This window comes from Alexandromys fortis, unplaced genomic scaffold, assembly GCF_014885135.2.
Source record: "Alexandromys fortis isolate MF-2015 unplaced genomic scaffold, M_Fortis_MF-2015_v1.1 scaffold_372, whole genome shotgun sequence".
Taxonomy (NCBI): domain Eukaryota; kingdom Metazoa; phylum Chordata; class Mammalia; order Rodentia; family Cricetidae; genus Alexandromys; species Alexandromys fortis.
In genome coordinates this window covers 89,712-159,328 of record NW_026068255.1, presented here as the reverse complement: position 1 = coordinate 159,328, position 69,617 = coordinate 89,712, and the positions used below count along the sequence as shown (strand labels likewise).

Here is a 69,617-nt window from a genome sequence, read left to right as displayed (position 1 = left end):
ACATCATCATCATCATCATCATCATCATCAATAGTTAAACCTACACTGCTACAGCCTATCCTGAAGAAAAGAGTCTCTTCAACAGAGAGTGCCAAGAAACAGCTGTGGAGAGACATTGGATAGTTGAAAAAACTACAGAATTACATCAGTCAATATACTTTAAAGATGTACTGACCTCAGAATAGAAACCAGCACATGTGCCACTTTGGGGAAGGGGTTTTGCTTTTGTTTCCACAGAAGAAGAAAAGCTATGGATATCATCAAAATTGATAAAGATTCGATTTGAACAAGAAACACCTCTTAATTTAGTTCATTAAGCACTATGGTCATTTAATCTAAACTAACCTATAAAACTAACAATGCTTTTCATTTGATCAGATATAACTTGCCAAAAGAGAATCTCCCCAAAATTAGGGTTTGGGAAGGGCTTTGTTTTTGTCTTTTCAGGAGAATAAAGTCATCCAGCTAAGGAATCTGAAGACCATTGGACAAATGAGATATCTAAAGAAAAAGGACAAATCATCCATAAAAAGTTTCTCAAGAAAAAGAGTAAATTGGCATTTTGGCATATCAATCACATTTCCAACAGGATATCCAACAGGATTTCATATATCTTCCCAATTGTTTGTTTCTGCTGTTCTCTACAGACATATAAACAAATGGTCTTTTTAAAAGAAATTTTTATGATTTATTTAACTTTATTTTATATGTATTGGTGTGAAGGTATCAGATCCCCTGGAACTGGATTTACAGATAGTTGCGAGCTGTCATGTGGGTACTGGGAATTAAACTGGGTCCTCTGGAAGAGGCAAGAGGAATTGCTGTTAGCTGTTGAGGTATCTCTCATTTGCCGACTGCAACAAATGGTCATTTTGTAGCTCCCAATACAATTAAAGATTAAAATTGGCCTTGGAGTTAGAGTGTGACTCTCTCCTTCTCTAACTTCAAGCATGCTTATTAAAGTAAAATCCAAAATCTGTTCCACATCAGAAGAACCACCTGATATGGGACAGAAGAAAAATAAAAATTTAAGGACTATTTTATTGCCAATAATCTCATAATCCTTTGGCTTTATATTGATTCTTTAACAACTTTTCTTGATGTATAAATTTTATAAGTTTAATGCATATATATATATATTGAACTTTTTGTCATGATATTAATGGTCATATAGAGTACTCATTCTAGAAAAAAGTTTTATCTACCTTCCTGTACATGATTTTGGGTTTGAGTCTCTATTAGTTTTCTACAGTGAACCATGAACATGCCTAAAAGCAACTTTTGAAATCTCCAAAAGAAGAAGGGGGCACTACAATGATGATTCCTCCAAGACTGTGATAACATCACTAAGCTGAAAAACACCACCTAAAGATCAACTTTGGACTACAAAGTGCTCAGAACAATTTCGAGGTGGCTAGCTGAGATGATCCAGCCTCACAGACTACTCTTACCAGGACTGAGACAAGTCCTTCACTTTCCCATTACACAGAGAATGGACAACAAATGAAACAGCTACCTCTCCCAGGACTTGACAATTAACCAAAATTTTTCTTTTCAGGATCCCCTAAAGGTCTTGTTGCCCCAGACAGCAGGAAGTAAATTTAAGAATACAACATTCTCATTCCCATGAGGTGAGTGGGTGGTTTTTGGTTTTTCATTGGATTATGAATATTTCTTATTGTTTAGGGGAATTAGTTACAAGTCATTATTGGTTATGGCCAAGAGGAAAGCCTTAGAAATATTATTGCCAACTGTTTAGGAAAATAAGGAAATGTAGTTTAGTAGTTAATCACCTATTATAATTGAACTTAGGTATGTGTCCAAGGTCAAACAAAGATATATTTTAGATAGATAGGTCATCTTCAGACACTTCAGAGATCTACAGAATATGGCATTTAAGATATTTTAATAGCATAGGTTCTTTTTTTAAATATAACAATGAGACATGTCTGCTCCTGGCAGCACCAATCTACTTCAGAGAAGATAATGGGCGTTGAAGAAACTTCACATGGAGTTTGCTTTCTATGTGGCAAAAATCAGCCAGTGGACAAGAAAACAGCCTTTCCTCAACTGCTGACAGTGTGCTGTCCTAATTGGACAAGCAGGACACAAAAGAAAGCGACTGCCAAACATTGTCAAGACAAGGAAGGACAGCACCTCAGAATACCCGCTTCACAGCAAACTCTGTAAAATATGCTAGGCCTGTAGGCCAAAAATGGATTCCCCAACATTGCAAAGGAACTTTGATTGACTGTCCAGGCAGCCAGCTGTTTCTGTCATTTCTCACATTTTTTGGAAATCGCTCATTTGTACTCCCTGCTTACTCAGTTAATATATTTCCTTCTTGGGTCTCTGAGGAAGTTGAAGACTAGATAGTTATAGTTTTCCTTGTTTTCCAGGTGCAGAAAACAAGTTATGATAGAAAGTAAGTTAGGTACAAGACTTTGGGCTCTCCAAGATAGGATAGATATGGAGTATTTTCTATGAATTTTTCAAATGCAAATAGACTAGACATTGCTGATGTATTTATTGCCTGTATATATTGTATATAGTTATTGTACTTATTGCTTATAGTTTTTTTATATTAGTTATAGCATTCTTTTTATTTTAGACAAAAAAAGGAAACATAGTGATATTTCATTTGTATTTTAATAAATAAAGCTTTCCTGAAGGTCAGTGTAAAAGAGCCACACTAGTCAGCGACACAGGCCAGGCAGTGGTGACATACATCTTTAACCCCAGCAGCCACACTAGTTAGCCATAGAGGCTGAGCGGTGGTGGTGCACACCTTTAATCCCAGCAGTAGAGATGAATATAAAGTGGAATATAAGAAGGGAGGAGATAGGTCTCAGGCTCAGTTTCATTCTGAGGATTTGTGGAGGCAGATTTGTTATTTTGATCCGATGTAGAGGCAAGAGTCAGTGATTGGTTGCTTTGCTTTTCTGATATTCAGGTTGAATCCCAGTATCTGTCTTTGGGTTTTTATTAGTCGTACTATATATGGGGGGGCATTCTTATTCAAACCATCACATGGCCTATATTTTATTTTTTTACTATGTAAATGCTGATCAATGTAACCTACATAAAATCTTGCTGAGGATCTATTTTGCAAAGCCATATAGAGATCCTAAATCTAAAACACTGAGAATTTCTGCCCATTACAGCTCCTAGATGGGACCTAGGGAGACACTGATAAACAGCACTAGGTACAGGAGGATGGAGGTAGCAGTAAGGTTCCTGATCTCAGGTTTTAACTTTCAGAGTGGGGAATCCAAGAGCTGGGAATTTCCATAAGCCTTGATGGAAATTTCTCCAGCTCACTTCCTTGGTCAGCTGCCTGGTTCTTGTGCCTTAAACAAGTATTCTTTCTCCCATTGTATGCTTCTGGAGAAAGCCAATCAGAGTCACTGCGGTCTCTTCCCACACATTCACAGTGCTATAAAATCCACAGAGAAGGAACAAGGACCTAATTTCTCCAGGCCTTTGAAACAGCAACGATGGGAGCCCCAGCTCCCCAAGGCTTCCTCCTGCTGCTCTTGGTTGCCCTGGATCCAACTCTGACACAAACCAGTGAGTACAGGGTCCAGAAGGAAATGATCTCTGCTGGGAGAAGTGTGAGGAAACCTGGAAAGGGCTCTGGTGGCTGGGTGATCCCTGTCCCTAGGGTCTCCATCCCCACACCTTGTTCACCTCCCTGCACCTGCTACCCCTGAAAAGGAAGGAGCATTGGGTTCTTAACGTTAACGTTGTCCCCAGGGTCACACTCACTAAACTTACTTGACTTCGCCGTGTCCAGACCTGGCCTGGAGCCCCGGTACATCCTTGTTGGCTTCGTGGATGACACGCAGGTTGTGTACTTTGACAGCGACGGGCAGAGTCAGAGATTGGAGCCAAGGGCTCCATGGGTGGAGAAGATGCCGCCAGAGTATTGGAAACAATGGACACTGTCAATCAAGACCATCCAACATTTTGCCCCAGTTCTCCTACCGGCCATTATCCAAGAACATAACCAGAGCCAGAACGGTGAGTTCACGGCCCATCCAAGATCCCATGCCCGCTCTAGTTTCTCAGTGTCCCCGGGACCTAGATTTAGCCTAGAGGTTGCAGGACCAACGGAGATCCTCAACTCGGGAGTTGAGAACTGCGACTAAGATTTTGTGGTTCAGTTTTAGATCCAAATCCCATTGCGGGTCTCGGGGCAAGGTGGGCAGAGCTAACTGCGGGGGCGGGGCCAGTCTCTCACACTTTGCAGTGCTTGGATGGCTGTGTCATTGGGCCGGATAGGCGCTTCCTCCGAGGGTACAGTCGGCACGCCTATGATGGTCAGGATTACATTGCTCTGACCGACGACCTGAAAACGTGGAAGGTGGCTGACTCAGCGCGTCAGATCACCGTGCAAAGCTGGAAGAAGACTGTTCGGGCAGAGTTCCTCCGAGCTTTCCTTGAAGTGGATTGTGTGCGGACCCTCCTCAGCTTTCTGGAGATAGGCAAGGAGATACTGTTGCGCATAGGTACGATGGAGCCTAAGGGACTATGGGCACTACCCTTGGACTGTCTTGGGTTCAAATCTCCCATGAAAGGAGGAAAATGGGATCAACTGAAATATTGCCTCTCTTTGTCATTGGAAAGGGGAAGTGCTTCCCAAAGGGGAAGAGGATTTCCCGGTGTCTTTGGAGCCTGACTCTGGTGATGCTGAATCTCTCTGCCCCCACCCAGTCAGGAACCCAAGTCCATTTTTGCCAGTGGAAGACCTGGAGTCTCTTGGGCTGGTGTAATCTCATTGTAGAATTTGCCAAGGAATAAATTTCCAGATGCTGAATCTGGGCTACTCTGTTGGTACTCCTCTTCCACGCCAGTTCTCCTATGCAGTGCCAGATGGTCACGTGAGTACAAGTGCATTATTTTAGTAAAAACAAAAAATGCATGAACTTTCCAAATCTTCCTCTCAGATCCCCCAAAGGCACATGTGACTCATTACCCCAGACCTGAAGGGGACGTCACCCTGAGGTGCTGGGCTCTGGGTTTCTATCCTTCGGAGATCACCCTGACCTGGCAAAGAGATGGGGAGGACCTGACCCAGGACATGGAGTTGGTGGAGACCAGACCTGCAGGGGATGGAACCTTCCAGAAGTGGGCAGCTGTGGTGGTGCCTTCTGGGGAGGAGCAGAGATACACATGCCATGTGCAGCATGAGGGGCTGCCTGAGCCCCTCACTCTGAAATGGGGTAAGGAGGAGAATAGGCATAGAATCTGTTCCCAGAGAAACTAGAATCAAGTCTGAATACCTGAACAGGGTCAGGGCTGAAAGCTGACATCAGCCCTTCACTCTTCCTTTCCTAGAGACACCTCAGCCCACCATCCCCATTGTGGGAATCGCTGCTGGTCTGATTCCCCTTGGGGTTGTGGTCACTGGAGCTGTGGCTGCCACTGTGATGAGGAAGAAGATGAGCAGAGGTAGGAAAGGGGTTGCTTTCTGAGGGTTTTTGTCTTGCAGAGAAATTCCAATCCCTCGCTGAAATATGCCTATTTCATATTTTGTTGACATGTACATGCATGCTTACCCAATCTGGGACCATGTGTATTAACACTAGCTTTTTGGTTTCTTTCTTTCTTTCTTTCTTTTCTTTCTTTCCTTTTTTTTTTCTTTTTGAGACAGGTTTCTCTGTAGCTTTGGTGCCTGTCCTGGAACTAGCTCTTGTAGACCACGCTGGCCTTGAACTCACAGAGATCTACCTGCCTCTGCCTTCAGAGTGCTGGGATTAAAGGCGTGCACCACCATGACCCAGCCAACACTAGCTTTTTGTAAAGCATTTGTGAGAAGGATAGAAATTTCATATTGACAATTTTTGGGGATTCTTATCAGTTAAGAATCAGAGGGATGCCAGCTAAAGGGGCAGCTTCATGAGGGCATTGGGTCCTCTTCCTGCCCACACATCTCTTTTTTTTTTTTTTTTTTTTTTTTGATTTTCGAGACAGGGTTTCTCCATAGCTTTGGAGCCTGTCCTGGAACTAGCTCTTGTAGACCAGGCTGGCCTCAAACTCACAGAGATCCACCCTGCCTCTGCCTCCTGAGTGCTGGGATTAAAGGCGTGCGCCACCACCACCCGGCCCCACACATCTCTTCTTATTTGCTGATCCTACTATACACCTGTACCAGACTTAAAAATTTGCCTAATGTTTAGTCATCAGAGGTTTCCTAGGACCTCATAATACTGTGTACTCTTGGCCATTTTTCTCGTGTATGAAAAATGATATATTTATGTGCAGACAATTTCTCCAGAAATTGACTTTCCTCATTCTACTTTCACCCTTTGGCCACCTATCCCAGCACTTGACTCTCTTGGTGCATTAGGGAATACCCCACTGAGAGTCTAGCAGGGAGGCAAAGCCCAAGTCTCTCCATCACTTCCCCACATCCTGCAGTTGGGAATAGAATGGGTTCCCAGCTCCACAAGCTGAAGAATATGCTGGACCACATGCTGGAGCTTAACCCAGCAAAAGTTGACAAGGAAAACCCGAAGCTGCAGAGAATACATTTTGGCAAGGATGCCATTGTCATATACAGTTTCCAGGAGCAGCAGGGACAGTTTTCCAAGTTACAGTGACCAGCACTGGGGCACCTGTGGTGTGATCAGGGTACCTGGGTCCCGGGGAATTTGTGTGGATCCTGGTGTTGATGGGAGTGTGGATTCTGTTTCTAGCATGATGTCTCAAGCTTAGTTTTTTGGCTTTTCCCAAAACACCAAGTAAGCCCCAATATCAAATATAAAAATGTCTATGTTTAAGTAAGAATATGGATTCCATTATTTCTGGCAAGAAGAAACCAGGTTGGAGAATTTTCAGATAACAACCATCCAGAGACTTTTGTTGTATAAATTGCTTACTAAATCTTCCATCTGAGACTACACCCCAGAGTGAGAACAATTTATCAGCATAAAAGCTCAGGATTGACAGCATGTCAAACTTTACTTTCTTAAAATTCTTAAAACGCCCATCTAAGACCCTTCTCCACCATGTGTGCTGCTTTGATCACTGACATCAATAACCACAAATATTGTTCCAAAATACCCAGGTCTATTCCCAGACCCATAATTTAGATTGTGAACCATGAAGCCCAGATCTCATTTTTTTTCTTTTCTTACACAGGGTCTCACACTGCATCCCAGGCAGGCTTTGAGCTCACTGTGTAGCTGTGATGGCTAACCTTCGTCAACTTCACTGGGTTTAGAATCTCATAGGAAATGCATCCAGAATCTACTGTGAGGGGATTCCAAACAGGATGAACTGAAGAAGGAAAACTTACCCTGAATTTGGTTGGTACCATCCATAGCCAGGGATCCCAGACTGAATAAAACAGGAAAATTGAGAAAGTCAGACGAGAGCCAGTTTTCTACCTGATTCCCCATCAGTGGAGATGTGAGAAGTCCCAGTCAATGTCCCTAATGCCATGAGCTCTATCATACTCCTATGTCAAGGAGGTCTGTACTTCAGACCAAACCAAAATAAACTCTTCAGGTGAGCAAAGTAGTAATGCAGAAACCCAAGCTGACCTCCAAGTTCCATCAATGTGGGGGTTATAGGTTTGGACTCTCACACCTGGCTCCAGATCATTTATGTAACAAGATAAAATGGATACACAGCCTAGTAGTTCCTTGTCTACATCAGTCTTTCCAAGTGATCTGAACAGCAGCAGCTTCTGTCCCAAGTCTGTTACAAATCCAAAATTTCAGCTGTCAGACTTCCTGAATTTTGTTGAGATATCTAGAGAACTCCTGTGCACAGCAACGTCTGGGGATTCCTGGTCTATAGGCCTTAAGACATATGGCTTTTTCATGTATCTGGAAGTGTTTCCCCCAGTGTTTTCTTCTAGCAGTTTCAGAATTTTATTACATTAAATCTTTGGCCTGTTTTGAATTAAAAAAAAAAAAAACCAACAGGGTAATAGCAATGCAGTGTTTTTTTGGTTTTTTTTTTTTGTTTGTTTTTTGTTTTGTTTTGGCAGTGTTATTTTTCTACTATTTATTGAAGAGGTTTGTTTTTCCAATGTATTTTTTGATACTGTTGTTGAAAATCAAGTGGCTATAAGCAGGGATTATTTCTGCGTCCTCTACTTCTTTTATTGGCCAATTGTACCATGCTGGTTTTGTTAATTTGAGATAGGCACTGTAATTCTTCCGGCATTGCTCTTTCTGCCGATAATTACTTTGGCTATTCAAGGTCTTTTCTCCTTACATATGAGTTTTAGCATTATTTTCTCTCATTCTTTGAAGAATGTTATTGGGATTTCTATTGGATTTACACTGATTTTCTAGATTGCTTTCAGTATTACAGTCATATCCAGAATATTAATTCTGTATATTTATGAACATCTAGCATGAATCCGTATGTTCACAAATGATCTTCTAGTATCCTCCTACATTTCTTAACTGTTTTCTATTTGCTTGTTTGTTAGTTTGTTTATGTAGAACAGATTGGCCCCAAAGTTTGGACTTCCTGAGTCTTGGATTACAGATGAGTCACCAGGTCCAGGCTTCTTTGGTACTTACAGTTTTACTTATAGATGTTTTTAACCTCTTTATTTAGGCTTATTCCTAGGTATTTAGTACTTTCTCATAGCAACTATGAATGAGATTGTTTTCCCAATCTTTCTCACTCTGTTCCCTGTTACTTTGCTGAAAGTATTTTATGTAATTTCAAATATAAGAACATGACATCTATAAATAAAGATCATTTGATGTCTTCCTTTACTGGTGTCCTGGTCGTCTCTTACTACCCTGGCTAAGATTTCAGGAACTGCCTTGAATAAGAGCAGAGAGAATAAACCAGGCGTGGTGCATGCCTGTAATCCAACACTTGGGAGGCAGAGGCTGGCAGATCTCTGCGAGTTCAGGTCAGCCTAGTCTATGCAGTGAGTTCTAGGCCAACCAGGGCTATATAGAGAGAACTTATCTAAGAAAAAAAGGAGGGTGGTAGAGAGAATAAACAGTCTTTATCTCATTCTGATTTTCAGGAAACGTTTTTCAGTCTCCATTGCCACTTAGTATAATGTTTGCTGTGTTTGTTTTATATACAGCACTTGTTATGTTGAGGTACATTCCTTCTATCTCTAGTTTCTTCAGGACTTAAATTTACCTAAAGGATGTTGGATTTTGCCAAAGGCCTTTACTCCATCTACTGAGATGATCCTGTAACTTCTTTCTTTACAACTATTATTTGCCATATTACATTTGTTGACTGGCCTAGGCTGTGATTACTTGATGTTTTGAGATGTGTGGAGGAAGCTGCTTTGTTCTTTGTATCATGTTAAGGAAGTCTTTGTCTTACCCCTCATGACTGGGGTATAAAAGAACTTTAAATAATAAATTTGAGGCGGATCAGGGAACATACAGATCAGTTGGGCTAAACATGACAATGGGTTTTTTAAATTAGCATACTACTTAATGGTACTCTGATTTTCTTACAATCTGATGTAATGTTACCCTTTCATTTCTAAATTTATTAATTTGAGGTTTTTTCACTGTTTTTGAGACAGGGTTTCACCATATATCCCAAGCTGGCTTGGAACTTACTATGTAGCCCAAGTTAGCCTTGAACTTCCAACAATTCTCCTGCCTCCACCTCCTGAGTATGTAGGTTTTATCATCATGCCTGGACTTACTCACTATGGGTTTATAACCACAATGGCATGGGAACAGTACAAGCACTAGGAGCAGGTTTGTTATGTGAATGAGCAACAAACATGTCCTGGAGAAAGCCCCACACATGAGCTAGAAACATAAGGATAGAATTGTTATTGCTCCTTTTTTCTTTTTAAAAGCATAACTCTAAGAAAAGAGAAGTAAAAACTATCAATGGTGTAAACTGTGTAAACAGGCCAGGTAATTAGTTTTTAGCATATTCAGTTATAGTCCTATATATCTTCGGGGATTAATTTAAAAATATCAATGAATAAAACTTCATTTCCATGAAGTAATTGTAAACAGTATCACTTATAAATACATCCTTGGGGGGCAAAAACTATCAAGTCTAGGTATCAACTGCTGTAAATCATAGGTGGGCAGTTGTCACTAGGGGTGCGGCAAAGGGCTTTGAGAGCAAGCACATGAGGGCTCCACATGGAAACTGATTCTCCGCTTTTCAGCCTGACCAGGTACAGGGTTTTCCCGTGAAGCCCAGTGGCTCCTGGCTCCAGATCACACTGTCTAAGCACTGCAATTATAGGCATTTGCCACCCTACCAAGCTTAAAATGTTTCCTCTCATGTTTTCTGATCTGAGATCCAAGGCTAGGGCTTTCCTCTAGGACTTCATAACCCTGCATCCTCTTTGGTTCATGTCTTCATAGTAGGAAAATGGTGTCCTTACCACTCAGACCATTTCTCCAGAAATTGATTCTCAGCATTCCATGTCTACTCCTGAGCCATATGTCCAGAATTTTCGGTTTTCACTCTCTTCCCACATTAGAGCAGTGGGGTCTCAACTTTCTTCTTCTTCTTTTTTTGTGGCAAGGTCGGGGGGCACAGGGTTTCTTCGTAGCTTTGGAGTTTGTCCTGGAACTCACACTGTAGACCAGGCTGGCCTTGAACTCACAGAGATCTGCCTGTCTCTGCTGTTCTCAACCTTCTTCATGCTGTGACCCTTTAAGACACTTCTGGGTACTTATGTGGGTGTTTCTGCATGTGGTTGGACTCAGCTGGAGACTGATAGGAGCAGTGTCTCAGTTCCTAAGACCATCAGAAATAAGTGTTTTCCATGGTCTTAGGTTATCCCCAAAGGAGTCATGACCCACAGATTGAGAAACCCTGCAGTAGAGACTAGAAATGAAGCCAAGTCCCTTATCATTTTCCCAGGCATTCCTGCAGCTGGGCATGGCCACATGTTGGACCTTGCTTCAGCACCTGGTGGTAAGGAAAAGCTGGAATTGCATAGAATGCATTTGACATTGCCACACTGAGTTTCATGGGGCAGCATAGAAGCTGTCTCAACCACAGTGACCAGCTGCAGAGTGGTCAGTGACTCCTGCGCCCCGTGAGTCCTGCATGGGATCTGATGCTGATGCGTTTGTGGGTTCTGTTCATAACTGTGATATCTTTTTTTTTTTTCAAGACAGGGTTTCTCTGTGGTTTTGGAGCCTGTCCTGGAACTAGCTCTTGTAGACCAGGCTGGTCTCGAACTCACAGAGCGAGAGCTGGGCGCCACCACCACCTGGCATAACTGTGATATCTTAAGCTACAATTTCACATATAAAGTCCCTTTATATATAAGCAAGAATTTGGATTCTAATATTTGTATGCAAAGCAAGAAACCATTTTAGGAAATTTCAGGTAGCAAGCATTCACAGACATTTGCTATATGAATTGTTGTCTCTTAAACTCTATCTATCCATGGGGAAACAAAATACATCTCTTAATATGACATTTCAGGACTGATGACACATGTCCTCTTCCCTTTTACTTCTTGAAAAAAATTAAATGCTCATTTGAAGCTCATCTCTATCATGTTTGATGTTCTGATCAGTAATATCAGTGGCCTCAACTCAAATCTTGTCCATATTTTTTCTAAGACCCACCATTTAGATGCTAACTTTTTTTTTTTTTTTTTTTGGTTTTGGTTTTTCAAGGCCTGGTTTCAATGTGTAGCCCTGGCTGTCTGGGAACCAGGCTGTCTTAAACTCTGAGATCTTCCAGCCTCAGAGTCGTGCTCTACCACATAGGGGGGCTCCTTAACAAGCAGGAAATCAACCCCCAAGGAATGCTGCCCAGCAGGGAACAAATCTTCCTTTTCTACAGGAAATTTACATTAGAAAAGGTCTCATTCTTATCAGTGAAGAGGGCACTTGCTTCAATCTGCATAACAAGTTTTTATTCATTTACCACACTTTCCCTGACCTCCTTCCTGTGATCCAACTCCCCTCCTCCTGCTCACTCAGTTCACTCTGCTTCCTGAGTGCTGGGATGAAAAACCTGTGCCACCAAAGCCCAGCGGTTGCTGAACATTTTTAAAGCAAGGCTTCACACTGTCAGACAGGCTGGTTTGGAACTCACGAATGATGGCTACTCTTCACTGAAAACTTGAGCAGATTTAGAGTCTCCTAGAAGATGCATCCCCAAGAATGTCCTTGAGGGTGTTTCCAAGAGAGAATTAACTGAACTTGGGTTTCACCAGTCCATGCTCTGGGGCGCAGACTGAATCAGAGAGGAGAAGGAGAAAGCCAGAGGAGGGCCAGCATTCCCCACTCTCGCGGAGCTCCAGCCACATGCCCCAGCAGTCATGAACCCACCAGGCCTTCCTCACTGTGATGGACTCAGCTCTCCTAAATCATGAGTCAAAATAAATTCCTCTTCCCTCAAGTTGTTTCTGTCAGGTCTTTAGTCGGGGAAGACGGGAAAAGTTAATACTGACCTTGAACTCTAGGAAATTGTCCTGTGTCTTCCAGGATTACAAGTGTGAATGACCACACCTGGCCCTGGTAATCACTTAGGCAATAGGCAACAAGCTGTGAGGCTGATACATATAGCCTAGAGGTTCCTGGTCTACATTCTTGACCATGGTATATGATTTCTAGAAATATATATTAAATTTGTTTATAGTTATTTTTGCACCCATATTCACCAGATAATTAAGAATTGAGCCATAATTTTTAGAGTTGTTATGCAGTATGGTTAGCTTCATAAAATGAGTTTTGTAATGTTTCATTTCTATTTTATGGAATAATTTGAGGAGCATTAGTTTTGTAGAACATTAGTTTAAGATGTGTTACATTTGTTTATAATGTAGAACATTTGTTTAATGATGCAAAGATATGTTGCATTCTTTTATGTTACATTTGTTTCATTCTGTAAAGCTGTGTTACTTTGCCAGCCTAAGAAACCTGATGGGTCTAATAAAGAGCTGAATGGCCAATAGCTAGGCAGGAGAGGAATAGGTAGGGCTGGCAGGTAGAGAGAACAAATAGGAAGAAAAATATAGGCTAGAGAGAAGAGGGAGGAGCGAGAAAAGGAAAAGGAGAGGAGGATACCAGGGGCTAGCCACCTAGCACACAATCAGCCATGGAGTAAGAAGGAAAGAGAGTTACCTAGAATAAAGAAAGGTAAACCACCCAGAGACAAAATGTAATTAAAGAGAAATGGGATAATTTAAGTTAGAAAAGCTGGCTAGAAACAAGCCACGCTAAAGCCAGGCATTCATAAGTAAGAATAAGTCTCTGGTTCTCTACTCAGCAACTATGAATTCCTACTTTCTCAACTTTTTGGTATCAAGAAAATAAACTAGTGAGCTTTTCCTGCCAAGATTGGACACTTGAGTTCAATCTCTGGGACTCATGTGGTGAAAAGAGTAAACTGTCTTACACAAGCTGTTCTCTGGCACACACAGACATAGACACACACTCACAAAATAAATAAGATCGATAATAAAGAAAATGAATCCGCTGGGCCGAGGAGCTGGCTCAGTGGTTAAGAGTACTGGTTACTCTTCCAGAGGACCCAAGTTCAATTCCCAGCACCTGTATGGTGGCTCACAACTGTAACTCCAGTTCCAGGGCATCTGATGTTCTCCTCTGACTTCCTTGGGTACCAAGTATGTCCATGGTGCACAGACACATATGCAGACAAAACACCCATATGCAAAAAATAAATTTATTTAAAAAAAATTAAGCCAGCTAAGATGACACATACCTTTAACGCCAGCCCTCTGGAGGCAGAGGCAGGCAAATCTCTTGTGAGTTCAAGTTCACCCTGCTCTACATAGTGATTTTCAGGACAGTCAGGGTTATATAACAGAAAGACCCTGTCTCAAAATAAAAAAAAAAAAATACTGAATGGGGGAAATAATCTGGTGCATTCACCTTGGTGAATAAATTCTCCCCATATTAAAACCTTGCTTCATGGCTTTCAATGAGCTCTGAAGATTGTGTCTGAAAGGCTGGGTTAACTCTAGAGTAATCTAAGCTAAGGGAAGGTGCTGCTTCAGTTGGTGGTAGGAAGTGATGAAATATGAATGCCTATTATATTCCCTTTTCTAATCTTTTTCCTTTTCCTCCCTTAGACAGGGATCCTTCTTTTGTACAGTACCTATACATACCTTATCATAACCCTTGCCATGTTACCTGGTGGCAGAGTGAGTCGCAACCATGAGTTCTTCCCTACTCAATGCCAAGGACTTCTCTTCAGGGTTGTGTGAAGTTTCTGCTGAATTAATGACTTTATTGTTGTTTTCTGTACACGGGGAAAGTCTTCTACAACATTCACTCATCTCCAGTAATAAACACAATGTCTAGCACATAGGAAGAGTCTCAAAACTAAACTTTTCATACAAATAAACTATATGTTCTAAGTCAGAAATTCAGGGACTAGTTAAAATTTCTCCAGTAAAAGCACCAAAGTACCCACCAAAGCGTAAGAACTGTAGTAACATTATTAAGTTAACGTTGAAAGTTGGAAGCAGGAAGAACCAGAGATCCCGGCAGATGAGAAAACCTTATTCACTACTATTGCACAACTAGGTCTTCCCAGCTGGGGGAGCTAACATGTCCCACAATGCTCATAATCCTCCATAAATCTGATGAGAAGTTGTTCTTACTTTAAAAACAAGAAAATGTTTAAAAAGATAAGCTGGACTGGCAAAAATGACTCAGTGAGGGCTAGAGAAATGGCTCAGTGGTTAAGAGCATTGCCTGCTCTTCCAAAGGTCCGGAGTTCAATTCCCAGCAACCACCACATGGTGGCTCACAACTATCTGTAATGAGATCTGGTGCCCTCTTCTGGCCTGCAGGCATACACGCAGACAGGATATTGTATACATAATAAATAAATAAATATTTTTAAAAAAATGACTCAGTGAGTAAAGGTTCTTGCTGCCATGCCTGATGACCTAGGTTCAATCTCTAGGTCCCACATGATGGAAGAGCACCAACTCTTGCAAGTTGTCCTCTGACCTCCACACTGACCCATGGTGGTACACACACACACACACACACACACACACACACACACGCACACACACGCACATATACCACAATAGATAAATATAATCCAAAATTTGTTGAAAGGACAATTTGAACAAACACAAAGAAATTAGAAATATCTAGGCAACCTTTCAAGCCCAGACTGTCTGATCACGATGGATGTATGTAATAGAAATACCACCACTCATCAACTTATGCAGACAACCAGAACACAAAAAAAACAGGTTCATAGAAGAATCAAGGTTTCAGGCCAGCCAGTGGTGGCACATACCTTCAATCCCAGCACTTGGGACGCAGAGGCAGGCAGATCTCTTGAGTTCAAGGTCAGTAGGATCTACAGAGTAAGTTCTAGGACAGACAGAGAAACCCTGTCTGAGAAAAAAGCAAAAAAGAAACAGTTTCATCACCAAAGCTCTGAAATTTTACTGATCCTTTAATTTTCCTATTTGAGTTCTCAAAAAGGGTGGCACAGCCAGGAATCTCCTTCCACACGGTTTTATAATTGTGCTCACTTCCTCTTCGTCCTGAGATTTTTCCATAAGAATATCCACTTTAATCCGACTTGTACTGGACGGCTGGAAAAGTGGGTACGCAACAACCCTTTCGAACTCCTTTATCTCTTTCTTCCCTCGACCGCGCCTCTCAGGTAGTGGAATCTGGCTCTGGCTTTTTCTCAAGATTGTTTCTTTGAGTCTTTGCTGGAGAAGCTCGCGCCCTCGAATCATGCGTTCTCGATGGTCTCTAATTTGGTGCAGCTCTCTCTCGTTCACCTGCCTTCTTCTCTGTGCTTTCGGGGTGCTCTGCTTTTCTGGCACAATCTTGGGGAGTATGGTTTCACTGAGGAGTCGGGTCTGCCTCCAGACTTTGTTCTTAAATTCTCTGGCCTGGCCTGCTCTGAGAATGTGCCTTTCTATCTGTTTCTTCTCTCTCTCGGGCACAAAATAATGCAGTTTGTGTCCCTCTGTGCTTGGTGGCGTTTCCTCTTCCACTTTCGTCTTTGTTTCCCCGCTGGTGTCTTCTTTTTTCATCATCTCCACTATTCTTTTATTATAGTAAGACTCGGCTTTTGCCAGCCAGTAGTCAAGAGAACGAGCTTGCTCCCTGCAGAGCGCTCTGCTCTCCTCTCGGCATTTCCGGGTCACCAAGTGTCTCGCTGCTGTAGTGTGCACACCACCAAGACTCTGTCAAAGTGAGGGTCAGAGTTTTATAATTTTCCCTTCAAACACATTTAAAAGCACTTTGCCCTCCTCAATACTATCAAGGAAGGAGTCTTGGTACATGTCTTAATCCCAGAACTCTGAAATCATAAGCAGATGGATACAGACACACACAAACACACACACACACACACACAGCATTTACATACTTCAGAGTAACGATTCAAATTTTAAGCTCCATGCTCCCAGGCAAGTCTGGTTGTTTTGAAACTACCCAGTACCCATCACCAATAAGTTACTAGGTTTTAAAAGCCAGACTCTGGACGTTGGTGTTGGGACAATTTCCAGGCGCGGAAGCTGCGCCAGAGGAGTACCACCTCAAAGTGCCGCCTGTGCAGAAGGATTTTAAACCCCAGGCTCCTTTTCTGGGTAACTCCAAACTGTACAGTCTACAATTTATTTACCAGGAGCCTTTTCTCCAGTGGAGACTGTTGACCTTCTGCAATCCTAGGGTCTTTGGATGCTTTTGCCCAAGCCAGTCTGGAAGATAAAAAAAACCAAAGGTAGATTGGAATGTGGGGGATGCCACATTTGCTCACCCATCCTCCCTCCCGGTCAAAGAACTCAAATATCTGGCCAACAGCAAAGGCCATTTCTCCACTGAGAAACCACTGACTTTCCCACGGTGCAAAACGATGAAGGTCATTCTTTTCACGTGAACTAAAACCAGACCTCTCCTGTGGACTCAGTGTGAACCACTCAGAATCTTGTACTTGGGACTGAAAGAGGGGAGGAACAGGCTCTTTGGTGAGGGGTGGCCTGAGGACTCCCAAAGCAGACTGTTCAGTCTCAAGGCCTCTTTTGTCCTCCGAGGTAACTCTAGGCTCTCGTTTTGTCAGCTCACTGTCTCTCTGCACTTTATCCAACCAGGCCCTTTGTGCCTCTATCAGCACATACAGCATCTTTGCTCTGTTTTGTTCTGAGATTCTATTCTTGTTTGGTCTGTCCCTCTGGCAAACATCCTTCACCCTAAATCTGTTTTGAGACTATTCCTGTTGAGACCCTGCAGGCAGAGCTTTGTGGCCCTCTGTGTTTGTTTATCAAGCTGACGGCACAAGTGAAGACCACTAAGGTTTTATGAGTCATTCCTGCTCAAACCTGAGTTTACTGTGAGGTCGCATTCAGGCCACTGAAGCTGACTAACACACAGCATGGGATCCTCAAACTACAGTCAAAAGCAAAGGCTTTGAGGACTGAGAGGAAAAAAAACTGAGCCATAATTCTATTTCCTCAACATATGCTGCAGGGCAAGCCAACTACAGTTTCCTTACTTATAAAGTACAGATGTAAGACAAGAACTACCTCTCAGGGTCATAAAGAACAAGCGTGGTTTAGTGTAAAGAGAGTACATGGTACATTCTCAGTAAACATCAGCTACCTGCCCGTTACAGGTGAGCCCCTTGGTCTCTAGGAGTGTTCCTAGTATACCTCATCAGAGATTCTCCTTCCTCTGCAATTTCATTTGAAACTTAAAAGTCCATCACTATTGGGGGCTGGAGGATGGCTCCATGATTAGGAGCACTGGCTGCTCTTCCAGAGGACCTAGGTTCGAGTTCCAACACCCACATAGCAATTCATAACCATCTGTAACTTCAATTATAGGGGACCAGACTCCCTGTTCTGACCTTCATGGGCACCAGGCATGCAATGTGGTATACATACATACATGCAGGCAAAACTCTCAAAACAAATAAAAATATTTGTAAAAGCTGATCACTATAGTATGGTATCTATGGTCATAATATAACATTTTAATATTGAAATTTAGAAGTATATAAACTATAAGGCAAAACCACAAGCAGTTGTTTATAATATGGAAGAGGCTCTAAAATATAATATTTTGTTCCACTGACTTCTTATATATTCCTTTAAGAAAAGATTTGCTTATTTCTATTTTTTTTTTTTTTTGTTTGCTTTTTATTTTTCAAGACAGGGTTTCTCTGTGTAGCCTTGGCTGTCCTGGAACTCACTCTGTAGACCAGGCTGGCCTTGAATTCACAGAGATTTGCCTGCTTCTACCTCCCAAGTGCTGGGATAAAAGGTGTGCATCACCGCTGCCTGTCTTTATTTCTATTTTTAATGTGTTCTGTTGCTTTGCCTACATGTGTCATAACATGTAGTGCACTCAGAAACCAGAAGAGGGCATCAGATTCTCTGGAACTGGAGTTAACAGTCGTTAGCTGCCAAGGGTTACTACTAGGCCATCTCTCCAACCCTTCTTAGACACTCTTACTTGCTCATAGTTAGAGATTGAAAAAATTACCATCCTAGAACTTGACATGGAGGTTTCATGCCTGTAATCACACTTAGGCTGAGACAAGAGGAGTACTATGAATTCTAAGTCAGCTTCACTATGAGACTGCCTCCACAAAATAATGACCACCTCACTTGCATTTCTTCTTTATAAAATATTTATTTTTACTTTATAATATGAACGTTTGTGCACCACTTGCATGCTGTGTGTCTGTGGAGGCCCAAAAAGGGCATTGGATCTCTTGGAACTGGAGTTATAGACGGCTGTGAGTACCCATGTGATGTGGATGCTGGGAAGTAAAGCAGGGTCCTCTGGAAGGCAGCCACTTCTCCAGCCCCATACTTTCATTTCTTGCACAAGGCATCCAGTGGAGTACTATGATTGTTAAGTCTCAAAATTAGGACTGTTTAGTATCACACAGTAGCTATCATAATTTAACTTAGTAGTAAAGGGCTTACCTACCAAAGCACTGGGGTCTACCCCAACAGGCACGCACACACCATATTTATTTTAGAAACAGGCGTTTATTACATGTGGAGACTGGCTTAGACCTTGCTCCTCAGCCCAAGATGGCCTCAAACTCACAACCCTCCTGACCCAGCTTCCCTAGTGCATGCACCACCACACAGGCATGCTGCATTTTTTCCTTAGAGCATGTACCTATTATATCCCTGTAGACTTTATGTCCCTGGCTCAAACACCTACGAGTGTACTTTCTCTGTATTCTAACTATTAATCTGTATTAAAAGAGAGAACACAGACTTCAACTATGCAATCCCAGTCTCAGCTCCAAACCTGGCACGGGTGCTCAGTTCTTATTGGATAGACAGAGCTTTTGCTGGGAAAGGAAAATCGTGCCTTACGCTGTTTGTGTTCCTTTACTGCACTAAAGGCAACAGTCAAACCAAGTGGCTGTCTGACAAATGTCAAACTTTAAAGGGAAAGTGGGGTTAATTTCAATTTCTAGTTTGAAAGAAGACAAGGGGGTGAAATTTAAAATGCCCTACTCACACAGGGCTCGGCAACAGAGCTTTATTAGACAAGCAAAATGTCACCCAATTTCACCCCTAAGTAAAATGACAGGGTCTAAATAAAATGATGTCCTTTCGACATCTTGCTGAGGGTTTTTTGAGAAACCCTCTCTGGAAACAAAACAAAAAGACCAGCTTTAGCATGGCAATCAGGTTGGCTGCTGGAGGGCTGGGAACACCGTCTTCAAGCCGGTCCTTCTTCGGCTCACTAGTTTATTCCTTACTTTGTAGCCTTTAGGTGAACGAAATACCTACCCCATTGTTCACTTAGCGGATGGCAAGTATTTAAACACGGGTGAATGGGAACTTAGGGGAGTGGAAGTGGTCAGCCAGTGAAAGCCAAACCTAATCCCTAGTAAATCAAAAGAGGCGCTTTTGATTAATGCTAGCCTCCGTCATCTGACAAGAACCCAAGGAGAGAAGAGCCCTAACCTCACTCGTTCCACCACTTCCAAATCCCTAAAAAATCCTTCTCGAATGTCACCGTCACCATTCATCCCCTGCTCGGTTCGCAGCCGATTCACTCAAGTGCTCAGGGCAGCAACCGGCAGGGGGAGGCAAAAGGAAGCACGAGGATGCTTCTTAGCTTTGCTTCTCGCTCTGAGCGGCCGCGAAAGGCGGAAAACGTCTCGGGAACCGGCGGGAGCTGTAGTCCTCTTAACCCGAGGGTTAATCAGTTGCTCTGGAAAAACCAGTCCATTTTTTTTTTTTTTTTGGGGGGGGGGGGCTGCTAAGTGTAGGATTTCCTACGGAAGAACAGACCAGGATTTGCGCGCAGAGGGAAAGCAGCGGGCGGTCCAACCCTGGCTACTCGCCTTGGCGGAGCCGACGTCACAGTTACCGGACCGTGTGCGGCCTCCAATTCCCTTTCGTTAGAGATTCGCCTCCCTCCCTAGCGCTCGCTCGACCAGAAGCGCCACTAATTATGACGTCACGGCCCAACAGCCGCCCGGACGCGAGGGCGCTCTAGGCCGCCGGGCGCACTCGCTGCCGACGCCCCGCGAGCCGGCGCTCTAGCCCTCGGCTGGGCTCTGGGTTCTCGTTGCACCACCTCCAAGGCAGGACCCCTGTGTCTCACTAATAAACTTCCCTTCGCTCATCTGCCATGGAACTGGCCAGCCCCCACTCCAACTTTCAATCAGACTTGGATTTCTGCCCGGATTGCGGCTCGGTCCTGCCGCTGCCCGGAGCTCAGGATACTGTCATCTGCCCTCGCTGTGGCTTCTCCATAGACGTGCGAGGTGAGGGGTTAGTACCACCCAGCCGAGGGTGCAGTGGAAGGGTCCGTGCTGGGGTGGTGGGGGTGACTTCAGCACTGGTTGGGCTTAATAGGCGAGACCTAGAGCAGGAATCTGACAGCCGGACTGATCCAGGGGGGAAACTCGAGTGGGGTATGTGACCCACCTGCCAGAGTGTTGCTGGGACTTGTGGCCTCCTCCGTCTTTTCTAATGTTAACTTTTTCACTTCCTGGGCAGATTTCGAAGGGAAGGTTGTGAAGACCTCGGTTGTGTTCCACAAACTGGGGGCGGTCATACCTACATCGGTGGACGAAGGACCTGAATCCCAGGGACCAGTGGTAAGTTGATAAGAACTGGCTCCCAAAGAACAATGGTCAGGTGACTGTGGGGACCTGGTTTTGCACTCCTCCATTCCTGGAGAATTTCTGGGAGGTGTAATAGTTTGATTGCTGTACAAAGCAGAGACTTATTGTGATTAGGTCTCTATAACCCATCTGCTTCGTCCTAGGTTGACAGGCGCTGCCCTCGATGTGGTCATGAGGGAATGGCGTACCACACCAGACAGATGCGCTCAGCTGATGAAGGACAGACTGTCTTCTATACCTGTGTCAACTGCAGGTGAGAATCTTCCTCCCCTACCCCTTCCCGCCCTTTCTCTGTGCAAACAACAAAAGCAGTGACAGGCTGGTACTAAGTATTTCATTTGGTCCAGTCCATAATAGGGAGGCTTGTACCCCTTTTTTTATTACTTGTGTTTTTTGAGATAGGTGACCACTCTATATACCCAGGCTAGCCTTGAAAGAACTCTCACCCAACCAGACAGCCCAGGTTGGCCTCTTTTGTTTGTTTGTTTTTCGAGACAGGTTTCTCTGTTGCTTTAGATTAGAGCCTGTCCTGGAACTAGCTCTTGTAGACCAGGCTGGCCTCAAACTCACAGAGATTCACCTGCCTCTGCCTCCTGAGTGCTGGTATTAAAGGTGTGCACCACCATCGCCCGGCTTGCCTCTGCTTCCTAAATGCTGAGATTCTTGCATTTGCCACTTCACCTGACTTGTTAAAAAGATGTTTTTGTTTGTTTTAGTTATTTGTAGGTGTTTTTAGGTGCATATTCAAATAAGCAGGAGATGTTAAATCCCCTGGAGCTGGAGACACAGGTAGTTGTGAGCAGTTGGATGTGGGTGCTGAGAACTGAACTTGGATCCTCTGCAACAGTGTGAGCTCTTAACTGCTGAGCTATCTGAACAGCCCCCTTACTCTTTTGACAGCCAGTGAACTAAATCTTTTAAGATAAAGGAAAGCTGGGTGTGGTGACCTGAAGGAGGATTATTCATTCAAGGCCAGCCTGGGCTACACTGAGACTCAGTCGCACACACCAAAACCTACCTGGCAGGAAATTTTAAAACACAGACATTGGTTTGCACAGTGGTATGGTATGATGAAATCTTCCACCACAAAAGGGGTGACTGTATATAATTAATCTTGCATGATTCAAAGAACATGGCCTGAGTAGTTGTCTAGTTCCACTGTAGAACATGAGCATGTGGCTTTCTGTATTTTTGCTTCTTGTTATTGTTTTCCTCCTTCCTGGGGTACTGCCAGCTTTATTCCAAAGGAAGTGCTCTGCCCTCCGCTGTACCCTGAGCTCGCTCCTGTTTGCACTTTTCCCCTTTCTTTTTTATTTCCTTATCCTCCTGTTTCCACCTCTCAAATGCAAGGATTCCAGATTACAGGCGTGTGCCACCAGAGCTGTTTCTTCTGGTGCTGAAGATTCAACCCAGAGCTTCGTGAGAGCTACATAAGCATTGTACCAAGTGCTCTACATGTCCAGCCCCTGAGTAGGCTTTCTGAAGCTGAGAATTAAACTTATCGGCTGTTACCTCATTGCAGCGTGGCTTGTCCCCCATGCTCTCAGATTAGTTATTAGACGTCCACAGTTCTCATCTTGTCCCCTGTATCTTCTATCCCGTGTCTGCTTATATTGTCTTCTGGGTCACTGCTCCAGGCCTTTCCTGCAGATCATTAGGTCTGCCTTCAATCTGTATGTGTACGTGGTGGTGAGGGTGTATGATGTATGGTGTATTCGTGTGTATGTGCACATGTATTTGTGCAAGTGTACATATGGAGGCCAGAGTTAGGCACTGGGTGGCTTCATCAAGTGTCTTTATCTCTCGGGTTTCACTATATTCTTAGTCAATGTGGAACTCTGTGTAGACCGGGTTGGCCTCAGACTCACAGATAGCCATCTGCCCCTGCCTCCAGAGTGCTGGGATTAATGGTGTGTGCCATCACTTGTCTTTTGAGGCAGTCTCTGAGCCTGGAGCTCAGGCTGGGCTGGCTACTCTATGAGCTTTGGACATTCATCCTTGTAGTGGCATTTCATCTGTATTTTAATAAATAAGTCTTGCCTGACGATCAGAGAGTAAAACAGCCCCTCTGGTCAGCCTTACAGACAGGTAGTGGTAATGCACACCTTTAATCCCAATAGCCACACTAGATGCCATAGAAACCAGGTGGTGCGCGCCTTTGATCCCAGAACTAGAGAGGATTGTAAAATGGGAGGAGACAGCACTCACACACTGTCTCATTCTGAGATTCTTGGAGGCAGGGGCGCCATTTTCGGACTGAGAAGAGGGAAGAGCCACTGGCTGGCTGCTTTGCTTTTCTGACCTTCAGGTTGAACCCCAGTTTCTCTGAGTTTTTATTAATCGTGCTTCACATCCTGTCTGTCCTTGTCCCATGCCTCCCAGTCCAACTGGAGTCCAGTCTGTGTATGTGGCCATGGCACCAGCATTTTCTTTATTTTCAAATGGGTGCTGGGAATCCAAGCTCAAGTCCTTGTGTATGTGCAGCGGACACTTTACCACCTGAGCCATCTCCTCAGCCCCTGAGTTACTGCTACATTTTTCTTATTTTTGAGTCTCAATTATTTTATTTTTAAACTACTTTTTTCAAACCTCATGAATCATCTGAACAATTTAGTCCATTAGTCATTTTAAAAATTTCAATCATTTTATTATAACATTATGTGTATGAGTGTTTCCCTTACATGTTTGTAAGTGTGCCATGTACATGCCTGGTACGCACAGAAGCCAGAAATATGTCAGATTCCCTGGGACTGGAGTTACAGGTGGTTGTGAACCACCATGTGGGTGCTAGAAATCAAACCTGGATTCTCTGCAAGAACAACGAGCATTCTTAACCCTGAACCGTCTCTCCGGCTCCCATTAATGATTTTAAATTGCTCCTTTTACTTTAAATTTGTATTAAATATATTAGACGTGTTTCTATGTGTGTGGTAATTTCTGATACCCAGTTTTTTGTGGGTCTGATGCTGTCTATTTCTGATGACTTTCTCATGGTACTTTTTCACTTTGTAAATTTTGACTGTATGACTGAATTTTGGTTTCCTGTTTTGGAGGTGAGGGGGGGTTAAGACAGGGTTTCCCTGTAGCTTTGGAATTTGTCCTGGAACTCTCTGTAGGCCAGGCTGGCCTTGAACTCACAGAGATCCGGCTGTCTCTCAAGTGCTGGGAGTTAAAGGTGTGTACCACCTTTGGTTTCTTAAGGTCTGGATGAATTCTGCATTTCCGGCATACGTAGGGTTCTTTGAGATAGATCTCTGTCCTGGGAAATTTTTGCACACTTGAAGGTAATAATCCGGTATTAGTTACATTAGAGTTGAAGGATTGTTTAGGGGAAGCTCACCCATCTCTGTCGTAAGAAAAAGTCCTTCATGGGTTTTTATCTCATCTCACACTGCTAGAAATTCTCTTTGGTTAAATATAATAAGTCCTTTCTTTCTCCATAGGTTTCAGGAAAAGGAAGATTCTTGATCTCTCCTGGCAACTCAGCAACACTGCTCCTCCTCTGGGGAGGTGAAGACAGTCCTTTGAGGCCTCCCTCCCCTCTGGGTACAGTGCTCTGTTCTCAGAATAAGATTATCACCCCCAGCTGGGCGGTGGTGACACACCTTTCATCCCAGCACGCTGGAGGCAGAGGCAGGTGGATCTCTGTGAGTTCGAGGCCAACCTGGTCTACAAGAGCTAGTTCCAGGACTGGCTCCAGAGCTACAGAAAACCTGTCTCGAACCCCCCCCCCCCAAAAAAAAATCATCACCCCCAAAGCATTCCTTCCCCAAGCTGAATTTACTAAAGTTATATTTTCTATGAAACTTTGACGTTGTGTGTGTTATTCATAATCTTACTCTGGCCAGGCTCGTGGCATATGCCCTGTAATCCCAGCACTTCAGGGGTAGAGGCGAGACAGTTTCAAGCTTGAGGACAGTGAACTGTGTAAGGAATTCAAAGCCAGCCAGAGCTATGGAACAAGATGCCTAAAACCAAAAATAACAGTAATCCGTCTTACTCCAAAAGGAAATTGAAATGACCTAGGATATGGCTGTAAAAAAGAAAACAAAACTGTAAGGATAAAATAATGGAGTCTGGAATGAAGCTGTTTGGGTCTGGGGTAACTCAGACATTCACCATGACCATGAATACATTTTAATAAGAAGCTTTATTAAATTCTGGTACTAGATACTCATGGTACCAGGACTGCAACCAAGAGCATTCCCAAGATGCAGCATCCAGTCATATCAACCCAAGGCTTATAAAGTCAAACCCCACAAAATTACATATATTCTCTCTACAAGGAGGCAGGGTCTAATTTTAATACGTCTTGCTGTTGAGCAGAGTTTGATTACAAAAGCAGAAATAGCAGTTAGTCTTATGACCTGCTGCAGATTTTACAAGATCTGTCTATTTAAGAATAGTTTTTACAGAGTGGTGGTGCAGGCCTTTGATCACAACACTTAGGAGGCAGAGGCCAGCCTGGTCTACAGAGCGCGTTCCAGGGCTACACAGAGAGAGGGGAGGAGAATAGTCTTTAACTTTGGGAAAAGGGAGAGCACTGAGAACTGATAAGGTAAGCTAGGGGCTTACATCTTTGAGGCATTTTTTGTTTTCCCAAGCATAGTAACTCTAACTGTAATGTTAATTATCACAAAATCAATACAAATAAAGCAATTAGAGGTATTGAGAGATTAAACAAAATTTAACCAGATGTATTTGAATGTTGCCCTGCCCCGCAGCCTAGCCGTCGTATTCCTCAAACTGGGAGCTAAATGGCAGTCTGGGTATCTCACCACATGGTTGGAAAATTCCAAAGTTTAGTGTACCCTCGCTCCAGGACCAGCAGACAGGCAGAGGACTAGTACCCAGTACATTTCCTGCTCCTGGAAAACCATTTCTCGACAGATGATAAGAAAACGGAACTTGGCTGAGTCCCACTTACTGTTCTACCCAGGCTTACTGATAAAGCAGACAAGGGAAGGGGTGCACATCAACCTCACTTCCTCGGCGACCCGCAACCCGGAACTGCCCCTCCTCCAATGAACTTGGGACCTAGGCCAGTTGGCCCCCGCCCCTCCGTGACGTCACTTCTGCTAACTGCGGCGTCTGCGCAGTGCTACAGTACGGCGGAACTAATCTGGTGACGCCTGCGCTTTACTCAAGCGGTGCTGGGGAAGGGAAACTGGGTCCTGCAGCATGCGTCACACCCGGAAGTGAAAGGCCGGAAGTGGGGTTGGACAGGTTGTCCCCAGGGGTGGGGAAGAAGAGGCCCTGGAGGAAAGGGGGAGAAAAAGAAGCCAGAGTATCCTGGCCACTACTCCGAATCGTGTACCGAATCTCTTAGCTCTCAGAGGCGCAGGAAAAGGGAAGGGTGTCTCATCCCGCTTCCTCGCTTTTCGCTTTAGCCATGGCGGAGGCAGGGGCCGGGCTGAGTGAGACCGTCACTGAGACAACGGTTACCGTGACAACCGAGCCCGTGAGAAAGGCGGGCGGGGGGCCTTTAGGGGTCTGGGAGGTACTGGGAGGGGAACAGGGGTTTGGAAAGTTGGAGGGTTTGGGATCTGGGACATGTGGGGTTGACTTAGGAAAATCGAAAGGGAATGGGATGTTTGGAGCGGCTGAAATCATGAAAGTGGTCAAGGAACCTTTAATCCGCAGTTACAGTTAGGGCATAGATGTTAGGATTTGGAGTGGGGGGTCTGTGTATGTAATAAACGGAAACTGCGTTGAGGAGCAAGGAGGATACTAGGAAGAAATGAAAGGCCATTTGAGAAAGCATGGTTTTGGAGGCAAACGTAAAGAACGAATGCTTACCGATAGATAGTCATGGAATGGGTGCCTGTTTAAGTGGAGGAAATGAGGAAAGAAAATAAGGTGAAGGTAGTTTTGACAAGTCAGAGGGGAGAGAGGCAAGTGAGCAAATAGATTTTTTGCAAAATCAAGTTAAATTGCTTTTGAAGGGAGAAAGATGCGTTGAGTTTAATAATGTCTGAGTTGCAGGAGCTTAGAAGGTTAGTAATTACTACCAGAGATGCCAGGGTGTTGGAGAGCCCTGGACTTGAAGATGAGAGAGTTACCAATGACGGCTTTCTTTGGAAGAGGACAGTCTTGGGTTCTTGTTTTATTTTGCTTGTTCAGATGTATGAGGAGGCAGAAGCCAGCCTTGGATGTTTCTCAGGCACAGTCTATCCCCCTTTATTTCCCCCTAGTTGATTTGAGAGAGAATCATTTTTTCTGGAGCTGCCCAAATCAGCTAGGCCGGCTAGTGAGAGATCTGCTTCTCTGGACATCTCCAGAACTGGGATTGCAGACATACACCACCACTACATCTGACTTCCTTTTTAAAATATGGATTCTAGGAACCAAACTCAGGAAAGCTCTTTGCCAACAGAGCTTTCTCTGTAGCCCTGCTTTTTTTTTTAATTTTTATTTTGTTTTTGAAAGAAAAGGGACTGGCTTCTGTCTCAGTCTCCTAAGTGCTGGGATTACATGTTTGTAATAAGGTGTATGGAGAAAGAAAGGGAAGCTGAAGACCAGCCACAGGGAACTGAGAAAATAACTTTCTTGTACTAATACCACCAAGGATGATGTAGAACAAAGACGAAGAAACAGGGAAGGTTGTGTTTTTTTTTTTTTTTTTTTTTTTTTTTGAAGACTTGCAGGCACCTTCCCAGGGTTAAGAATTGTCTTTTTTGCATACTAGTAGTTATCAAGAATAGGAATTGATATTCCTCATGAACTGGTCAAAAACACGTTCTGTTTTGGCTCCCAGCACCTGGCTCCTCCAGTGACATGGTGTGTGGTACTGACTGAGCCAGGGAAGAGAGAAGAGGTTCCTTGGGAAACAGGAAAGGTCAAGAGGAGATTAGCTAGATGGGCCCATACCTCTTCACCTTACAGGAGAATCGGAGCCTAACCATTAAACTGCGGAAACGGAAGCCAGAGAAGAAGGTGGAATGGACGAGTGACACTGTGGACAACGAACACATGGGGCGCCGCTCATCAAAGTGTGAGTGCTGGCGGCCTGGCGGCCGGAGCCCCTCCCTCCCAGATGCCACAGTCCTGAGCCCCTCCCTCCCAGACTCCTCAGTCCCTAGCCCCTCCCTCCCAGATGCCACAGTCCTGAGCCCTCCCTCCCAGATGCCTCAGTCCCTACCCCTGCCTCCCAGGTGCTACAGCCCCTAACCCCTGCATCCCAGATGCCTCAGTCCCTACCCCTCCCTCCCAGATGCCACAGTCCCTAGCCCCTACCTCCCAGATGGCTCAGTCCCTAGCCCCTCCCTCCCAGATGCCACAGTCCCTAGCCCCTACCTCCCAGATGGCTCAGTTTCTAGCCCCTGCATCCCAGATGCTACAGTCCCTAGCCCCTGCATCCCAGATGTTATAGTTTCTAGCTTCTGCCTCCCAGATGTTATAGTTTCTAGCCTCTGCCTTCCAGATGTCTCAGTCCCTAGCCCCTGCCTCCCAGATCCTACAGTTCTCTTATTTTCTTGGTTGGAAAGGAAAATAGATGGGGGTGATAAAACTATGAGTTAGCAAGTCTGTGGGGCAGGCCATGACAGTGGGAGAAAGGGGCTTCTGGTTCCCTGAAGAGACAGGAACATGGGTGCCTGAGTCCCTGCGGTGGGCGAGGGGGGGACTAAGAAGGTCGGATTCTGGAAGGTAAGAGCAGACAGTGCTGTGGAGGAAATGGAACGGACTGAACATTGTATTCTTCATCCTTTTTAACTGGTTTCCTCCCTCTCCATCCAGGCTGCTGTATTTATGAGAAACCTCGGGCCTTTGGTGAGAGCTCCACCGAGAGTGAAGAGGATGAAGAGGAAGGCTGTGGTCATACGCACTGTGTACGGGGTCACCGCAAAGGACGGCGTCATACAACCCCAGGACCCACCCCAACCACTCCCCCTCAGCCTCCTGACCCCTCTCAGCCCCCTCCAGGACCTATGCAGCACTAAACCCCTCTCCCTGTTCATATGTCTGCCTGGCCCCAAATGTATCCATCTGGCTACACGGGGACTCAACCCACGGTCTGATCCCTTCTCCTGCCCCCTCCTTCCCTCTCCTGCCTGATAGAGAAGAGGAAGAGGAGGGTGGATAGAGACCCTGGAATTCTGACTTGCTGCTGTTCCAGAACCCAGGCTTCTGGGTTCTCCCAGCCCCTTTTTCCCTACAGTTTCCCCCCCCCCTCCCCCGTGCCTGGGATCCAGGCATCTTGGTCTCAGTTTGTCCCTTTGTTCTCACTGCCAAACTACCTGTCCTGGGATCCAGTTATCTTGGCCACCTGCACCCTTAGCTTGAGTCCCAAGCTCTTAAACTGGGTTTTCAACAGTCCCAGCTTCCACTGCCAGGACCCCACTCAGATTCCAGGCAATCTTGCACCCCAGCTCTGCATATAATCCTGGCTACGGTTCTTCCACTAATGCAGTTATCCTAAGTCTTAGTCCTTGCCTGTGGGATTCAAGGATTTATGGAGACCAGACCATAGGGTTCCCCAGCCCTTCCACTCCTACATACCCCTTCTGACCCTCAAAAGGAGTTAGGAGAGGTCTTTGTCAGTCACATCTATAATGGAAAGTGGACCCCAAAATAGTCATGACCTGAATATAACATTTCTGACAGAGCTGGCTGAGACCAGTGACTTAGAGCCAATGATATTCTCAACCTTTAATCTTTGAGCTTCAGCGTTGTTGTCCAAGGGGCCTGGGTCTCTAAAAGGAAAGAGGGAGAGAGCAAAGAGATGAGGGACAGGCCCCTGCAGAGCACTCCTCCCTTTCCTGCCTAGGCTTTGATGTCTCTACCAACCCAGGTGTCTTGCTCTCAGCCCTCCCCCACTGGTGCTGGCTTTGTCCTCCAGGCCTCCAGCTGTGCACAGTACCGAGATCAGCAAAGCCCATGCCACCACTGAGATCTCATTTATTGCCACAGATGCACAAAATAAATAACCTAACATTACACAATGTGTTAAATACAGCCCCATTTATACACATGGGGAGAATGGGAGACTATACAAGGATGTTTCTGATGCCTGGGTTGCTCCCAGGTTGAGTAGGGGGGTAGCACCATTGGTTCTTTTGTGTGCAAGATGAAGTTCCAAGAAGGTGTTTAAATAAAGGAAAAAGGCTATGAGCATAAAAAAGTCATAAATGTAGAGAGTAGACTGGCTTGCATATATATCCCAAAATTTATATTTTAGGCTTCGGATCTGAGGGCCTTAGGTTATGAATTAAGCATCTTATTTTAGGAGGACTTTTCTTGAGGGGAATCCTCAGAGTGGACCTCAGAAGGCTCCAGCCTTTCTGCTGCGGATCAAGCCCTGAGCCCTTTGGGATTAGAGGTAAACGCAGACTGTTTCCCAGGACTGGTGGTGCAGAGTCTTTCTCTATCCCTCCCTGCCTGGAATGATACAGAAAGGGAACTCAAAAGGTTGGGTTAGGGCATGGAGACACAGGACCAGACTGGCTTAAAGGCACGGATGTACAAGCCAGTTTGAGGTCTTGCTTTGGGAAAAAGAATGTAAGTTGGTAAAGGGTGCTTATTAGTACCCCTGCTGCGACAGGTGTACAGACATGATCAGTGAAATATGTGGGGATTTCTGCACCTGAGAGAAGTGGCCTCAAGGCATCCGGTATAGGCTAGGGTAAGAGGTAGGGGACCAGACGCTCAGCCTTCTCCAGGCACAATGCGCAGCGGAGCCTGGTGATCATAAGTGCACAGCAGCGGGAAGATGCGCTCCCCGAGTGGGCCCGGCGCCTGGAAGGCGAAGAGCAAGTCCAATGAGCGGCCGTCATAGAAGGCCACACGGCCCCGCTCCCAGTCCAAGTCCACACGAATGCGCTGCGGCGGCGGCCTGGCGCCGCCTAGCAGAGTGGGTTCTGGGGCCGTGAGCGCCCATAGGCGGCCGCCGCGGCCCTCCACGGCCCATACAGCCTCGGATGGGCACAGCTTGATGAGGCCCTTGCGCGTCACGGATTCCCCGGCCGCGCCCACGGCATAGCAGCTCTCCCCTGCGTCCTCATCCTCCGAGGTAGAGTCTCTGAAGGACGCGCCCTCCACGGTCTCCACCTCCCAGCAGTGGCGGCCTGAAGCGAAGCCTTGCGCACCCAGCACGGCTGGGAGTTGGTCGAAGCGCGCTGGACTGTCCAGGGGCTCTGGCGTTCCAGGTGGAGCCAGACTCACGCCGCGGTAGTCAGAGGAGATGAGCAGACCACGGTGTGCAGTGCGAGGGTCAAGCGTCAGGTCAGCTGCAGAAGAGAGGCAGAGGAAACCCCACATGAGAAGTTTATAGAGTCCAGAACGAGAAGGGTAGGGAAGAGACCGCGAGGGCACCTAGGAGAAAGAAGTGCTTGAGTTCCCTAGACAGCTCAAAGGGCGACTGGGATCAGAAAGAACTAAGGCACAGAGCAGGTGGAGGCAGGCTACCGGGCGCTATGATGCACCACTTTTGTGGAACTGTACTTGGACAAGGACCATGCTAGTCCAGGGCAGGGACCACTGCGTGGAGACAGGAGAGAAGACTGTCTGGTTTCTGGTGTTGGTGGAGGGTGAATAGCTGACTGGACTTCTAGGGAGAATGAGGACTAGTACTGCAACCATCTACAAGCCGGACTGTGGGGGTACACGCCTTTAATCCCAGCCCTCGGGAGGCAGGGAGGCAGAGAGGGCAGCTCTCTGTGGGTTTGAGGCCAGTCTGCACAGCAAGTTCCAGACCAGCTATGGCTACATAGTTATGACCCTGTATCAAAACAAAATGAAACATAAACCCTCGAATCTGTAGCATCTGGGTGGAGCACGGGAGCCAGGTCAGTAAGACTACTGAGAGAGACTGATACTGGATAGGAACCAACTTGATTAAAGGAGGGGCAAAAGGAGGACTCCAAGGTATCCAGTAAAACCAGGCCACTCACCCTCGTAGGGGTGGGAACCGGACAGGTCCATTTCTATGAAAGGTGCAGCCAGAGAAGAGACAGGGATCTCCAAAGGTGCCAGAAAGACCACTAAGCTTATAGGTATGGGGTGCTTTAAGGAAATACTTTTTGGATTAGGACCAGTTTGGATTAAGTGGGATGGATATGTCACTAAGGGGTAGGTATGGTAACACATGGAGAGCTACCTTGGGAATGGGCAAAGGCATAGGAGACGCTGGAGTCTTGGGACCCTTCTCACAAAGAGCAATGGGAGACGGTGGCAGCAGAGATTCCTGGGGGCAATCTTGTCTTGTTCGGGTGCACACCAAAGAATAAGGCTATTTTTCTGAGTTAAACCATGCCTCCTGGCCAGGTGTGGTGTAACAAGCTCATAGCCTCCACACATTAAAGGCGGAGACAGGAAGGACCAGAGTTCTACACCAGCCTAGGACACATAGGAAGACACTGTTTTAAAAGGTGTGTGTGTGTGGTGGGGGAGGGGGAGTTTCAATTTTGTTCCCTAATTTGTTCCTGAATTTACCCTATGCAGGAAAAGGATTTTCCCAAAGGTAATCAGGTAAGAACTGAGATCATTAGGGTGGACCCAGATGCAGTATGACTGCCACCTTAAAAGGGAGAAGAGACACTTGGACACAGAGACAGGCACATAGAATAAAGCCCAGGTAAGACTATCTGTAGGCCAAGGGAGTGCTGAGGCTTCCGGAAGCCTGGAGAGAGGCAGGGAACAGATTCCTCCAGAGCCTTCACATTCCTACTTCTATATTTTGAAGTGTGGAGGTTGCTCAAGTCGCCCATTTGTGGCACTTTGTTATTTTGGCCCTAGGAAATCGAAGCTGATACGGATGCCAAAAGGGGCTTGACCATTTTTGACAGCTGACAGGGAGCAAACAGCACAGATCCCGCCTCCTCCCTCCTCACCTGTCAGTCTGTGGAGCATGTTTTTCACTACAGGGTAATCTTCAGGAAGGTCCTCGTCTGAGATGGATGACTTGGGTGCTGGGACCTCAAATCTGCACAGAAGAAGGAAGGGTCAGGAAGTTATCAGCCTTCTTGTCTTTTGATGATGGTTCCGAGGACCCCTATTCCTAACCCACTTGCTCTTAACAGAAACAGGTGTGGCTATACTCCAGAAGAGACAAAGATCTGGGCCTGGAGAGGAGGTGATGGTTACTGTTGCAGGTAGTTGGAAGGAAGAAACAGTGAAAATGGAACTCACCGCCTCCACGTCTTCCTCATATCCTGGTATGGGCAGAAGAAAACATGGATGTGAGTGTCAGGTTCATATCGTGAGGCATCCTCCCCTCCACCTCAGGCTATTGCTGAGTGGTTGTTACCCCTCCCCACCACTTCTTAAAATGGTCTTTCTTTCCTCCCTCTGCTCCATTTTTCTCTTCGGTTCTCCCCGCTTTTTTTCATGGCCTTCCTTTCTGCTCACTCCAAAATCACCTTCTCCTCATGCTCTTGGGTTCTCCCTTCCTCAGCCTCCACACACCAGCTTCTTGCGTGTGTTCCAGACAAACGTCCACCCCTTTACCATAAAAAGGGAACACACACTCATATTCCTTGAGTTAAGAGTTGTTATATAAAAGCCTCCCAATAAAGCTGCTTCCCCTCTTAAAAGCTCGGTGGCGTTTATTGGGCTCTTTGTTTTATGTCATCTTTACCCTCAGGTCCCTGAACTCAGAAGCGTCCCAAGAGGCCCTTCAGATTTCTAAGAGAACCATGACAGCCAGAAGAGGGCGCTGGATTCTCTCCCCTCCAAACACGGGTTGCCCTCCTGAGAGGATGGCTGGCGAGGCCAGTGTGGCGAGGGAGAAAAGAGAGGACGGCAATTACACCTAGACTAATTAGGTCTGTGCAGTCTTCAAAGGGCGGAAGCAGGACCCAGAGCAGGAGGGCTGCTAAGGGGAAATAAACCAGATGCGATACCCTCGAGGTACTGCAAGGAATGGGAGTGGTTGATGTCCAAAGGGGCCCAGGGAGGGCCTAGTGGGGAGATTGTAGGGTTGTAACGTGGAAATCAGCCAGAGGCCTGCCAGCTGCTCACCCGGACCTCGCCTCCGCCTGTTTCCGCCCCTGCCTGGGGACCTGGGAGGAGTTGAGAACAATAACAACTCACAGCTCAGCTAGAGCTTGTGAGGGGAACCCTGCCTCACTTGCGAAGTTTGCATCTGCCCAGCATGCCCCCACCTCATTTGCCAGTCTCTTCCTTTCCCATCCCTATTTTTCTGCACCTGGTCTCAACTTTGTCTTCAGTGACTCTGTTCATTCGGCCCTATCTCCACCCTCCCTGGGCTCCTCCTCGCCCAAACCCGGGTGTCTGTTCGCGTCGTCCCCTTCCCCCTTCCTGTCTCCCACCGGTGAGCCCGCTTAGTCCCGGCTCCAATTTCCATGCTCCTTGCAGGCAGGAGGCTTCTGAGCGTCCTGTCTACCACCAGCACAGTCGTTTCTGCCTCTACAACATCTTAACCTCCAGCTCCACTGATAAGATTCCAGGCGTCTGTCCGTCGTTGTCCTCCTCCTTTCCCGAGAAGTGTCAACTCCTTAAACTTTTCCTAACTTCCTTTCTCAAATTGTTCACTCAAGACTTGGGTTCTCTCTCTCTCTCTCTCTCTCTCTCTCTCTCTCTCTCTCTCTCTCTCTCTCTCTCTCTCTCTCTCCCTCCCTCCCTCTCTCCCTCCTTCTCTCCCTCCCTCCCTTCCTCCATTTCCCCCCTTTTTTCTCTTTCCCTCCCTCTCTTAAAATTTATATTTTAAATTCCTCTCTCTTTTCTATGTAACCATCTCTGGGTTGGAACTCGCTTTGTGTGTACCAAGATGGTCTTGAATTTGCAGCAATCCTTCTGCCTCTGCCTTCCCGGTGCCAAGCTGTCTACTACCTGTATTCCCTTTAGGGCTTTAGAGTTAAAAGCACAGCGTCCACCTTTGCTAGGACACCCACAAACCTCTTCTTCACCAACAACCTGGACCCGCGAAGAAGGCTGACCTCCTTACCTCTCCGTGCGGGTCCAGGCAGCCCATGGTGGGGATGCGGCCCCCGCGTCGTCTCCCAGTCCGGGCCCCCGGTTCTGCCAGTTTCTCACGCAGTCCACGGCTGATGCGCACCTCCACTGCCAGACGCACGTTGGACCTCAGGCTGCGTCTGGGACACGGCTGGCCACAGCAGGGGCAGGAAGGGGGTGCCGCCTCCGAGCCCGGCGCCGCCGGGGTCCCCCAGCAGCGCGCCAAGCACGCACGACAGAAGCTGTGCTCGCACGCCAGCAGCACTGGGTCCTCGAAGGGGCCCCCGCACAACGGACACGTCGCCAACTGCTCCATACGCTCCACCAACCCCGGGCCCAGCTCGGGAGCCTCCATGGAAAGCCGGGGTCCGGACGCACCCTGGCCCGCGACCGCGACCGTAGCAGCCGCCCCCGCGGGCGCAGGTGGTGAACCACCCCCGCTGCGTGCTGACTCGAAGCCCCTCGCTGCGCCTCCCTCATTCACTTCGCACCTCCTCTCTACCCCTCTCCCGGGCTGCCTCGCTTACCCAGATCAGACTCAGCGCGTCTCCTCACCACGTCAGGTTTTATAGGGAGGGAGGAGGCCCCATGCAAGAGGTAAACAGCAAACCTTGCGTAATGCCCCATCTGGTTCTCCCGCTTTCTTAGTTAGGTTTTGGGGAACAGAGTGTAGAGACTGAGATACCTAGGTCCCAGAGCTTAGAAGGTGAGCACCAGGGCATGCTCTGTAGGCAAGGTGGCAATGTTGGATTTGGTAGACCCCGTGAGTGATTCCCTGAATAACGCGAATCACCCCCTTAGCCTGTGGTGTGTCTTTTGGTGGGCAGGGTGCCCAGGCTCGCTCTTGGCATGCGTTGCCTGCATCGCCAGAGAATGAGTCATCACAGGTGGTTGGCACACCTACCTCTGGGGGTTAGGGGCCCCGGAAGCTCAGGTCCTGGACTGTGTGGCTCTGGCAGGCCTTTGAGTGTTGGCATGTGGCTATCACTACTGGCGCCTCATCTTCCTGCCTTGCCTATTAAGGTCTGGGGACACCCAGGGTTTGGGATAAGGGCTGGAAGCAGGCGCCTACATTCCTGCCTCTCAGGTTAGGGTTCCGAATTCTCTCTCAGTCCCCTTCTCTCCAGAAGTTTCTATTTTTTCTATTCTTTTCCTTTGTGTTCTTATTTTCAACTTTCTCCTTTTTTTTTTTTAACCTGACAATTACCTCTATCAACTGCTGAGACCCAAACCTGGATCATCAAGAGTAGACCATACCTAGATCTTCTGACTGTGCTACAGAAGGGAATCGACTTGCCTGTTTTGTTTGTTTGTTTGTTTTAAATTTATTTTCAATTTAAATTGCAGAACCCGAGAGCTCCATTCTGCTTTCTTCTCAGATCTTTTCTTGTACCTTTGTCTCACTCCATCACCATCTCTTCCCTCCTCATCACTCTTCCCTCCTCTCCTGTCCTTCTTCCTCTTCTTTCCTCTTCCAGATCCCTTCTCTCTTCCAAGCCTCTCTGCCTGGATACCTTTGGGGGTTTCTGAAAAAGCTTCTGTGTAACCACATACTCTGTTATGCATGGATCATGATCATCTACTCCCAGCTTCACTGTGTGCGCAAGCCTCTGGATACGCCCAGTTAGGACAAACACCACAAATGCTCCTCAGTATTCTCCTAGCATCAGGATCAGGAGATTGTTGAGGGACAGAAGAGCATACTCAACCTAAACATGCAGAGAAGGACCTTGTCATTAGTGTTATTGTTGATAACAACAAAACAAGGCATTGAGGCTTTACAGAGCAGCAACTCTTTATTAGACACCCCCTCCAGGCATCCTTCTTCTTCCTTTCCCATAGTCACCAGAGAGGGACTCAAATATGACACTGTGATAAACAAACCTCCACAGACAAATACACGCACATTCACAACCCTCCCTCCCCCCCCCAGCTCAGCATCCAAATGCACAGCTAAAACGCAGGAGAAAATGAGGCTGGGTGTGATGGAGCATGCCTGCAATCCAGAACGTGGGAGCATGAGGCACAATGATTGCCATGAGTCACATGCCAGCTTGGGCTACATATGAAACTCTCTCTCTCTCTCTCAAAAAAAAAAAACCCAACTTTTTAAAAAAGACCCAAATATGATCTAAATCTGTTTTGTAAAAGGTGCATTTTGTAGTATGTGGGTAGAATGGTACCATGCCACACAAGACACTTCATCCTAACGTCTTGAAATTGAACACGTTGCCTTACTTAGAAATAGAAAATTAATTTGAGATGATACTGTATTTGATAATCAGTTGAGCTTGAAGTAGGGAGACTATTCCAGAAGTGAGTCCATCAAAACCACAAACATTCTTAAATGTGGAGAATGAGAACGGAGAGGAGAAACAGAGCTGCCAGCACAAGATGTTCCCAGCCTGACAGGGCTGGCTTTAAACATATATTTATATTATTTTTACTTATGTGTATGTGTCTGTATGAAAGTATGTGGAGGAGGGTTGTGGGAGACAGAAGACAGCAGCATCATGTCCCCTGAAATGTGGGTGCTGGGAACCTAACTCGGGTGCTCTGCAAAAGCAGCTAGTGCTCTGGGCTGGCTAGCTTTATGCCAAGTGGACACAAGCTAGAATCATTGGAAAGGAGGGAGCTTCAGTTGAGAAAACGCCTCCAGTAAGATCTGACTGTAGACAAATTTGTAGGGCATTTTCTCAATTAGTGGTTAATGGGAAAGGCCCCAGCCCATGGTGGATTGGTGCCACCTGGGCTGTTGGTCCTGGATTCTATAAGAAGGTTCACTGAGCAAACCATGGCGACCAAGTCAGTAAGAAGCACCCCTCCATGGCCTCTGCATCAGCTGCTGCCTCCAGGTTCCTGCCCTGCTTGAGTTCTTGCCCTCACTGCTTTTGATGATGAACTGTTTCATGGAATTATGAGTGAAACAAACCCTTTCCTCCACAAGTGACTGTTGGACATGGTGTTTACCACACCAACAGTGACTCTAACTAGGACACACTATTGACCATTGAACCCTCTCTCCAGCCCCATACAATGCTGGCATTGACAACCGAGGAAGGGAACCATGACGTAAAGAAGTGGGTGGCCTCAAGTAGCAACAAACACTAGGGGAATGAATTGCCCACTCAAGCATTCATGAGGAGCCATGTCCTGCTGATACCTTGATTTTACCCCAGAGACCCTTTCCAGACTTGTGAACTAAAGAATGATAAGACAGCAAATATAGAAACTGGAGAGGTGGTTCCACAGTTTGCTATTCTTACAGAAGACTTGAGTTACTTCCAAGAGCCCACATCAGCTGACTCACAACTACCTGTAACTTCTGGTCTTCTGGGCACCCACACATGTGGCATGTATTCACCTACACATACACACACGTACATACAAGAGAATTTTAAAATGTTCTTTTGAAGAACAATACATGAGCTAGGGATGTGGTAGAGTATTTGCCTCGACACATCAGGCTCTGGGTTTGATCCTCAGCAGTGCAAAAACAAACAAACAAAACAGGCAATAGATGTGTGTTGGAAACACTAAATTTGTGGTCATTTTGTTACAGAAGCTGTAAAAAATTAATACATGTGCTAGCCCTTTCTCCTTATCTCTTGCCCTAGTCCTTGTTGATTTTATTTTGTGGAGATGTAGTCTTTCCCTGTAGCCTCAGGCTCTCCCAAAGTTTGCTACATAGCCCAGATTAGCCTCAAACTTGAGCTTCTCTTACCATATCCTCGCTGAATACTTGGACCACAGGTATGTGGTATCACATTAAATTATGTGTGTCTGTTTTATTCTGATTTCTGGATTTCACTTGGCTGTCTTATGGCGTTCCCCTGGTCTTCTGTTCTTGTCTTTCTTTTTTGTAAAACAGGGTCTCACTGTGTTCTTAGCTGTCCTGGAATTTACTCTGTAAACCTTGCTGACCTTAAACTCACAGAGAATCAGTTTGTCTCTGCCTTCTGAGTGGGTGTTTAAAGGCATGCACCACTATGTTCAGCCGGGCTATTTCATTTTATTGACTCCATTTCTACCTTCAAAGCCTCTTAACAATGAGTTCTTTCTGGATCTGGGACTGGAACATTAGAAAAACCACCCTGAGTCCCTTCAGTCCGAGAGCCTTGCCATGGCCCTCGAGGTCATCAGTGGTTCACAGCCTTGCCTGGACTTTGAAACCACCAAGTTTCTGGTAGCAGATGACACCTCCAGCCAATGGAGCAGAACCTCTGGACGTGAGTGCCAGACACCAGCAGTTTCCAGCTCTTGCGTGATGTCTTGCATCATAAGTCTGCAGCAGACCTGCCCCTCCTGTTTGGTTTCTTCTGCTCTGGCTGCAGCACCCTTCTGTTTTCTGTTCCTTGAACATTCCAGGGCTGATCCAGATGTACGATCTCTGCACTCATTGTTCCTTCACTTTGGAGGAAGCTTCATGTGCCTTTCCCTGTCATCTCATTCAGGTCTCAACCCACAGCTAATAGCATCAGAGAGGGCTTCTGTTTTTCAGTGTTTGGGACTGATGCTGTGGTCATGCACATGCTAGATAAGTTATCTTTCATTGAGCTACATCTCCAGCTCTATAGAGGGCTTCGTTCTCTTGTGTTTTTTTTTTTTTTAATTATGCGTATGTGTGTGTGCCTGTGTGAGTTTATGTGCACATATTCACAGGTTCCCTGAGAAGCCAGAGGGTGTCTGCTCCTTGAAGCTGGAGTTATAGGCAGTTGTAAGGTACCTGGTGTGGGTGCTTGGAACCAAATCCTAGCCTCTATAAGAGCGGTAAGCTCTCTTACCTGCTGAACTGTATCCCCAGCCTCAATACCACTTCTATTCCAAGTCATTTTCCTCAAAGGAGTTAATTTTTTTATTTATCGTCATCATCTTTATCTTGGTCTTCAATAATCTACTTACCTGTTTTCATTTCTATCCAACAGATGATAAGCCCTACAGGAGCAGGAATGTAACCTTTCATGTTCACGACTGCCCAACACACACCTGGCCCAATGCCCAGCACAGTGTCTCAATGTCTCTACTCAGTTGTTGAGTTACTCATTGTTGATTGGGCAAAGTGAAGATCCTCTGACTGATTCTTCTTCTCCCATCTAAGTGCCAGACAAAGACATTCTTATCAGCCAGTAGTCCTTCCTCGTTGGCAGGTGCTGGGGATGGATGGTCCTGGGTGATGGAAGAACTGGAACTCAGTCTGGCTGCAGAAGCTCATGACTGCTTCCCTTCTATAACCAGGTGGGGAGGACGCCTCAACCTTTACAGTTTGGTTTCCCAACGTTCACACCAGTGACTCTAGGACACGGGTAAAGGAAAAGGCATTTGGGTCTGGTCTCTGCCAGGAAACATTTCACTTCTCAAGCCTTTCTCCCTCCCTCTTCAGACTCCGTAATGAGTTCACCTATTAATGATCCTCTGATCCTCCCCAGAGTTCATTCTATGACCATAAATGGAAGGGTGGAGTTGAGTGTGCGTGTGTGTGCATGTGTGTGCGTGTGTGTGTGTGTGTGTGTGTGCACGTGCGCTGGCTTGGCTTTGCTTGCTCCAGTTGACTGTGACAGAATCCTGCCCCTCCTTAAAGTAGGTGCTTCCTACACAGCTGTTTCCAACCCTTTCAAGATGCCTACTGTGGTGCTGTGCTACAGCACAAAACCTCCGCATGCTACTAGGAAATGTTAAAAGTGGGACAGGCCCCTTCCTTTCCTTTCTCCTTCCTATTTTTTTTATTCCTTTTGTTTATCCTCTAGTCTGTCTTTCCTCTGTATCAATAACATGTCATCTTAAGTGTTAAAGCCTTCAAGGAGGGGAGGTAGATGTGAAGAAGTGTTTGGGAGAATGATCATAGAACACTCATAGTCCCTGCCCTTAGAGAGTGTGATAAGGCAGGAGAAGTATATTCATCATCACCCCAAATCTATCATTACTAAATTAGGGAGTATAATAAGACAGACCAAGTACTCTGGGGTGAGGGGTGGATTGAGGGTTCTCTGCTGGCAGATGGGAGGACCAGAAGGAGTGATTTCAGAAAAGCCTCCTGGAGGAAGAGGCCTGTGAATGGGAGGACAGTGAGAAGACTGAAGAAAGAAATATTTTCACCGAAAGTGGAAAAGGAAGACCTAGGAGAAAAGAGCACAAATGACCAACACTGCAATCCTCTCTCAGCTTCCATCCGTGGGGGCGTTCCCTTCCATCTCGATTGCTCCAATAGCTGCTTATTTTTTAGGAAAGATTCTGCAGTTTTCAGTGTTCTTTAGTATACTTGGAAGTTCTCCAGAGCAACCGTTCTAAAGATCTGGAGTTGATCTCATCTGACGGATGCGTGGCTTGAGGAGGGCTGGGGCTGAGGTGGAGAAGACTGACTGGGAGTCTGACTGGAAGAATCCTGATGCTCACAGGTGTGAACTACTGTAGGAATCTCACCCATCCAGCCCTTCTTCTTAGTTAACCCTAGAGTGGCTTGATGAGGAGTTTGAATAGAGTTCCTGAGTGGGAATCAGGGCGGTGGATGATCTACCACTGAGCCCTATCATCTGTCCTGTACTCTTTCTCTTAAACGTCTTTCCTTCTGAGACTTTGCTTTCCTTTTCAGACATGAACCAAGGCTGTGATCTGAGGGCACATCCCACCCCTGGCCGGCTCTCGCTCCTTTGCTATCTTTTCTGCTCCTTTTTACAAAGCTTCCTTCCTTCCTTTTAGCAGGTCTTCTTAGAGTTAGGTGTTCACCTTCTTGGATGCTCATTAGTCCTCTTCCTGCTAATAACTCCCATTGATGTCATGGATACTTCTTTATCCAGCCCTTAAATATCTGCTGTTCATTCTCTTGTCTCCAGTATTCCCCAGGTTGCCTGCCCCGCCCAGCCTCTTAGCAGTATTACTTTAAGAACTGACCATTCTCTCACCCGTAACATTTCATCAGTCAACAACTATTTTCTAACACCAATGCATGCCTAACACTGTTGGGGACTTGTGGGGTGCAAAGAGGAAGTCAGACATGGTTTCTTGACCTTGGGCAATTTAAATTCTATTGGCAGAAGCTAATAAGCAAGTAAACAAATAAATTAGCAAGGTAATGATAGATTATGATAACTGCTTTGGAAATATAAAGTGGATAATATAGAAGGAACTAACCAGAGGGGCATGAAGTAGTTTTAATAGGGTAATAGAAGCTCTGCTGAGGAGGTGACGTTTGAGCTGAGCCCTGACAGAGAGGGACCTATAGTGAGAACAGCTGGGGGCCTGACAGATGAGAGGGACCCACAGTGAGAACAGCTGGGGAAGAGTCATCTAGTTAGCAGCCTTGTGACTAACTAGAAGGTTCAGCATGGGAGTGGAGAAATGCCAGAAGCAGGATCTTGGGGTCAGAATAAGAGTTGACTTCGTTCTGAGCCTTAAGTGGAGGAATTATCTGCATTTGGAAGCTCACCCTGCTTTAGCCTCACCATTCCTTTTCCAATTCTGGTTCCACATAATTTACACCCAGGGTGGACATCTGTCATATTCACCTTGTCATCTTCCAAATAAACCACTTTCCACCTGCTCAAGGTCTCTAAATCTACTACACATAGCTGATTTCATCTGGTTCCTTATCATTAGAGATCATAAGATAACTGGTATGTAAGTGGAAAACACGTTTTAATTCTCATCCCTTAGGAGTGAGGAGTAGGATTCTTTCTGTCTCATAGGCACCAGATTTAGGTATTCATAATATATGATATGTCCAGTGTTTATGTCTAGACTCATAGAAAACAGGAGCAAAGACGAGGCCCACGCACTGCTGCGGGAGCTACTTCCTCTCCTTCAGCCAATAGCCTTTATTTGGGCTGGTATCTTGAAGGTTATTGGCTGAAGGAGCGGAAGTAGCTCCCACAGCAACAGCAACGCACAGTGACACTGGATTTGATGCTCAGTCAGCGAGAGGATGCTCAACAGGACTGGAGATGGAGCCCAGTAACACTGCTGCTTGTCAAATATGTATGAGGTTCTGGGTTCAACACCAGCAATGAAAGGGGGAAAAAGAGTATGGGATATTAAATATCACACACGAGAGGAGGGAAAGTTCAAGGTGGTGAGAGCTGTATCAGGTCAGGCTCAGGGCAGGAAGCAGGAGCCCATGGGGTATTTTAAACAGAATGAGATTTGACTTAGGGAACTACATGATAAGATCATTGAAAGGTACAGAAGATTCAAAGTCAGGAGGTCATAACTGGATCCTAAGTATCTGAGGGACGCTTCAGGATCAATATCCACAGTTCCGAAGTCACAGGTATTATTAGCATATCAGACCCGCCCCACTGTCCTCCTGCTCTGGTGTCTACTGGGACTTGTCCTTCTTCCTCTGAAGGGCAACGACACCTTCTGTACTTCTGCCTTTCAAACTTATACAAGTTCACCTATTTGGAAGAAATTCCATTCATATCCAGAATTCTAGCCTCAAAGAATTCTGAGAAGTAAAGTGTTGTACGTTCTAATTTCTGCAACTAAAAGGGGAAATGAAATAGCCACCTATTTAGGGTTAGAAATAAGATCTAAGGCATCTAGTACAGTTTAATTCCAGATAATTAATATTTTCATATGTGCATTATGGAAATACTATCTGGGACATATTTATCTAAATAAATATTCATTGTTTGCCCCAAAGTCAAATTTAAGTAGAGACCATATATTTTTATCTGTTTTTGCTGTGGTCTGTTTGCTATGACAGGGTCTTGCTTTGGAGCCATTACTGGTATCAATCTCAAGTTCCTCCTCAGTCTCCCAAGTGCCGAAATTACAGGCATGCACACCATGTCTGCCCGTCTTTTGATGAATCTAAGAACTCCACGGGTACCCAGCACAGAGACTGGCAGAAGAGACCCTCAGTTGTTATGGAGGAGGGGTGGGCTCTTCTAGGGAGGATGCTAAGGAGAGATGAAGCGTTCATCACATGCAGAGAAGAAGCAAAGACCCAGTTGCAAGAACACTGAGCTAGTGTAGGCAGAGCTGGAGCTCAGGGAGCAGGATACAAAGATGGTTCATGAGAATGAGGGCTTAGGCAAGGGCTAGATCTTAGGTTCTGAGAAGTCAAGTGAGACAGGGGCAGGAGTGACCCCAGCACCTTCATGCTAATAGCAGCCCTCAGAGTGACACAAGGCGGTCATCCTGAAGAGAGAAAAAACATTCCAGTAATTTATTTGAGGGATGTTGGCTTGAGGTAGTGGGAGCCAATGTGACTTGAATAAGGAGATCAATCTGAAGCACAATTATAGATAGAACTGACAAATGTGTTGGCGTGGTCTTCAAAGAATGATGGTAAGGAAAATGAGGAATAAGTTCTCTTTTATTTTTTGTTTTTCTTTCCTTCTTTTTCCCTTTTTGTTTGTCTTTTAGACAGAGTCTCTCTACATAGTCCTAGCTGTATGTATGTCTCACTGTGTCGCTCAGGGTGGCCTCACAGACACCTCCCTGCCTCTGCCTCCTGGGCACTGGGATTAAAGGCAGGCACCAGCATGCCCCAAACGGGGTGAGTTCTTAATTCTGTGCTTACAACCACATCCACACTAGCGCTGTGACTGAACCAGGGAAAGTTTTTCTAAAATAAACTTTAGCTGTATAGATAGATTCAGAGAGTAGATAAGGTGAGAATTCCTGTTTCTGTTACACGACTGTGCACAAGGATGGTGTCCTTCCTGCAGAATATTCTTTAATGTGGCCTCATCTGTCTGTGCTTCCCCACCTCCCTGTCCTCTCCTCTGCTGTCTTCTTCTGACTCTCCGTTCTTCCTGCTTTGCTGTTCCTTTTCCTGAGCATCCACATGAATTTTCTGCTTAGCAGTTATGTTGGCACTCAAAAAGTTTCAAATATGGGGGACTTTGCAATTTTAGATTTTTTGGGTGGTAGGGGTATTAGGAATGACCAATTTGTGTCTTCCTTCCTGGGAAGGAGGACAAAGAATGCTGGACAGCGCACCTTACTTATAATTTCAATCCGTAACAAACAAAGAGGAGGAGACAATGGCTCATCTGGAGGAAGCTTGTCAGGATGAAGGGAAAGGCAGGCAACAGTTCTGAAGCGGAAGCTGCTGAGACAGCAGGATTCAGCTCAAAGATCACGTGGCTGAAGTGGTTAACAAAAACCCAGATGACACAAGGCAGGGTCTTGACATCATCGTAAGGACTTTCTTTAGTGTGGGGTGAGGTGAGACAAGGGGTAGAGGTGATGGGATGGGACGAAGGCAGCGGCATGATTGGCAGTTGGACTGGATGTGGTGTGAGAAGCGCATTAGCCCTGGCTCTGGGAGGATGCAACTGTCAGCAGCTAAGGTGAGGAAGACTGTGAACCACTGGTTTGAATGAAGATTTAAAAGCAAATGGAGCTAAAGAGGTGATTCACGGACTGAGAGAACGGGGTTCAGTTCCCAGTACCCACATTGGGGTGGCTCACAACTACCTGTACTTCAAGTTCCAGAGGATCCAACAACTCTGTGGGCACCTTAACCCACATGGCGCACACACAGACAAGCAGGCACATATATACACATACACGGAAGGCTTTTAACAATCAACGTTTTCTTAAAAGTTAAATATTAAAGTAGGCATGGTCACCCCAGCCTTTATGGAAGCTGAGACAGGAACCATTTCTGTGAATTGGAGGCCAACCTCAACTACACAACAAGACCCTGGAAGGAAGAGGGGGAGAAACAGAACGGCATGGGGATAAACGTAGTCCAGGTACATGATACATCTGTGTGATGATGACTATGAAATCCATTAGTATGTGCAATGATTATACAAAGAGTTAAAGGTTGGGTATGTGAAGCTAGTTTGCCTGTGATAAACTGTGTGGCTCTAGGGAAAAACATGACATTATGGGTGTAATGAAACCAAAAAGCAAAAGTAGTTTCTATTAGCATTAGCCATTTGTAATTTTCAGTTTGTTTTTTATTTTTATTTTTCTGCTCTCTTACCCGTAGTTAGCTCATTTGTCCAAGATCAAAGTCAGCCTTAGGGACAGGGCAGCTTGCAGTGCTCCTACTCCCCATAGTGTTAGAACCTTGAATCCTGACTTCCAGGGACACAATGACTCAGAGAATATCAGGAACATGGACTCTGAGTCAGAAACATGAAAGAAACGTGAGGCAGAGCAAGCTGGCTGGGAAGGGAGATGGTAACACAGAGAGTGACCTAGAAAAGCCTCTTGTGCCGAGAGCCAGTCTATGTGCCTCTGGGTCTTGGCCCAAAGAACCAACTCTCCCTCCCTCTTTCCTTCCTCTTCCCTGATGACTTGTCACCAAAGCATCACAGGCATGCTGCTGGCAGCCAGCCTGGCAATTAGTGCAGCAGCCTCTCCCTTTGACTTCCTCTAGAGCCAAGCCTCCGAGATCCCCCAACTCACCCCTCCAGCTCTGCCCCACCCTACCTTGCATCTCTGGAAAAATTGGCCGCAGGACCTGCCTTGGCCTCCAAACTCCCCTCCTGGATCCCTTCCTGGAACAGAGGTAGCATCTAGCACCCTCTTATCTACCATCTTGGAACATCTTGGTGAGCGCCTTTGAGACGTGGACTTGGTAGTTGTGTCCACACCCTTGCTGCTCCCTGTCCTGGTGGGGGTGGGGGGCATGTGAGGCATGAAGAGTAGAAGGGCATCAGGGAAGAAGAGGAAAAGGAACCTACAAAAGCTCCTGAGGTGGCTCCAACGAGGCTGTGAAGAGCTGCTATGGGGAGGAGAAAGGTGAGGGGGACACTGAAAACAGTCTTAGGGAGGTCGGTGCCCACCAAGGCCGGTGGAGAGGAGGGGGGCACCAGGAGGTAGAGGCTGACTCTCGAGGGAATTTCCTCAGAGGTGTTACAGTTAGTGAAGAGGCAACAGTGTCTTTAACATTGTTAGGAATTTCTTCAGAAGTGTTACAGTTGGGGAAAAGGCAACAGTGTCCTTCACACTGTTACAGTTGGGGAAGAGGCAACAGTGTCCTTCACACTGTTACAGTTGGGGAAGAGGTAACAGTGTCCTTCACACTGTTACAGTTGGGGAAGAAGCAACAGTGTCCTTCACACTGTTACAGTTGGGGAAGAGGTAACAGTGTCCTTCACACTGTTACAGCACCTTCAAGTTTCATTTCAGTATTCGTTTCACAGCCGTCACCGATATCATCACTCCATATCATCACTCCCGTTTTACAGATCACAGATGGAGAAACCCTGGCTGAGACAGGTGAAGTGAATCACATGACTAGTAAGAATGAGAAACCTCTCTCATTCTCTCTGGGGAGGAGACTGGTAGATCTCTGGGACTGACTGGTTGACCAAGTAGCTTACTTGTCAAGCTGCAGACCAATAAGAGACCTTGTTTCAAAAACCAAGGTCTCTCAGCTCCTGAGAACAAACATCTAAGGTTGTCCTCTGACTTACACACACACACACACACACACACACACGAAAAAGAAAAAAAAGGAAGGAAAAAGCTGGACTTGGTGGCTCATGCCTTTAATGTCAGCACTTGAGAGACAGAGGCTGGCCAGGGCTACTTAGTGAAAACTTGTCTCACAAATCAAACAAACAAATGGCAGAATTATCGTTTTCTTTCCTATCACAGCAATGTCTATTAAAAGGACAGAATAGACATCTAGGAAGTTAAACCTGTCCCATCACCACCATCCCTTTTAAGGACCTGGTCTCACTGTAGCCAGGGCTGGCTTTGAACTCTTGATCCTGTTGCCTTCACCTCCCAAGTGCTGGGATTGTAGGCATGTGCTACCATGCCTGGCTCCTTCCCACCTCTTTTCCTCACCTGTTGACAGGGTAAGTGCTAAGATTCTAAGACACTTTGCCTTCCAAAGACTGAGCTACTTGTCAAGAAGTGAGGTGATCTAAGTGAGCCAACCAGATAGGAGTGTGGCCCAGGGCTTGAGGTCTTCTTTGGGGGAGAGCAGTTTTAAAAAGTTTCACAGGGGAAGTCTGGGAAGAGGGAAATGCATTGGAGGATGATGGGAGGAGGCGGGAGAGGGCCTGTCAGGCAAAAGCTAGCAAGCACAGTGTGTGGGAGAACTGAGTAGGTTCAAAGAAAACAAAGGAGGGCTGTGAAGGGAGCTGGTTAGAGAATCTACAGGAATGATGCAGGGACAGTAACATTAAATTTATAGTCAAAGCCATCGAGAACTGCTACGTGGGGGGGAACTTGCAACCACAGTGCTATTGGATACTTTATTATGTTGGAGGTACTGAGGACTTTGGTGACATAACATTTGCTGAGCATTCCCATAAGCCAGGCAACATGTAAAGTGCTTTCATGCATATTATGCAAATTGATCTATGCTGCAGTTAAAAAATAACGAGGAGGGGCTTGGAGCACAGCTCTGTGATAGAACAGGCACTTAGCCTGCGTGAGGCCCTAGACTCCATCCTTAGCACCAAAGCAAAGCAAACAAACCAATAAAAAAGTGAAGAAAACTCATGTGGGCTGACATGAGAAGAGCTCTGGGACGCGTGGTTAAAAGAACAAAGCGCAGAACGCTGTGTACTATGAGTTATAGCCCATCCTACAGAGGCACACACGGGGAATGGCTTTGGTTTGGGAATAAAGGGAGTCCAGAGCCCAGACAGCTGTGACAGAGGTGCATCTGGAGGTGGATAGGAGAGGATTAGTGTGTGTTGACGGTGGCACTTCATGTCTGGGCCTGGCATGGAGAGGCTTTCAGGGCTGGGTGCCTCCTGTTCCTTTACCCTGGGGAAGTCTTAGTTTTTAATTTAATTTAAAAAAATTCCTGGAGCAGGGACTTGTGTGAGCCTCCTTCCTAAGCCTCCTGAGTGCTGGGACTGTAGGTGTATGCTGCCACATACAGCTCAGATAGTTCTAAAGTGGGGAGAAAGGCTTTCTGACTGCACACGTGACCGAGATGATTCTGGCTCCAGGTGGAGAACAGATGGGCGGAGGTGTGAGAGAACAGGAGGGCTGCACAAGGCTAGGCGTGGGAAAGGAGAGGGGGAGGAAGGAAGTGTTTGACTCTCACCTGAAGGGGAGGGTGGGCAGAGGATCCTTGTTGATTCCTCCAGCAGTGGCGGGGGGGGGGGGGCGGCTAAGGACCACAGAGCACAATTGGCTATTTTCAGAATTTGAATAGAAGTAACATGTAGAAATTAAATGTGAAGCAATTAGAAAAAAAAAATACCAACCCTATTCTCTGTCTCTTTCAACTCTTTTAGCTGATTTGGGGGGTTTCTTGGCATTTAATTTTCAGCCTGTAACTATCAGAATTATATTCTCATTACTGGTTCTTTCAATTTTCACCATTATGAATGGATTTACTTTTAAGAAAGATATAGCAATTAAATTAAAAAAATTCTCTCACTCAGTCCACAAACATTTTCCCATCCTCATTGTCTTATTTATAGCTATTCAAAAGCATACATATCTATGCATATTCACGTACATGAACACATGACAATACACAGAAAATGACCTATGAGACCTCATCCGATTGTGATTCAGGAAGACAGTAATCAAAAGAGACTTTCATTCTTCCTGCTCAAATTCTTTATTGACGAATGTGTACATTAATTATTCTCATAGTTATCATAGAAAGAATCCACACAGTAATACTAAAAGGTAATTATTTCACATGGTTTACAGATATGAGGAACTAAAGCCTAGGGTATTAATTTTTACAACAAGCAAACACATCTGATTAAAAACAGGTATGACCCTTAAGGAAGAGAAGCCAGGGCCAGAGAACCTGAAAAGGGAAGTCGTGGGAGTGTGTGGTGTGTGTGTGTGTGTGTGTGTGTGTGTGTGTGTGTGTGTGTGTGTGTTTGGAGAAACAGCTGTGGTCAAAACCTCCATAATCCCAGAATTCAGGAGACTGAGACAGGAGGATTGTGAGTTTAAGACCAGTCTGAGGTAAATAGAAAGACCTTGTCAAGAAAGGAAGGAAGAAAGAAAGGAAGGAGGAAGGGAGGGAGGAAGAGAAGGAAAAAAGGAAGGGGAGAGAGAGAGAGAGAGAGAGAGAGAGAGAGAGAGAGAGAGAGAGAGAACCAGAGAGTCCAGCCTTGAATAGAAAGGAATAATAAAGACAGAACAGCAACATCACAGTGGTGTATTCAAGTGTGGAAGGACACGTAGGGCTGTACCAGGGAAAGAGTCATCGGTAGTCAAGAGCACTGCACTGAAGGATGACGGATCATGGCCCACTTCCTTAGAGAGCCTTCTCGGAGACCTCAGGAGCCAGGCATGTGCTGGTTGTTAATTTACTCCACAGTGAGTCACTGGATCCCTGAAACTGACAGCCAGGGTGAGGTCACCACCCCACAAGACAAGAGGCAGAAACAAGAAGGCCCTTGGGGACTGAGGAGCTGAACCTGTCTGGTCAGAGGCCACCATCACAAAACCAACAAAGAATTCATATCTGACAGGTTTCCTTAGGGCTCAGATGAGTAACTCTGGGAGTCACCGGGCACTGTGACAAACAAGCCTGCAGAAAATAGCCTACAGCCTGCCCTGGGAGGACGGGCATATTAGGAGGACCCGCACATTAGATAGAAATGTCCATAAGGCCTCAGCCAGGCTGCCAAGGCAGCTTGCTATTGTAACCACAATTCAGCTTTCCCAAGGCATAGAAGTGGTGACTTTAGGGATTGAAAGTATTTATCCTGGGGCTGGAGAGACGGTTGGTGGTTGGAAGCACTGCCTGCTCCTCCAGAGGACCCAGGTTCAATTTTCAGCATCCACATGGTGGTTCACAGTCATCTGTAACTCGAGACTTAGAGGATCTGTTAACCAATTCCTTTTTTCTGGCCTCCAAGGGCACCAGGTTCACACATGGTACACTATCAAACAAACACACATACACATAAAATAAATAAATAAAAATTTAAAAAGCTACCCTGATTCCATCCAATTATAAAAAAAAATAAGTAAAGAAAGAAAATGCCTGTCCTTTGACAAAGATTTTTATGGGCTTGTTGGGAAATCTCACAGATGAACCCAACACTTGAGCTATTTGAAGAGTTCTTGCAAACAAGTTTCTCTACATGTAGAAACACATATGTCCTAAACACACTAACTCATTTCCTCAACTCCCCATTGAAGACTCTGCTGTTCAGAACATGGCTGAGGGATTGTGAGATGGTAAAGTAGATAGGTAAAGGTGCTTGTTACACAAACCTGACCACCTGAGTTCAATCATCAAAACCCTCACAAAGGTGGAAGAGGAGAACCAATTCCTACAAGTTGTTGTCTGAGCTCCCTACACACGTCATCAAACACCCCAACTACTACAACAACCAGCCAACCAACCAACAAACGAATCAAACAAAAACGTTTTCAAAGAAGCTGGCTGGCAATCACATCAAGCCCTGTCCTCCTACACTTAAGCTCTCCTACATAATGCTAGCCTCAGACAAGTTTACTCAGAGACCATGATACAGTCATCGTAAGGTCGTGGCCACATGGTCAGGGATCCACACATAAATTACCAAATGCCTCTTCTCTCAGACAAAAGGAAAATCATATTTTGACCAATTTTTGAAATGACTGCCACCTTTATTTTTAACCAATCGTAGACTCATCTTCATTTTAGTCTTCCCTATGTATAGACAAGATTGCTTGAGATATTCAGGTAAACGGTCTATGCTGCTTTCTGACCGCATTATTCTGATGCACTCTCTTCTCTTGCTAAGACCCAACACATGATCAATTTACCAACCCCCAACTCTAGGCCAGGCTCCCATGCTTACTAAGAACTCCCGCAGTTGCCAGTGAGTTGCATTCTTACTCCCTGCAAGAAACAATAAAACCAGCCTGCTCAACTGTAAGCATGCTGGGAGAATCTTTGGCTGAGGACATCAATCATACCCAATGTTTGTTTTTTGTTTGTTTGTTTGTTCGTTTTAATTCTCTGGGATAAACAAAGAAAAGCTTGACCTACACTGGTGGGAGAGGATGGTACTAAGCAGGAGGTGGTGTCAAAAGACAGAGAAGCCATGAAACCACTCAGTTAGCAGAGCACTAACGTGTGCCAGAGACGAGGGTAATATGGCAAGGTTCCCAGCCTTTCAGGATGCACTCAGTCAGGGAGGTCAGGAAGGGACATTTAAACAGATCGCTGTTGTTTGTGGACACAGGCCACTGAGCCTGGGATGTGCTCTGTGCTCACCTAGGAGGGTCATCTAAGGATCGGTAGGAGAGGAGACAGGACCCACAAAGGGTTCTCCGAGGAAGAAGATGATTGAGGCCCTAGAGGCTGATAACAGGCCCTTAAGAGGAAACATGAAGTCAGGTTAGGTAGAACACACCTGTAATCTCAGCACTTGGGAGATGGAGGCTGGAGAGTCAGGAGTTCAAGGCTGGCCTCACCTACACAGTGAAGCTGAGACCTGACTGTATAAAATCTTGCCTCAGAAACAGACAAGTAACGGACAGGAGGGGGAGGAACACAGGCAGGTCAAGGGGGATGTTAGATGTTTAACAGTGCAGGGAATGAGCATTTGATACAATTTGGTCTCTTAGAGGTGAAGCATAGGAAAGAGGCAGAGTGAGTGATTAGGTTGGAGACACTTAGTAACCCCAACAGATACTGGGGCCTTGTCTTTTTGAGAGAGGTGATGCCATCACAAGTCAGAAAATCCTGACATGATCAGATGAGAGTCTAAGAAATATTTTAATTTTTATAACCTGCTTACATAGGTAGTTTACTTATTGCTACTTTTCCGGCCTTCAGACTTGCCTGGGCTCCATTTCGCACACTTGGCACAGAGGATTGAATTAGCAAAGTCTCGGGAAAGCAAGAAACAGGCTTATCCTGAGGGCCTCAGGGATAAGATGAGGTTGTCTGTCCTAAGACGCTGCCTTCCGTCTCTGCTTCAGTCAGGATATCGAAACCTTCTCCATTAGTTACTCTCCTCATCACTGAGAACAACACTCATAGAAACCAGCTCACAAGAGGACAGGCTTGCTTTGACTAATGGCTTGAGAGAATAGTGTCCATCATGATGGAGGAGGCTTGGCTGAGGAGTTCGTGGTAGGAGTGTGCGTCTGGGTCTTCTCGAATCTCAACAGACAGGAAAGCAGCGAATTGGGAATGATTTTGTTCTGCTGGCTTTCTCCTTTCTCCATTTTTGTCCAAACCAGGGCCCCAGTTCACGGGATGGTGCCACCCATGTTGAAGGTGGGTCTTCTTCTCTCAGTGTAGCCTAATCTATTTATTTTAGTCCTTTAAAGATTTATTTTTATTAATGTGCATGTGTCTATGTAAACATAGGACACATGTATGTGAGTGCCTGATGGGTCATAAGAGGGTGTTGAATCCCCTGGAGCTGATATTTCAGGGAGCTGCTGTTACAGGCAATTATGAGCTTCCTGACATGGATGCTGGGAGGTCAAGAACTGAACTGGAGTCCTCCGGAAGAGCTGAAAGTGCTCCTAACTGCTGAGTCATCTCTTCAACACTATTTTAATTAAAAGAAAATTCACTGTGTGTATGTTTGTGGTGTGGTGTGGTGTGTGTGTGTGTGTGTGTGTGCGCGCGCGCGCGCACGCACGCACGTTTGTGCCTGTACCCATATGTGAAAGTGGAAGTCAGGGGTTGAAGTCCAGCATTCTCCTCAATTACTCCCTACACTGTTTTTTGAAATGAGGTCTTTCACTGAGACTGGAGCTCATTGGCTGACTAGACAGGCTGGCCAGCAAACCCCCAGATTCTCTCTGTCTCTACCTCCCAGCACGGATTAGTTCAGAAAGCTATCCCCAGCTTCTCTCATAGGGGCTAGAGGTCCAAACTCAGACCCTCATGCTTCTGCCGCAAGCACTTTACCCCCAAATCATCTCCTCAGGCCCTCCTTGTAACTTAATTTAAAAGGCAGGGAACTCTATGCTGGGCTAGGATGCAGGACTGGGTGGGAAGAATTGACGAAATGAAGTGTAAATGCGACAGTCTAGGCTGCAGGTGTCTGGGGACTTCATCTCTGCAAAATCCTTTCAGCTCTTCACCCTGTTGAAAATGCTCATAACATGAAATGTGGAAGAAGGGTTCACATGGGAACTAACGTCCCGACCCAAGCAGCAGCGGTGATGGAGGCTGGAGCCCTGAGGTAGAAGCTAACAGTGGACAGAGCGGGGTCTGAGGACTGCGAGAGTTAGGAAGGACAGTTCCTACGTGAGGCCATCCACTAGAACAATGGTTCTCAACCCTCCAGATGGTGCCACCCTTTAACAGGGTTCCTCACGTTCTGGTGACCCCCAACCATAAAATTATTTCTTTGCTACTTCATAACTGTAATTTTGATACTATAATGAATAATAATGTGAATATCCGATATGTGACCTCAAAGGGGTCAAGACTCACAGGTTGAGAACGGTGGCACAAGAAGATGCCATCAGCAAATTTAGATAGGATAGAAAGACAGGAAAAAGGAACTAGAGAGATGGCTCCGTGGTTAACAGCACTGGCTACTCTTCACAAGGACCAGGGCTATATTCTTCACACTCACTTGGTGGCTCATAACCATCTATAGCTCGATTCACAGGGGATTCAACAACTTTTCCTAGCCTCTAAAGGCACTGTATACATGTGGTACACAGACATATATGCATGCTAACACACATATATGCATTTAAACAAAAAGACCAGGCATGGTGACACATGTCTTTAATCCCAGCACTTGGGAGGTAGGTATCTGTCAGTTTGAGGACAACCTGGTCTACATAGTGAGTTCAAGGACAGCCAGGACCTTGTTTGCTTGTTTGTTGATGTTTGGGGTTTTTTTGTTTGGTTGGTTTGGTTTGATTTGGTTTAGTCTTTCTCTGTATAACAACCCGGACTGTCCTGGAACTCACTGTAAACCAGGCTGCTTTGAACTCACAGAGATCCACCTGCCTCTGCCTCTTGAGTGCGGTGCCACCACCACCTGGCTGAGACCTTGTCTAAAACAAAACAAAACAAAAACCTGAAGGAAAATAAAAGGACAAGAGAAAAGGTGGGGCGTGGTGACACAAACCCGAAATTCCAGCACCCAGGATGCAGAAATTGCCACACGCTGGAGGCAGGCCTGATCAGCAGAGTGAGGTCCATGCCAGTCAAGGCTACAGAAGACTCTGTCTCAAAAACAATGACATCAAAAACAGAAAAGAATTGAGAGGTGGGGCTGGAACTGAGAGAACACGGAAAGGGAGGGAAGTGCCTAGTATCTGTCTCAGATCTGTTTTGTATTTCTCTGGCTTACAGTCAAGAATCAAAACACATCTGATAAACTTAAGCTGCTATTACTGTGCCCACAGAGCCAGGATTCTTTTTTCCGAGATGTCTCAAACAAGCATGTTGAGACAGCTAACAAACCCAAGTAAAGCCAGAACACGACCTCAGCTTAACTTCATCATACTTTATCTCTTTCATGCCTAGAACTAGACAGCATGGCTGGGTTGCAGGGTAAAGGGTCCCAGTGGACTTCTAGGTTTGAAAACCTACCAAAAAGCCACCAATCCCAGGCTTGATGTGAAATCTCACAACCCCCACCCTGTATCTCCACCCTGGAAAACACTTCCCTCAAGAAATCCTATGTAAGCCTGTCTCCTATTTAGTCCCCAGTCAGAGCAGAGGCAGCCACCTTCTTGGGTTCATTTCCTAATAAATTTCTGTGTGAGGCTTGCTGTGCAGCGTGACTTTGTGGTATTCCTCAGCTTCTGACTGCCAGGAAGTCTTTCCTTTCAGAGCCTTCCCCCTCAGAACTGCAACACTTCCATAGAGGAAATTTTCCCTCTCAAATACTGCAATGCCTCCATTGGGGAAACCTTTTTCCTCAGAGCTCTAACATCTCCACTGGGGAAGCTTTTCCTTTTAGAGCTGTAACACTGTCGAAGGGGAAGCCTTTTCCCTCAGAACTGTAACACTTACAACGGTGGCTCGCACGAGTAATTAAGAACTTGGAAGTTGGACACAGGAAAATCAGGAGTTCCAGGCCTCCCTGGTGACACGAGGCCCTGTCACAAAGAAAAGAAGAAGGGGAAAAAAGGTGCTGGAGAGATGGCTCTGTGGAAAGAGCACACTGCTCTTGCAGAGAACTCAAGTTCCCAGCACCCACATCAGACAGTTTTCCACCTCCTATAACTAGCTCCATGAGGATCCGATGCTTTTTGGTCTCTGTGAGCACCTGTACTCACAATCACATACCCACACAGAGACACATAGGCATACACATAATTAAAAACAAACCTTAAAACAAAACCTCTTAGCCAGGCAGAGGTGGAACATTTTTTTTAAGTCCAGCACTTGGGAGGCAGATCTCTGTGAGTATGAGGCCAGCCTGGACTATGAAGTGAGTTCCAGGACAGTCTCCAAAGCTAAACAGAGAAATCCTGTCTTGAAAATCCAAAATAATAATAATAATAATAAGGACAACAACAATAACAACAATACCCCTTGGCCAAACAATGTACTTCCTAAGTCAGCTTATAATTTCATTTACAGAATTGTCTAAGAGAAACAAACAAAACTGGTACCTGGTGACCTGAGTCTGATTCCCCAGAATCCACATGGTAGAAGGAGAGAAGTGTCTCCTAAAAGTTGTCCTCTGACCTCTGCACATGCACAGTGGCATGCAACCCAACTCCCCGCCACACACCTAAATAAATACCTGTAAAAACTAGTAAAAGAGAAACAAGTAAACAAGATCTTTTTTAAAACTTAATTTTAAAACTTTGTTTGACCTTTGGACCTGGTTGAAAATTACATCCTTTGAGCAATGTAACTTCAAAAGCCACAGAATCACACATACAGCCATTGTTCAGACAGCTAGGTGTGTCTCTTAATGCCTGCACTTAAATTTAAAGCGTTATTCTTCTTAATAAATCCCCACCTTGCTTCATGCTGGCTCGTCATCAAATTCTTTTTTTGTGGTGTAAGTCAAGATCTCAGCATCATACTCATGGAGGTCCTTAAAGAGAGACCTCCTCGGGGCACAGGTGGCAGGATAGAGCTGAGTCTCCCCACACAGGGAGCCCCCTGACAAAATGAACAGGGAACACGGACTCAAGAACAGATCCGGGCAGGAGAACAAGGTGACTGTGGTCTTAAAGTGTCTGTGGGCATTTGGGGCACCCTGGTTCCTCGTGAGGCCCAATGCTGTAGCCCTTCTCTCTTGGTGGTCATATCAGTTTCCACCGGACTTTCTCAAGAGCAGGAAGACTCTTGTTTTCTCATCTTTGCCCTCCTGATACCTGCCTGCTCAGTTTCCACTGCTTCCTCTTCGATTGTAACTAACTTATCTGGCTTATACTGCAAAGGGGCACATGTGCTCCTCTTAGGTTTCAAACTATTGAAAGAACGGACCCCAAGAATCTCCTGCTGGAGAAAAAGATGTATAAAGTCGTGGGGGCATCTGGAAGAGGAAGCTGTCTCCTGGAGAAAGATAGACAACCTTGCAGGGAGGCTTGGAACTGAGACAGGTGGGCAGTGGACCACATTCTAAATGGGCTGCTTAGGTACACATCTCTTACTTTCTGGTAGGGAAATGTCAGAATCCTGGAGATAGATGGGCTTAGGGAGGTGACTGGATTTCTGCCTCTCTTTCCAATATAGCCACAGTGAATCCACCTCCTTTTTCTGCTTTCCAGTCTTAATTTGGTTCTTTTAATTGGCTTATTGAAGATGGGGGGGCTGAACCTGGTTTGATGGGGCATATGCTGTGACCCCCAAGTTAAGTAATATTATCTCCCCACTTCTTTTGGTCCCTAGATTTGATGCTCCTCAAACCTAATCTTAGTTAGGAGATACATCTTCTATTCTTCTAGTGTGTGTGTGTGTGTGTGTGTGTGTGTGTGTGTGTGTGTGTGTGTGTTGAGACAGGGTTTCTCTGTGCAGCCCTGTCTTGGAACTCACTCTGTAGACCAGACTGGTCTTGAACTAAGAGATCCGCCTGCCTCAGCCTCCCCAGTGCTGGGATTAAAGGTGTGCACCACCACCACCTGGCCTCCAAGATCTCTTAATTTCTTTTTGTCTGGCTTCTCTCAGGTCTTGGCCTTGGTTCTTCCATTAACCATGCATGAGCCATGATCACCCTCTTTCTCCACTTGCAGGGTAAGAGAGAATTCTCTCTTTCAGGGCCTTTCAACTGTTCTCTTTTTCTTGACCTGAAACTCCATTTTATGCCTTCTCAGCAGTGAGCTATAGATAGGGTTGTGGACCTGCCAGAAAAACACGATATCTTGAACAGCTAGTTTAAGGTACCTGTGGATGTGGTGCCGTTTGAAATTGGGTTTGTTTTGTTTAGATGTAATCAATTAGAGTGGAAACTTATTCAACATGGTTGGTGTAATATAAATGGTCAATGGGGACATGAAGATAAAGGAGAGAAAATCAGGCGAAGATGGAAGCAGAGATGGAATGATACAGCCACCAACCACGAAGTGCTGGAAGTCAGCAGAAGGAAGGAACGTCTTTAGACCCTTTAGAGGAGGCAGAGTTTTGTTGATACTATGATTTCGTACTCACGGTTTCCAAAACTAGGCCACAATATGGTTCTGTTGCTTTGAGTCACATAGTCTGTGTTAGTTTGTTACTCTAATTCCATGACGCCAATAGAGGATTTTGGGGTGTCAGAATGGAGGGGTACTATGAAAGCTGACTACTCATTGTAACTATTCTATCATATATTTTATGGAATTTTATCTTTTTAGGATGGCTTTTTGTCTGCTTGCTTGTTTTATTTTGAGGCAGGGTTTTGCTCTGTAGCCCAGGCTGGCCTCAAACTCAAGGCAATCTTCTGACCTTAGTATTGTGAGAATTCCTTTATTGGGGTGACAAAAACAACATCCACTCCCTCCTTGTAAGGTCACAGTGACAAACCGGTTAATCCCCAGCACCCACATGGCAGCTCACAACTGTCTGAAGATCCAGTTCCAGGGGATCTGACACCTTCACACCAGTGCACCATAAGATAAAGTTAAATAAACCATAAAAACCGTTTTAAAAAGATTTTTAAAATGACAAACCAAAGTACAATTCCATCAAAGTTCTCCTTGGTGAACCCGAGTGTTTATTGCACTTGCTTACAGAGCACAGGTGAGGAGCTACCTGCAGAAGCACGCGGGACCCCAAGGCATCCTTCACCTAGCATGGATAATGACTTCCCCGTAGCTGCATAGAAGAAGCTCCTTCAGGTCACCCTTTCTCAGCCCACATGCTATAGCAACTCCTGAGACTCCAAGGCACATGAAGTAGGGCAGAATCATATACAACTGACTGGTAGGAGTGGCGGAAATCTCAGGTAAGGGTCTGTGGACCCTCCACATCCTTTTCCTATGAGAGAATGTCCATAGCCCACAGTTGCATCCTGATAGTCTCTTAAAAGATGGCAATTCTTTTGCTCTGTAGCATTCAGCCCCTTGAATGTTGGGATCACAGAGGTGTGTCTCCATGGCCAGTTTCATGATGACTTTCACATATGTGCTTTTGGTGAGTTTAGGGATATTTGCCACATACAGAACATGAGAGTGTAGTGACATCTAAATCTCGAGAGGTGGTGAGGAGTCACAGAACAGCACCTCGGAAACATTTACTAAACTGCTAAGCTCTGGAAACAACCAGCCAGGTAGAGGAGTAGGATTTGGTCTTGGTGAACCCTTTGTAAGTACTTATTTCCCACTTCAGTTTCTAGCCAGAACCATGAAAAATGGCTGAGATACTCTTCAGGGAAACTGAGCTTCTGAAAGGCTTTGAAGGAGGCGCCTCCTTCTTATGCAGGTGGGTATCATGGCTCATCTTTATTCTCAGGTTGGTTGAATTTGGAGAGACCTAGGAGATTATCAAGAGATACCCTTGCCAGAGAGAATTGACTGAGGTGGGGTTGATCTATGCCAAATGTGAGTGGCACTCTCCAGTGGCCTGGGGTTCAGGACTGAATGAAAGGTAGCTACGAACAAGCTAACCCGACAGCCTCCCTTCTCTTTAGCTCCCGGCCTGCCATGATATGAGCTGCTCTATCTCACCACCATGACGAACAGAAACTTTTGAAGCCCTGAAATGTAGCTCAGTTAGCAATGTTTGCCTAGTGCATAAGGTCCAGCCTCGATTCCCCAGCACTGCACAAGCAGGACATGCGTTGCAGGTCTGTGATCCCAGCACCCAGGAGATGAAGACAGGAGGATCAGAACTTCAACATCTTCTTCACCTATATAGAGGGCTGGAGGCTGGCCTGGGTTAGAGGCTCTACCTCAAAAACAACTGGGCAGTCAGGATGGCTTAACGGGTGAAGGCAACCAAGCCTGGCTCCCTGAGTTTTATCTGCTGAACCCACGTGATGGAAGGAAAGAACCAACAACCACAAGCTGTCCTCTGGCTGACACAGGTGCCCTGTGGCACACATATATACAAATTTAAAAATATAATAAAAAGATTAAAACAACAAAAATGAACAAACAGAAAAGGAACTCATACAGGGAAGTCTTTGTCCAGGTCCTGCTTGGAGAATTTGCCTTAAGGTGTCCTCACATTTTTCCTAGCCCAGACCCTCCACTGCCCAAAAAAGGTGGGGAGTGAAAAAAACAGGCTGCTTCAGTCTTCAAGTCCTTAACAGTCTCTTCAGGTCCTGAGCTGAGGGGGTTAGTTCAAGAGCTTGGGAGCTGCACGCTCACTCCAGGAGAAGGGAGGCCTCCGTCCTGGGGAGGGTTTTCTGGCCCAGGATAATTAAGCAGGATTTCGAGGACCTTGCTCATTAGTAGCAGAGAAGAATCGGTGAATGTTTCACCGCCCCATTCCTAGGGTCGGGAGGGGAAGAAACAGAACTCAGGGTAAACTGGCCTAGTGAGTCCCTGATGCCAGCCAGGAGGCCGAAGATCACATCTGCGACCCTGAGTAAGCTGCCTGGGAATCTGGACTGTCCAGGGGGCGGTGCTGAAAGTCAGAAAGAGTTGTTTGCCAGTTTTGGCCTACGTGTCCCCAACCCAAGATTGTCCCTTCGGCAGGCAAGCCTCTGCGGCTTATGTAATCGCCGCGCCTTGCGGACAACTTGGGGAACTGGACAGAGAAGCCGACCGGGGTTGACTACGCCTGCTGGAATCCGCGCTCAGGTCGGGCGGACACAGGGCGGACCTCGGCACAGACACGCGCCGGGCAGCCGCGTGAGGTCTGCCGGCCACACCCCACCACCGCCTGTCACCAACCCAACCCGCTGGTGAGAGCCTGGGGCCGCCCATTAGCCCGCCCCTCACAGCCTGCCAGAGGAAATCAAAGCGGAAGTAGTAAACCTTGGGTCCTGTGATTTTTGGGGATCATTTCCTAGACTCCTTGATTTACAGGTAAAAAATGTAGATCAGTAGTAGAATCATTCCTACCTGGTCCCGAGTATGATCCCAAATACTACAAAATATGGTCCCGAGTATGAGGTCCCGAGTTTGATCCCAAATACTACAAAAACAAACAAGAAAAAGATACAAAAACTATCTCTGGTTTCCTTGTTTACAAATCTTTTTTTCTCTTTTGGGGGTTACCCAGAAAACAGGGCAGTTTTTAAATTCAGCTTCCAGACCCACTTGACAACGCTAGAAATAATGCAGGTTTTGGGGGGTCTTTGGGAGAGTTCAGGGGAGAATACACACAGTCCTGGAATTGTCATTGGGTTCTAGTATGAGAAGGGGGAAGGCAAGGAGGGTTTGCATTTCAAAATGAACAAATTAGTCTAATCCATTCCAAGTGAAAATCAAGCTTCGACGTTAGTCAAAATTGTGTCTGCATCTCTGAAGAGATGTCTGGGTTTTGGCTCAATTCAGTTCCAAATATTGACTCTGGGAGCCTACACTCAGAGTGTGTGTGTGTGTGTGTGTGTGTGTGTGTGTGTGTGTGTGTGTGTGCGCCTGTGGAGAACCCAAGTTAATTCATGCACCCACATGTCAGTACACAACAGCTTTTTAACTCTAACTCCAATCCTTCTTGTCTTTCTGCACTGCAAGCAATATACATATATATGTATATACACATATATATGCAAACACATGTGGTTTGAATGAGAATGACCTCCATAAGCTGCTTTATTTGAATGCTTGATTAGCAAAGAGTGGAATTGTTTGAGAAGCACTGGGAGGTATGACCTGTTTAAGGTGGTGTGTTGGTGGGCTTTGAGGTTTCAAAAGCCTGCCCAGGTCTAGCCCAGCTCTCTGCCTGCTGATCAGGACATAAAGCTCTCAGCTATTGCTCAGTGCCATGCCTGTCTTTGTCCCTCCATGATTATCATGGATTAACCTTCTAAAGCTACAAGCAAACCTCCAATTAAATGCTTCATTTTTATAAGACTTGCTTTGGTCATGGTGTCATAGCAAAAGAACAATGGCCAAGACAGCTCTCATACACAGACAATTAAAAATAAATACATCTTTAAAAAATTTAGGTTTGGGGTTAGGGTTTGTCTCACTTAATTTTTTTCCTAACATAATTTGTTTTAATGACATAAAATGTTTACATTAAATCGGGGCTGGAAAGATGGATCCGCAGTTAAGAATGAATGCTGCTCTTCCAGAAGACCTACCACAGAGAAAGCAAATTTTGGTCTTGATAAGCAGAAGTTACAAGGTAAAAATGAGCATCAGTCACCATGAACCACATTGGTCAATGGATCCAGGCAGGGACCACCGCCACTCACTGGGAAGTGTAGAAAACTATTTGGCATTTTTGTGTGAGAGAGAGTGTGTGGTGAAGGGGGTTCCCTGCAGGCTCCCAATACTGGGACTTAGGAAATTTAACCTTCCACAGAAGGTAAATGATGGAATCAAAAATCTCCAGCGGCTCTCCACACAGAAAAGCTGCTGGAGGGATAGAAGCCCTGAATCCTGTCCACTCCCTCTGCGATGCAGATAAAATTTCCAGCTATAAGATAAATGAGTTTTCTTTCTTTTGTTTTGATTTATTTATTTAGTCTTTTCTTTCTTTATTTTTTCTTTCTTCCTTTTTTGAGACAGACTCTCTCTCACTTTAGCTGGCCAATATCTTGCTATGTAGATTGGTTCACCTTCAAACTGTAGCAATCCTCCTGTCTCTGCCTCCTAAGTGCTGGGATAACAGGCAGTGTAGCTCCACGCCTGCAAGGTTGAGTAAATAAATTCTGGTGATCTCTAAACATCCTACAACCTGAGAGATGTTCCTCTCCTCACTGGAGTTATAAATAGTTCATTAGGAACAGGTGACAGCAACCCCTACCTCAGAGGGCAGTTGTGGGGTTTTGCTATGGGGTGTGGGATGCTCAGCACATGGGGATCCATAGAAAATGACACTTCTGGTGTTATCGCCAGGTAGCAGAACTAAGCTATGCTAACAAGACAGAGATGTGCTAAAGACAAACACTTAGGCGTCCCCCTTTGGCCATAAGACTATATTGACCTCAAAGACCTCCAAATAGACGTCAAAGAATTAAAATTCCCCAGAAATCCCATGCTAAGGGAAGACTTGAAGGCCTAGTTTTAGCCAGGAACCTGGGAGAGATTTTACATGTGTCTGACAATTCAGACCACCTGACAGGACAGACCAGAGCTGAGACAGTGATGGTTCAGTGATGGGTTTAATTTCCCTTCTTGCCCTCTATTTAAACTTAAACCTCATGTCAGGACCCTGGGATGCATTATGGAGTCACTGTATCCCTTTGTTCCCCTTCCCAGTGTGGCCACACTGAATAAGTCTTTTTCTGCTTTTAATTGTGACTGTCTCTTTAATTGGCGTATTGGAGGTGACAGCTGAGTCTGCTTGTAGGGATTGCTAGAGCCAGGCTTTTACCCTAACAATGCTGGTAATGGAATCATTTCTGATGACATCACCTGGAGCTTTCTGACAGAGGGTCTCCACACCACAGCTGTGCTGAGCCAGCAGGGCCAAGTAGATCAGCTCAGACCAGACTGAGATTCAGACTCCTGCACCTTGTGCAACCAAGAATTATATTTGTAAATTTGTGTTACTTTTGAACATTGTTTTCTTTTTTGGTATTTTTGAGACAAGGTTTCTCTGTGTAGCCTTGCCTGTCCTGGAAGTCACTCTGCCTGTAACTCCAGCTCTAGAGGGATTCAGTGTCCTCTTGGCTTCCAAGGCTACTGCATGCTCAGACATACTCAGATAATACACATAATTGAAAATAAAATAAATATTTAAAATGATAAGACATAGCTGATAAGCATGTTCTTTGCACATACCCTGGACCTTCATCTACTCTTAGGGAGAGAACACTTCCTTTGTGTTTCTCGCTTTCCCCAAAAAGCAGACTCAGCCTAGTTCACTCACAGCCCTGGAGTTCATCTTCATTCAGCCTGTAGGGGAATGTGCTTTCATCTTCCTTCTCTTCCGCCTGCAGGTTGTCTGTGGGGAGAGAGCACAGACATTAAGCAGACAACCAGGATCACACAGTGAGGTATTGATTGCTGGTGTGGGAAGAGGTGGTACTGGGATTTCTCTCATAGTCTCAGCAGACCAAGAAGGCAGCAAATAGGCAGAACTGCCTTAGAGTCTCCCTGCAGAGACTCTCTAGAGCAGCTTTGCCCAGAACAAATACACTGGAAACCACAAAATAGCTACTTTTAGATTTTTTTTCTGGTGGTCAATTTTAAAAAGTAAGCACGGTGAGCAAGGTATGGTGTCACTCATAAAGCTGAGGCAGACGATGTCAAGTTTGGAGTCAGACCACACTGCTTAGTGAGTTACAGGACACACTGAGCTACACATAGTGAGAGTATCTCAAAAGAAAAGAAAAGGAGAGGGGCTGAATAAAATTAAATTTAATGATACATTTTCTTTAGCTCAGTATTTAGCTCAACAATGTTATTTCAGAATGTAAAATAAAAATGTATTGCCAAACACATATCTGTGCTACCGCATCTGTTGTCCATGATACTTTGTATCTGTTGTCCACGATACTTTGTATCTGTTGTCCACGATACTTTGTATCTGTTGCCCACGATACTTTAGTATTTGTTGTCTGTGATACTTTGTATCTGTTGTCCACGATACTTAGTATCTATTGTCCATGATACTTTGTATCTGTTGCCCAAAATACTTACTATCATTTGAGCTCAGTAGAAAGAGCAGCATGGTCTGATTGTCAAAAAACACAGAAGGGTGCTACTTGGCGGATCACAGATACTGGCTTTGTAGAGGGGATCTGCCCTGCCCCTCTGCCACTTCCTTCCTACCTCAGGGACACTGTGACAGTGAGAACGTAGCAGCTCCCAGGGAGGGCACGGTAGGATCTGCTTCGTGCCGCACTTGCTCTAGAACTTTCATAGAACTCCAAGCTGATAACAGCCCTAATTTGCCTCAATAAGTAAGAATTTATTTCCCACAATTTGAAAGTCTATGAGAGAAAGAAATGTCTTTTGTTTTCAGGGCAGTTGTTAGCGCTCCTATCCCAGCTAATTTCTCTGTGGTGGCCAATATTACCAAAGGATAGTTATTTCACCTGGGATCCAAGTCAGTGATTCTCTATAGAAACTGAGAAGGTTCTTTATTGCTGAAAACATAGGGTGCTGGATTTGGCACTCAGGAAGTAGGTTGACATTTTTGTGGGGGGGATCTACTGTTTAGTCACACAGCTGCCCACAAACCCACCTCCTCTCTGGACTTTTGCTCTATTTTTTTTCCCTACTGCTGATAATTTTGTGGCCAAGTCTCTTTACTGGAGTCTCTCCCCTTCCCCAGGGGTTCTGGTCCTTGTTTATCTGCTCCTACCCTTAACAGAGTCTCTACTCTTCCTTTCAATTCCTACCCCTAATTCCCCAGGCTCTCCAGGACCCACACTGTCTGTTCGTGATGCCCAACACAGGGTCTTGGGCTGTTTTCTGGGTTTGAATCTGATTCCATTTCCCTGATCCACTGATCTCCTAGGATGCCAAGCCCTCAGCTGTGATCTGCTGTGATCATAGGTACATTTTCAAAATGGTCAACTGAGGCTCACAAAGACATTCCTTTGTTCTCCCTCCCTTTTTTCTGGACCCACTTGTTGTACCAAATGCTCATTCCACAATGGATGAAACTCAGTCCCATCTACTCAAGGAATTCCCCATTTGAATGTCTTGTTGATAATCTTAACTTCTTTATACATATTGACTCACTTTTTGCAATGCCATGTAGTCATAATACAAACTGATAATGATAGCCAATAATCTCAGAGTTTGATATATAATCCTTAAATAACTAGAAAATCTCATACGACTATGTGGGAAATGGTCTGGACTCCTTACACTCTGCACACTCTGTATCCCTACTAATACCCTACTGGGAATGATGCAGTTATCTCAGATGACCCTAAATAGAGTTATCATGACAATGTCTCACTTCATTCTATAATCAATAGACAGTAGGAAGAAAGCTTCCCTTTAAACAGTTAATTATAATTCAAGAAATTACTCAGATTTTGACAAAAACCCAATGCCATATACAACTTGACTTGCAGAAGCATTTTTAAAAAACTATACATTTGCCTGTGTGTTTGTATATAAATATGTACATGTGAGTGCAGAACTTGAGTTACAAGTAATTGTGAGCAGCCTGATGTGGGTGCTGGGAACTAAACCTGAGTTCTGTGGAAGAGATGAGTGTATTCTTTTCTTTTTGCTGCTTTTTTATTTTGTTTTTGTTTGTTTGTTTGTTTGTTTTTTCAAGACAGGGTTTCTCTTTATGTAGCCATGGATGGCTGTCCTAGAACTCACTCTGTAGACCCAAACTGGCCTTGAACTCACAGAGATCTGCCTGCTTCTGCCTCCCTAGTGCTGGGATTAAAGATGTGCACCACCACTCCCTGGCCTGAATTTATTCTTACCTGCTGAGCCATCTCTCCAGCCCCAGAGCTGATCCTTATATACACCAACTTGGATTTTTATCTCTGAAACAGGAAAATGATATCCACATAATCATTTTGTTCCCATTTTTGTTCAAATAATGACAAAAAGCTAAAAACTGAAGGCATGATTCTAGGCTCCTCTGTGCCTTTCCAAGAGCCAGAGAGGCGAAGAAGACGTGATGATGACAGGGTGATAAAGTCCTGGGTTGTGACGCTCTGAAAGAGCTCAGCATTCAGCCTGGCAGCTGAGGGCTCTCATGAGTTCAGGCAGTCTTCAGAGTGATGGAGAGAACCATCAATCAGAGGCAGGTTAGTGCAGAAAGTAATAACCCATTCCTCACCTTTGAATTTTTCAGACTTTCTGTGATGGACTCATGTCTTCATTTTGCTTCATTGATATTTTTTGCCAGGTCCAGAGGAACTGGGGTTGGGTTGATGAATCAGAACTCCTCACTCCTGTGGATAAATGGACAAGCTAGGTGGTGAGATCAGGAGACGGAGCCCAAGGAGGAAGGGTCTGTGAGATGAACACGTGGGATGGAAGCAGAGAGAAGGGCACAGTCAGGACTAGTGAGCTGAGTGTAAGGACTAGAGATATGGGGCTAAGTGATGCCAGACATGGGGAGATACAAAAATAAGAGGAAGAATTTTAGAGATTTATTTATTTATTGTGTCTACAACATTCTGCCTCCATGTATGCCCACACACCAGAAGAGGGTGCCAGATCTCATTACAGATGGCTGTGAGCCACCATGTGGTTGCTGTGAATTGAACTCAGGACCTCTGGAAGAGCAGCCAGTGCTCTTAACCACTGAGCCATCTCTCTAGCCCCTGGATCATGAGTTCTTTTGGTGTCCAATTTCTTGAGTTCTTTGTATGTTTTGGAGGTTAGACATCTGTCTGATGTGGGGTTAGTGAAGATCTTTTTCCATTCTGTAGGCTGTCGTTTTGTCTTATTGACCATACCCTTTGCTTTATAGAAGCTTTTCAGTTTCAGGAGGCCCCATTTATTAATTGTTTCTCTCAGTGTCTGTGCTGCTGGGGTTATATTTAGGAAGTGGTCTTCTGTGCCAATGTGTTCAAGTGTACTTCCCACTTTCTCTTCTATGAGGTTCAGTGTGGCTGGCTTTATGTTGAGGTCTTTGATCCATTTGGACTTGAGTTTTGTGCATGGTGATAGATATGGGTCTATTTTCATTCTATTCTTCTACATGTTGATATCCAGTTGTGCCAGCACCACTTGTTAAATATGATTTCTTTTTTCCATTTGATTTTTTTTTTGCTTCCTTGTCAAAAATCAGGTGTTCAGGGGCTGGAGAGATGACTCAGAGGTTAAGAGCACTGACTGCTCTTCCAGAGGTCCTGAGTTCAATTCCCAGAAGCCACATGGTGGCTCACAACCATTTATAGTGAGATCTGGTGCCCTCTTCTGTCATGCAGGCATACATGCAGGCAGAACACTATATAATAAATAAATGAATAAATCTTAAAAAAAAAATCAGGTGTTCGAAGATGTGTGGATTGATATCTGGGTCTTCTATTTGGATCCATTGGTCCTCCTGTCTGTTCTTATGCCAATACCAGGCTGTTTTCAGTACTGTAGCTCTGTAGCAGAGTTTGAAGTCAGGGATTGCGATGCCTCCAGAAGTTTTTTGTTTTTGTTTTTGTTTTTGTTTTTTTTATTGCACAGGATTGTTTTGGCTATGCTGGATTTTTTGCTTTTCCATATGAAGTTGAGTACCGTTCTTTAGAGGTCTTTGAAGAATTTTGCTGGGCATTGCATTGAATCTGTGTGGGACACTTTCTAATGGAGCTTTCTTCACCCCTGGTCTGTCGACGAGGTCTGAGCTGTTTCTTTCCAATCATGTCCTATTACAAAGCACTGCCATGAATAACCGTGGTTTTAGTTTTTCCTCTCCTCTCGGGGAAAGAGGAAACAGGATTCTGTGACCCATGGCCAAGCTTCCGGCCTATCAGCCAAGGCTCATCTGTAGGTAAAAGAATGGTGGGGAAGGGAGTGGAGCTGTGGGGGAAGAGAGGTCTAGGAGCTCATGGTGGTCTGGGTGTCAACATCAAAGAGTTGGAAAAGGGGAAAGACATGCCCTGTGGAAGAAGCCTGGAAGACAACGGTGTGTTCGTTTGTAGTGGTATCCTAAAAGACCTCCCACAGTTGATCCGTGTGGATCCCACTTTTCTCCGAAGGCCCCAGAGATTCTCCTAGGTACAGCTGTCCGTGAGTGGACGAATTCCAAAGGCGAGGACCAGGGGTGCCCCACAGCCATTCAGAGGCTTAGCCTGCAGTTGGCCTTGCTGGTGAACCAACTCCGAAGCCACACTCATCACGTATTGTCCCCTTCCAGCACTCTGTGACATTAGTGACCTGGTCTTGAGCTCCACTTCCCAGACCTGAGAGCCAGAGGAGACACCAGGGAAGGGCAGCACGCAGCGCAAAGGGTGCAAGCGCTGGGGCTCCATACCCCTCTCAGAATCATTGGGACAGAATGTCTGTGGCGGCATCGTCACTGTCTTTAGATCCTGAGAAAGGATGGAGCGTGGCTGGGTGCAGCCTGCCTCCAGGGTCACAGGGGCAGTGGCAAATTGAAGTAGAGAAATGACTTCAGGTCAAGGCTCAAGCTTCCTGCTTTTCAGAGTCCCCGGATGCAGCTGGAGGGAGACTTCCTCTACCAAATCCCAGGGAAGTCCTGCCCCCATCCCTATTTGAGGGTTTTGTTTTCTGAGGCCTGGTCTCCATTGGACCAGGCTGCCCTCAAACTTTCAACACACCTAAGGAGACTTTGAATTCCTGTCTACTCACTGTTCTTTCTTTTAAAACATTTTATCTTTAATTCTACATGTGTGAGAGAGAGAGAGAGAGAG

The 69,617-nt window shown here is 45.6% G+C and overlaps 4 protein-coding genes and 2 long non-coding RNA genes across 7 annotated transcripts; 4 read left to right on the top strand and 2 right to left on the bottom strand.

The window, feature by feature from the left end:
* The first annotated feature begins 3,497 nt into the window (after positions 1-3,497).
* Positions 3,498-6,605, top strand: LOC126494248 (patr class I histocompatibility antigen, A-126 alpha chain-like). Its single transcript, XM_050131505.1, has 6 exons — positions 3,498-3,570; positions 3,757-4,023; positions 4,236-4,511; positions 4,950-5,225; positions 5,341-5,465; positions 6,582-6,605. The coding sequence occupies exons 1-6, from the start codon at positions 3,498-3,500 to the stop codon at positions 6,603-6,605; spliced, it is 1,041 nt and encodes a 346-aa protein (XP_049987462.1).
* Positions 6,606-16,123: 9,518 nt separating this feature from the next.
* LOC126494284 (uncharacterized) lies at positions 16,124-20,347 on the bottom strand. Its single transcript, XR_007589974.1, has 3 exons — positions 20,228-20,347; positions 16,585-16,660; positions 16,124-16,144 (listed from the first exon to the last, which is right to left on the bottom strand). It is a non-coding gene; the product is annotated as an uncharacterized lncRNA (long non-coding RNA).
* A 74-nt stretch (positions 20,348-20,421) lies between these two features.
* On the top strand, positions 20,422-24,875 carry Polr1h (RNA polymerase I subunit H). The gene is made up of 4 exons (XM_050131538.1): positions 20,422-20,706; positions 20,942-21,042; positions 21,213-21,322; positions 24,513-24,875. The coding sequence occupies exons 1-4, from the start codon at positions 20,571-20,573 to the stop codon at positions 24,535-24,537; spliced, it is 372 nt and encodes a 123-aa protein (XP_049987495.1). The 5' UTR covers positions 20,422-20,570; the 3' UTR covers positions 24,538-24,875.
* A 1,426-nt stretch (positions 24,876-26,301) lies between these two features.
* Ppp1r11 (protein phosphatase 1 regulatory inhibitor subunit 11) lies at positions 26,302-30,003 on the top strand. The gene is made up of 3 exons (XM_050131518.1): positions 26,302-26,530; positions 27,955-28,063; positions 28,807-30,003. The coding sequence occupies exons 1-3, from the start codon at positions 26,462-26,464 to the stop codon at positions 29,007-29,009; spliced, it is 381 nt and encodes a 126-aa protein (XP_049987475.1). The 5' UTR covers positions 26,302-26,461; the 3' UTR covers positions 29,010-30,003.
* Positions 29,951-35,727, bottom strand: Rnf39 (ring finger protein 39). The gene is made up of 4 exons (XM_050131517.1): positions 34,973-35,727; positions 33,196-33,218; positions 32,898-32,989; positions 29,951-31,295 (listed from the first exon to the last, which is right to left on the bottom strand). Exons 1-4 carry the CDS (start codon positions 35,333-35,335, stop codon positions 30,715-30,717), a joined length of 1,059 nt encoding a protein of 352 aa, XP_049987474.1. The 5' UTR covers positions 35,336-35,727; the 3' UTR covers positions 29,951-30,714.
* A 10,621-nt stretch (positions 35,728-46,348) lies between these two features.
* LOC126494287 (uncharacterized) lies at positions 46,349-60,238 on the top strand. 2 transcript variants are annotated; one of them, XR_007589976.1, is made up of 3 exons: positions 46,349-46,683; positions 59,585-59,677; positions 59,886-60,238. It is a non-coding gene; the product is annotated as an uncharacterized lncRNA (long non-coding RNA). The 2 variants fall into 2 exon arrangements; XR_007589975.1 differs by lacking the exon at positions 46,349-46,683 and adding an exon at positions 58,996-59,201.
* The last annotated feature ends 9,379 nt before the right edge of the window (positions 60,239-69,617 follow it).

Excerpts from the sequence above, each read along its gene's own strand:
- Ppp1r11 (XM_050131518.1), top strand. The coding sequence starts at position 26,462 with ATGGCGGAGGCAGGGGCCGGGCTGAGTGAGACCGTCACTGAGACAACG. Across the intron at positions 26,531-27,954 it reads TTACCGTGACAACCGAGCCC|GAGAATCGGAGCCTAACCAT; the intron begins GTGAGAAAGGCG and ends TTCACCTTACAG. Across the intron at positions 28,064-28,806 it reads GGGGCGCCGCTCATCAAAGT|GCTGCTGTATTTATGAGAAA; the intron begins GTGAGTGCTGGC and ends CTCTCCATCCAG.
- Polr1h (XM_050131538.1), top strand. The coding sequence starts at position 20,571 with ATGGAACTGGCCAGCCCCCACTCCAACTTTCAATCAGACTTGGATTTC. Across the intron at positions 21,043-21,212 it reads CTGAATCCCAGGGACCAGTG|GTTGACAGGCGCTGCCCTCG; the intron begins GTAAGTTGATAA and ends GCTTCGTCCTAG. Across the intron at positions 21,323-24,512 it reads TATACCTGTGTCAACTGCAG|GTTTCAGGAAAAGGAAGATT; the intron begins GTGAGAATCTTC and ends CTTTCTCCATAG.
- Rnf39 (XM_050131517.1), bottom strand. The coding sequence starts at position 35,335 with ATGGAGGCTCCCGAGCTGGGCCCGGGGTTGGTGGAGCGTATGGAGCAG. Across the intron at positions 32,990-33,195 it reads ATGAGGAAGACGTGGAGGCG|ATTTGAGGTCCCAGCACCCA; the intron begins GTGAGTTCCATT and ends TCTTCTGTGCAG. Across the intron at positions 31,296-32,897 it reads CATGCTCCACAGACTGACAG|CTGACCTGACGCTTGACCCT; the intron begins GTGAGGAGGGAG and ends TCTCTTCTGCAG.
- LOC126494248 (XM_050131505.1), top strand. The coding sequence starts at position 3,498 with ATGGGAGCCCCAGCTCCCCAAGGCTTCCTCCTGCTGCTCTTGGTTGCC. Across the intron at positions 4,024-4,235 it reads ACATAACCAGAGCCAGAACG|TCTCTCACACTTTGCAGTGC; the intron begins GTGAGTTCACGG and ends GGGCGGGGCCAG. Across the intron at positions 5,466-6,581 it reads TGAGCAGAGGTAGGAAAGGG|GGACAGTTTTCCAAGTTACA; the intron begins GTTGCTTTCTGA and ends CAGGAGCAGCAG.